Source organism: Prionailurus viverrinus, chromosome E3, assembly GCF_022837055.1.
Source record: "Prionailurus viverrinus isolate Anna chromosome E3, UM_Priviv_1.0, whole genome shotgun sequence".
In the NCBI taxonomy this organism is placed as follows: domain Eukaryota; kingdom Metazoa; phylum Chordata; class Mammalia; order Carnivora; family Felidae; genus Prionailurus; species Prionailurus viverrinus.
This window is the reverse complement of record NC_062576.1, coordinates 17192969-17265057: the sequence shown is the minus strand read 5'-3', so window position 1 is coordinate 17265057 and position 72089 is coordinate 17192969. Positions and strand designations below refer to the sequence as shown.

At 41.5% G+C, this 72089-nt stretch overlaps 1 protein-coding gene and 1 pseudogene across 7 annotated transcripts; one reads left to right on the top strand and one right to left on the bottom strand.

The window, feature by feature from the left end:
- Positions 1–19516: 19516 nt before the first annotated feature.
- On the top strand, positions 19517–21368 carry LOC125154685 (transcription elongation factor A protein-like 8; annotated as a pseudogene).
- Positions 21369–25432: 4064 nt separating this feature from the next.
- On the bottom strand, positions 25433–55699 carry LOC125154520 (integrin alpha-D-like). Of its 7 annotated transcripts, XM_047838920.1 has the most exons (30): positions 55547–55699; positions 53689–53794; positions 50822–50925; positions 50619–50689; positions 50379–50493; positions 46958–47088; positions 46152–46297; positions 44538–44691; positions 44291–44441; positions 44021–44094; positions 42589–42718; positions 42330–42472; positions 42038–42178; positions 41735–41944; positions 40904–41034; positions 40628–40785; positions 39588–39742; positions 39198–39329; positions 38303–38376; positions 37931–38072; positions 36317–36430; positions 36124–36203; positions 35940–36023; positions 33567–33645; positions 33296–33403; positions 33110–33187; positions 32796–32909; positions 32544–32645; positions 32167–32277; positions 25433–26063 (listed from the first exon to the last, which is right to left on the bottom strand). In XM_047838920.1, exons 1-30 carry the CDS (start codon positions 55602–55604, stop codon positions 25965–25967), a joined length of 3495 nt encoding a protein of 1164 aa, XP_047694876.1. In that variant the 5' UTR covers positions 55605–55699; the 3' UTR covers positions 25433–25964. The 7 variants fall into 7 exon arrangements, 6 of the variants coding, with proteins under 6 accessions (XP_047694876.1, XP_047694879.1, XP_047694878.1 ...); XM_047838923.1 differs by lacking the exon at positions 46958–47088 and having other exon boundaries at positions 50379–50507; XM_047838922.1 differs by lacking the exon at positions 32544–32645.
- Between the last annotated feature and the right edge of the window lie 16390 nt (positions 55700–72089).

Sequence of the window (72089 nt, the reverse complement as noted above, 5' to 3'; positions counted from 1 at the left end):
TGCATATATGAGGGAGACGTGCTTGATGGATTTTTGTTTATTGCTGAAAACCCAAGTAACAGAAAATGAGGTTTGGTTGTTTGTTTGCAATTAATGCTTACCCTGTGAGTGGCAGAAAACTGGGTGGGATCGCTGCTGATGGAGCATTTCCCTAAAGAGGTTGGTCTACATATATTTTATTTGTTGCGGATGGTGCAGTTTGTAACAATATACCTTTTAACCTTGATTAAGTGCTGAAGGAGAGAGAGAAAATTTTAAATCTGACAAAATCACGGCCTCTTGGTGTTCATCTTTGCAGTGCTGTATGGAAATATACATTAGTAGGAGACTCCTTTCACACTAAAGTAATGTTAGGGAGAAATACAGTCCTTTGAATTTTTTTTAATGTTTATCTATTTTTGAGACAGAGAGAGACAGAGCATGAATGGGGGAGGGGCAGAGAGACAGGGAGACACAGAATGTGAAGCAGACTCCAGGGTCTGAGCTGTCAGCACAGAGCCCGACCCGGGGCTCGAACTCACAGACCGTGAGATCATGACCTGAGCTGAAGTCGGACGCTCAACCGACGGAGCCACCCAGGCGCCCCCAGTCCCATGAATTTTTATTTTTATTTTAAATTGTGGTAAAGTACACATAAGATGAAATGTGTCATCTTAATCATTTTTACGTGTATAGTTCAGTAGTATCAAGCACATTCCCATTTTTGTGCAACCATTCCTCCCATCCTTCTCCAGAACTCTTTTTGTCTTGCAAAACTGAACCTCTATATCCATCAAACAATGACTCCCTATTCCCATCAACTCCCACCATCTTACTTTGTGTCGCTATAAATTTGACTATTTTAGGTACCTCACCTAAGTGGAATCAAAGAGTGTTTGTCTTTCTGTACCTGGCTTATTTCACTTAGCATAGCGTCCTCAAGTTTCATCCACATTATAGCATATGTCAGAATTTCTTTCTTTTTCAGGCTGAATAAGCACTATTTCATTAGCATTTTATTTATCCATTGATGGACACTTGGATTGCTTCTATCCTTTGGCTATTGTGAATAATATCTCTATGAACATGAGTGTACAAATATCTCTTCAAGATTCTGCTTTCAGTACCTTCTGGGTACATAGCAGAAGTAGAATTCCTATGTCATATGGCAATTCTATTTTTAATTATTTGAGGAACCACCAAACCGCTTTCCATAGAAGCCACACCACTTTACATTTTCATTAATAGTGCCCATGGGCTGTAACTTTTCCATATCCTTCCCCAAACTTGTTATTTTCTATTTTAAAAAAGACAATGTTCATCCTAATGGTTGTGAGGTGGTTTTTCATTGTGGCTTTGATTTGCATTTCCCTAAATGATTAGTGATGTTGAACATCTTTTCATGTGTTTGTTAGCCATCTGTATATCTTTGGAATATATATTATATTATATATAAATTATATAATATAATATAAAATTTAATATATTTAAACATATTTAAATTTATTAAATATATAATATATATTTATATATTATAAATATTAAATATATTTAAATATATTTATATTATATATTAAATATATACATTATAAATATATTACATATGTATATTTATTTAATGTCTTTTGCCCATTAAAAAATTGTGGTTATTGCTGTTGAGCTGTAAGAGTTCTTTAGATATTCTGGATATTAACCTCTTATCAGATATATGATTTGCAAATATTTTCTCTTATTCCATCTTTTCACTCTGTTGATGGTGTCCTTCAATGCACAGAATTAATTTTGATGAAGTTCAATTTATATATTTTTTGTTGTTGTTGTTGTCTGTTCTTTTGGTGTCATATCCATGAAATGATTGCCAAATCCAATGTAATGAATTTTTCAGGAATCCAGCTTCTCCTATTTTCAAAGGGTGTTGTAAGTTAACTAACTCACTTAGGTCTTTGAGCCATTTGAGTTATTTTTTGTACATGTTTGAGCCATTTTGAGCTAATTATAAAGATATACAATAATTGTCTCCTCGGCATTGCATCTGGGCACATGTTTGTTTATTAAATAAAATATATTTTTTCTTCTTAAGGCTAGCTAAAGAAATATTCTTGAGGAGGGTTAGTTTGTAAAGCAATAGACAGACAAAATTTGAGTATATAATATAATCCAAGGATGATAGTATGTCAGAAGGGGAAAAGACCTTGCACCATGGTCTTCATTTATTCCAGCCAATCTTGGGCTCTGAGAGCACACTCCCCATCAAGTTCACCCCTTTTAAGGCCACTCAGGCAATGGTAAGGGGCCAGCTTCAAGCTTTTAGATGTGGGTATCCAGTTTTGCCACCTTGTGCCTCTTTTTAATCCTCTCTTCCATCCTCAGGCAACCACTGATCTTATTTCTGTTACTATATGTTAGTTTGCATTTTAAAAAGATTTTCTATACATCATATCACATAGAATTTGTTATTTTTCATTAGGCTTCTTTCACTCAAGATAATTACCTTTATTTATTTGTTTATTTATTTATATTCAAGTCAGTTAACGTACAGTGTAGTATTGGTTTTAGGAGTAAAACCCAGTGATTCATCGCTCATATAACACCTAGTGCTCATCCCAACAACTTCCCTCCTTAATGCTGTCACCCATTTAGCAGATACCCCTCTCCCCGCCTTCTCTCCAGCAACACTGAGTTTGTTCCCTGTATTTAAGAGTCTCTTATGGTTTGCCTCCCTCTCTGTTTCATCTTATTTTTTCTTCCTTCCCTTATGTTGATCTGTTTTGTTTCTTAAATTCCACATATGAGTGAAATCACATGGTATTTGTCTTTCTCTGACTGACTTACTTTGCTTAGCACAATACACTCTAGTTCCATCCACGTTGTTGCAAAAGGCAAGATTTTATTTTTTTACTTTTATTTTTTTTTAATTTTATTTTTCAATGTTTATTTATTTTTGGGACAGAGAGAGACAGAGCATGAATGAGGGAGGGGCAGAGAGAGAGGGAGACATAGAATCGGAAACAGGCTCCAGGCTCTGAGCCATCAGCCCAGAGCCTGACGCGGGGCTCGAACTCACGGACCGCGAGATTATGACCTGGCTGAAGCCGGACGCTTAACCGACTGCGCCACCCAGGCTCCCCAAGGCAAGATTTTATTTTGAGATTCGTCCATATTGTTGTCGGTATCAATACTTCTTTCCTTTTTATTGCTGAGTAGTATTCCATTATAATCATATGGGATTTAAAAATTAACGAGGTTTAAAGCATCTTATCAGAGTCAGAAGATAACTTGTAGGTCCAGTTTTAAAATTTCAAGTAGTTTTTCAAGCTTCACATCTTAGCAATATATTGTTCCACATATTAAAGAGACTAAACCTGTCCCGCTAGGACCAAAATAGCACAATTTTAAATATTAAGGACAAGCTTTGGGAATTTCTTAAGACCAAATTGTGTTACAAACTTTCCCCCAGACTTTAAGATGTTCTTTACTCATCAAAGAAAGACAAAGAAACAAGTGATGCATTGTTAGACATATTTTAACACACATCCAAATGGTGCAGCACAGCATAGAATCTTTGATCAAATGCAATCAAAGACAGGGCTAGAAGTCCATTTGCTACTATCCTTGAATCTCAGCACCCAAACTTCTCTCTTTGGAATTCTCATTGACTTAAAGCCTAAGAAAATTCTGAAAGTGATCTGAGAGACTTCTCCATAACTTAGGGTTTACATTTTATCTGAAAATATAGAAATATACACAGCTGTCAACACATGCTACTATCCTGTTGACTTATAATTTTCATCAGGATTTTCTTGTTTAATCAAATAAAAAGTAGGGAACAACCCCCCCCCACCCCCCGCCCACACACACACACACACACTCACTAAATGTGGAAATTAAGCTGTGTGGACCTGTGGTCATGATTTCCATTACTGAGGCAGGCAGAAGTCATTCTGGTGAAAGATGGGAAACACATCCTCCTTCACACTGATTTGAAAAAATTATTAAATGTGTTGCTTAATTTTTTTTTTAAGTATAGCTATAATGGTTCTGAGCATCCCAATCCCAATGAAGTTTGTGTGTGATGTTTTCCCACAAATGAGCAATTCTTCAACACCAACTGTGTGCCCTACAACTCAACTCAATTTGACACTATCTACCTGGAGATTCCACAGATTAAGGATTCAGTCCGACAAGACTGCCCTCTACTGCCATTTCAGATGCCGACTGTAGGTCCGGTTTGCCATTTGTGCTTCTGACCAACAGACTATAGACTGGAGGTTTCAGCAACCCGCCCCCATTGGGTTAATTTGCTAGAGCAGATCACAAAACTCATAAAAACATTTTACTTTCCAGGTAACCAATTTATTATAAAAGATATAAAGAAGAATAGTGAGACAGGAGAAATACACGTGGTAAGGTTTGGGAAAAGGTGAGAGCTTCTGTGCCACCTCCAACTTCATCACTCTCCCTAAATTTCTGTGTGTTTACCAACCAGAAGCTCTCCAAACCCATCCCTTTGGGTTTTTCTGGAGGCATTGTTACATAGGCATGATCAAATCATTGGCTGTTGGTGATTGGTTTAACCCTAGCCCCTCTTCCTTCCCGGGATGTTATTTCAGGGTGGACCTGAAGGTTCCGAACACATTGTTGTACCTACTGGCAACTAGCCCCTACCCTTAGGTGATTTTCAAAGTCACCTCAGCAATGTAACAGAAGATACCTTTATCACTGCACAGTGAAAGTGTTGTAAAACTGGCCAAACAGCACAAACTTGTCAAACCCCCTGACCGGTAAAATGGGTTCCCTAATCACCATGAAGTTTTAGAGGGGTTCCCCAGGTAGGGATAATCTTTTCTAACAGAATTTTAGCCACGGAAGAGATGCAAGCCTATCCACGAAGGAAAAGATTTGGTCCAGTGAGAAAACATACAAACTACGAGATGGAGAAGTTGTATGAAATCCATCCGTATGAACAGCTTTTCCTGGATTATACTTTGGACAAGTGGGACAAGTAAGGTAGGCCCTTCTTATGGTCTTATTAACTGTTCTCCACCAATATGGGTCCACGAATGCTGTCATTTTGTCAGTACACCAATGGCTTAATGCATGTTACAATTACAAGTATTGAGAATTTTAGAATTACTGGAATGACCAGATTGTTATTTGGCCGAAACCAGAGTTCTCTCTCTCTCTTTTTATCAAACCAATAATCAATAAATTTCCAATATTGCTTCTCCTTTTCTGTGGTCATGTTTCCCCAATTTTTTTCTGGTCAATTTTCCCAAAACTTATCATTTGGGAGAACATCCCTTTGGAACATGACAGAGATTTGGCTATTGGTCTCATTATAAGCAGCATTTTTGGTACATATATCAGTGAGGTGGCTTCTGTTGGCATCTATGGAGTTGAGTCTGGAATACCCCAGAACCTTAATAACAGCTAGAGCCACAGGCAGAAGTATGACATCTAATAAATGTTGTACATACGAGCCATTTTAAATCTTATCCCCATTGGGGGTAAGGAAACCTCATTGTTTCTATAATATTTGAAAATCATGAGCTACTCCAGAGGCATACTGACTATCAGTATAAATATTTGTGGTTTTATCCTTGGCTAACGTATAAGCTTGAGTAAGGGTGTATAATTCAGCTGTAATAGCCAAAGGTAAAAGTGCTGCAATGACTGCAATGACTTCAAAGAGAGTTGCAATAGCATACCCAGGACAATATTTACCATTTTTATCCTTTAAATAAGAACCATCAGGAAACTATGAACAACGTGTATTGGTTAGAGGAGTTATCTGTAAATTTTCATTGGGATTGAAAAGGTAACCTGCCGGTATTAAGCAGTTGTGAGGAGTTTCTTCTGGATCAAATGCAGTCCTTGTTTTGAGATCCAATTCCCTAAGTATCTAACCTGAGCCTGAGTAAACTGTAATCTTTCTTTGGAGACTTTGTGTCCTTTAAGGCCAAGAACTTTTCTGTGAAGAGGTTTGAGGAAGGGGAAGGGAGAAGCAAATCGTCTGTATACCGTAATAAATTAGAGCCTGTAGAAGATTTTATATCATCTAAATCAGCTTTTAAGATTTGTAAAGGTGGGAAGGACTCTCTGTGAATCCCCGGGGCATTATTGTCCAGGTGTATTTCTGTTCTTTCCTGTAAAAGACAAAAAAATATATTGGTTATCTTTATCAACTGGAATACTAAAAATACACTGCATAAAACAATTATAGTGAAGAGTTTGCTCTCAGTGGGAATGGATGTTAGCACATGGGGCTTATGAACTTTAGGGTACTGAGGGATAACTGTGGTTATTTGTATTTATTGCTCAGAGGTCTTGGAGAAACCTCCATCCGTGGCCATTGGGTTTTCTCACAGGTAAAACAGAGGTGTTGCAGGGACCATTGGAAGGGGTAATTAGACCTTGAGCTTTATAATCTTTTATAATGGGCTTGATGCCTTGAAGGACTTCTTTATAAGGTATTGATTATTATGGGAGGAGGTTTTAAAGGATCTATTTAAATCCTGATGGGAGATGCAGTGTAGATTCTGCCCATATAAGTTGAGGGTTTTCCTGCATAAAGAGGATGGTATCAGATCTAATAAGAATAAATAATCAGTGTCCGCAGACTCAGCAATAGTACTGTCAGAGACAGAACAAACAAAAGATGTCGAATGGTCATTTAATTCCCCTAGTGGCTACTTTGGTTACAACTGTCAAGTTCTGGAATGATTTCCCCCTTTTGGGAGAGATTTTGCTATGATACTTTTCTAAGAAATCTTGGTCCAATAAATGAATAAGGGCATAAGAACAAAGGAGAAAAAGGATGGGTGTCTCTCAAGGGGCCTAGATAAAAGAAAATATGCTCAGAGGCAGGAAACTATTGAAGCTTATTAGACACCCCCAGTATTTGAGCTGTTTTAGTGTTCCAAGACAGGGACTGCTTTATATCAGGGGTGTTAAGCGCTGAGAGTGTAGGTCTGATGTCAATAAGGACAGGGAGAGATTAATTACCAATCTGAAAAGTGTTTTTTCTGAGCTGATTAGGAAGAAGGATTGGGAAGAGCCCTTGTAGTTCCCCGGACCATGTCACTGGCAATTCAGAGGGCTTTGGAAAGACTGACCAGAGGGCTGAGGATGCATGGAACATTTAAATTTGTAACAATCTCTCTCTCTTTTTAAATTCAATAATAGCAGAAAGGCTATTTGGTTTTGTTCAAGGGTCTTCATTTTCTGGAGTTGAACATTGAGAATTTTAGCAATCTTTCTTCTAGTTGACTCCTGTAGGGCGTGAGTTGGTTTGCCATATTAAGTATATTTGGAGTGGGTTACTTACCATTCCATTCTGCTCCTCTTTTTTTTTTTTTTTTTTTTTTTTTTTTTTTTTTTAAATTTTTTTTTTTCAACGTTTATTCATTTCTGGGACAGAGAGAGACAGAGCATGAACGGGGGAGGGTCAGAGAGAGAGGGAGACACAGAATCGGAAACAGGCTCCAGGCTCTGAGCCATCAGCCCAGAGCCTGACGCGGGGCTCGAACTCACGGACCGCGAGATCGTGACCTGGCTGAAGTTGGACACCTAACCGACTGCGCCACCCAGGCGCCCCCTGCTCCTCTTTAACTAAAAGAGAAAAGCTTAACCCTCTGATAAACATAGAGTTAAATGCTACCTAGGTGGATTCAACATCTAAAAGAAGATCAGAATTTTACTTAAAGACAATTTAGAGTTGATTGTAATAATCATTAACACATTCATCAAGCTTTGGTGTGCAAGCCTGAATTTTGTTCTAATCAACAGGCTTAGGAAAAGTTATTGATTTTTTTTAACATGAAATTTATTGTCAAATTGGTTTCCATACAACACCCAGTGCTCATACCAACAGGTGCCCTCCCCAACACCCACTACCCACCCTCCCCAACCTCCCACCCCCCATCAACCCTCTGTTCCCAGTTTTTAAAAGTCTCTTATGTTTGGATCCTTCCCTCTCCAACCTTTCTTTTTTTGTTGTTCCTTCCCCTCCCTCATGGTCATCTGGTAAGTTTCTCAGGATCCACATAAGAGTGAAAACATATGGTATCTGTCTTTCTCTGTAGGACTTATTTCACTTAGCATAACACTCTCCAGTTCCATCCACGTTGCTACAAAGGGCCATATTTCATTCTTTCTCATTGCCACGTAGTATTCCATTGTGTATATAAACCATAATTTCTTTATCCATTCATCGGTTGATGGGCATTTAGGCTCTTTCCATAATTTGGCTATTGTTGAGAGTGCTGCTATAAACATTGAGGTACAAGTGCTCCTATGCATCAGCACTCCTGTATCCCTTGGGTAAATTCCTAGCAGTGCTATTGCTGGGTCATAGGGTAGATCTATTTTTAATTTTTTGAGGAACCTCCACACTGTTTCCCAGAACGGCTGCACCAGTTTGGATTTCCACCAACAGTGCAAGAGGGTTCCCATTTCTCCACATCCTCTCCAGCATCTATAGTCTCCTGATTTGTTCATTTTAGCCACTGTGACTGGCATGAGATGGTATCTGAGTGCGGTTTTGATTTGTATTTCCCTGATGAGGAGCGACATTGAGCAGCTTTTCATGTGCCTGTTGGCCATCTGGATATCTTCTTTAAGATATCTCGTGTCTATTCATGTTTTCTGCCCATTTCTTCACTGGATTATTTGTTTTTCAGATGGGGAGTTTGGTGAGCTCTTTATAGATTTTGGATACTAGCCCTTTGTCCGATATGTCATTTGCAAATATCTTTTCCCATTCCATTGGTTGCCTTTTAGTTTTGTTGATTGTTTCCTTTGCTGTGCGGAAGCTTTTTATCTTCATAAGGTCCCAGTAGTTCATTTTTGCTTTTAATTCCCTTGCCTTTGGGGATGTGTCAAGTAAGAGATTGCTACAGCTGAGGTCAGAGAGGTCTTTTCCTGCTTTCTCCTCTAGGGTTTTGATGGTTTCCTGTGTCACATTCAGGTCCTTTATCCATTTTGAGTTTATTTTTGTGAATGGTGTGAGAAAGTGGTCTAGTTTCAACCTTCTGCATGTTGCTGTCCAGTTCTCCCAGCACCATTTGTTAAAGACACTCTCTTTTTTCCATTGGATGTTCTTTCTTGCTTTGCTAAAGATGAGTTGGCCATACATTTGTGGGTCTAGTTCTGGGGTTTCTATTCTATTCCATTGGTCTATGTGTCTGTTTTTGCGCCAATACCATGCTGTCTTGATGATTACAGCTTTGTAGTAGAGGCTAAAGTGTGGGATTGTGATGCCTCCTGCTTTGGTCGTCTTCCGAATTACCTTGGCTACTCGGGGTGTTTTGTGGTTCCATATAAATTTTAGGATTGCTTGTTCTAGCTTCGAGAAGAATGCTGGTGCAATTTTGATTGGGATTGCATTGAATGTGTAGATAGCTTTGGGTAGTATTGACATTTTAACAATATTTATTCTTCCAATCCATGAGCATGGAATGTTTTTCCATTTCTTTGTGTCTTCTTCAATTTCCTTCATAAGCTTTCTATAGTTTTCAGCATACAGATCTTTTACATCTTTGGTTAGGTTTATTCCTAGGTATTTTATGCTTCTTGGTGCAGTTGTGAATGGGATCATTTTCTTTATTTGTCTTTCTGTTGCTTCATTATTAGTGTATAAGAATGTAACTGATTCTGTGCATTGATTTTGTATCCTGCGACTTTACTCAATTCAGGTATCAGTTCTAGTAGACTTTTGGTGGCATCTGTCGGGTTTTCCATGTATACTATCATGTCATCTGCAAAAAGCGAAAGCTTGACTTCATCTTTGCCAATTTTGATGCCTTTGATTTCCCTTTGTGGTCTGATTGCTGATGCTAGCACTCCCAACACTGTGTTAAACAGCAGCGGTGAGAGTGGACATCCCTGTCATGTTCCTGATCTCATGGGGAAAGCTCTCAGTTTTTCCCCATTGAGGATGATGTTAGCTGTGGGCTTTTCATAAATGGCTTTTATGATGTTTACGTATGTTCCTTCTATCCCTACGTTCTCGAGGGTTTTTATTAAGAAAGGATGCTGAATTTTGTCAAATGCTTTTTCTGCATCGATTGACAGGATCATATTGTTCTTATCTTATCAAAGTAATGCTGGCTTCATAGAATGAGTCTCCTAGTTTTCCTTCCCTTTCTATTTTTTTGGAACAGCTTGAGAAGGATAGGTATTATCTCTGCTTTAAATGTGTGGTAGAACTCCCCAGGGAAGCCATCTGGTCCTGGACTCTTATTTGTTGGGAGATTTTTGATAACTGATTCAATTTCTTTGCTCGTTATGGGTCTGTTCAAGTTGTCTATTTCTTCCTGTTTGAGTTTTGGAAGTGTGTGTGTGCTTAGGAATTTGTCCATTTCTTCCAGGTTTTCCAATTGTTGGCATATAATTTTTCTTTTTTTTTTCATTCCTTAATTTTTTCTTTTTTCTTTTTCTTTTTTTTTTCAACATATGAAGTTTATTGTCAAGTTGGTTTCCATACAAACCCAGTGCTCATCCCAACAGGTGCCCTCCTCAATACCCATTACCCACCCTACCCTCCCTCCCACCCCCCCATCAACCCTCAGTTTGTTCTCAGTTTTTAAGAGTCTCTTATGCTTTGGCTCTCTTCCACTCTAACTTCTTTTTTTTTCCTTCCCTTCCCCCATGGGTTTCTGTTAAGTTTCTCAGGATCCACATAAGAGTGAAACTGGCATATAATTTTTCATAGTATTCCCTGATAATTGCTTGTATCTCTGAGGGATTGGTTGTAATAATTCCATTTCCATTCGTTATTTTATATATTTGGGACATCTCCCTTTTCTTTTTGAGAAGCCTGGCTAGAGATTTATCAATTTTGTTTATTTTTTCAAAAACCAACTCTTGGTTTCATTGATCTGCTTTACAGTTTTTTTAGATTCTGTATTGTTTATTTCTGCTCTGATCTTTATTATTTCTCTTCTTCTGCTGGTTTTGGGGTGTCTTTCCGGTTCTGCTTCTATTTCCTTTAGGTGTGCTGTTAGATTTTGTATTTGGGATTTTTCTTGTTTCTGGAGATAGGCCTTGATTGCAATGCATTTTCCTCTCAGGACTGCCTTCGCTGCATCCCAAAGCGTTTGGAATGTTGTGTTTTCATTTTCATTTGTTTCCATATATTTTTTAGTGTCTTCTCTAATTGTCTGGTTGACCCATTTCTTCTTTAGTAGGGTGTTCTTTAACCTCCATGTTTTGGAGATTTTCCAGACTTTTTCCTGTGGTTGATTTCAAGTTTCATAGCATTGTGGTCTGAAAGTGTGCATGGTATGATCTGAATTCTTGTATACTCATGAGGGGCTGTTTTGTGACCCAGTATGTGATCTCTCTTGGAGAATGTTCCATGTGCACTCGAGAAGAAAGTATATTGTGTTGCTTTGGGATGCAGAGTTCTAAATATATCTGTCAAGTCCATCTGATCCAATGTATCATTCAGGGCCCTTGTTTCCTTATTGAACCTGTGTCTAGATGATCTGTCCATTGTTGTAAGTGGAGTATTAAAGTCCCCTGCAATTACCACATATCAATAAGTTTGCTTATGTTTGTGATTAATTGTTTTATATATTTGGCGGCTCCTGTATTTGGCACACAGACATTTATAATTGTTAGCTCTTCCTGATGGATAAACCCTGTAATTATTATCCAATGCCTTTCTTCATCTCTTGTTAAAGCCTTTAATTTAATTCTAGTTTGTCTGATATGAGTATGGCTACTCTAGCTTTCTTTTGACTTCCGTAGAAAGTTCTCCATCCCCTCACTTTCAATCTGAAGTTGTCCTCAGGTCTAAAATGAGTGTCTTAAATACAGCAAATAGATGGGTCTTGTTTTTTTTTTTTTTATCCATTCTGATACACTATGTCTTTTGTTTGGAGCATTTAGTCCATTTACACTCAGTGTTATTATTGAAAGATACGGGTTTAGAGTCATTGTGATGTCTGTAGATTTCATGCTTGTAATGGTATCTCTGGTACTTTGTGGTCCTTGCAACATTTCACTCAGAATCTCCCTTAGGATTTCTTGTAGGGCTGGTTTAGTGGTGAATTCCTTCAGTTTTTGTTTGGGAAGACCTCTATCTCTCCTTCTATCCTGAATGATAGACTTGCTGGATAAAGGATTCTTGGCTGCATATTTTTTCTGTTCATCACATTGAAGATTTCCTACCATTCCTTTCTGGCCTGCCACGTTTCAGCAGATAGGTCTGCTACTATTCTCATGTGTCTACCTTTGTAAGTTATAGCCTATTTAGCACTAGCTGCTTTCAGAATTTTCCCTTTATCCTTGTATTTTGCCAGTTTCACTCTGATATATCATGCCGAAAAATGGATTCAAGTTATGTCTGAAGGGAGTTCTCTGTGCCTCTTGGATTTCAATGTCTTTTTCCTTCCCCAGATCAGGGAAGTTCCCAGCTATGATTTGTTCAAGTACACCTTCAGCTCCTTTCTCTCTCTCTTCCTCTTTTGGAATTTATTATACAGATATTGTTCCATTTCAATGCATCACTTAGTTCTCTAATTTTGACCTCATAATCCTGAATTTTTTTTATCTCTCTTTTTCTCAGCTTCCTCTTTTTCCATAATTTTATCTTCTAATTCACCTATTCTCTCCTCTGCCTCTTTAATCCGAACTGTGGTCGCCTCCATTTTATTTTGCACCTCATTTATATCATTTTTAAGCTCTCATGACTATTTCTTAGTCCCTTGATCTCTGTAGCAATAGATTCTCTGGAGTCTATATTTTTTTAAAGCCCAGCGATTAATTTTATGACTATTATTCTAAACTCTTGTTTCCTTACATTGCTTAAATCGTTTTTGATCAATTCATTAGCTGTCACTACTTCCTGGAGTTTCTTTTGAGGAGAATTCTTCCGTTTTGTCATTTTGGATAGTCCCTGGGGTGGCATTGAACTGCAGGGCATTTCCCCTGTGCTGTGTGGAGTTAACCTGTGTTGGTAGGCGGGGCCACAGTCAGACTCGACATCTGTCCCCAGCCCACCGCTGGGGCCACAGTCAGACTGGTGTGTACCTTATCTTCTACTCTCCCAGCGGCCAGACTCAATGTGGAGTGGCATGGCTCCTGTCTGGGCTACTTGCACACTGCCAGGCTTGTGGTGCTGCTTTGATGGGATCTGGCATATTAGCTTGGGTGGATCCACAAGGTGCACAGGGGCAGAAGGGACAGGCTTAGCTCACTTTGCCATCTGTGGTCCCCTGCAGGATGGGTCCCACAGCACTGGGAGGGAGGCAGACTTGTCAGAGCGATGGATCCACAGAAGCACATTGTTGGGTGTTTGTGCAGTGCAAGCAAGTTCAGTGATGGGAACTGGTTCCCTTTGGGATTTTGGCTGGGGAATGGGAGAGGGAGATGGTGCCTGTCAGCACCTTTGTTCTCCACAGAGCTGAGCTGTCTTCCAGGGCTCTACAACTCTCCCTCCCGGTGTCCTCTCACCTTCCCGCCCTCTGAACAGAGCTGACTTTTAACATTCTAGATGTTAAGTCCCGCTGGCTGTCAGAACTCACAGAGGCCAGCCCCTCCCCTTTTGCAAGCCAGACTTCAGGAGCTCTGCCTTCCCAGGTGGGCTGCCCCTCCACCACCCTAGCTCCCTCACGCCAGTCCATGTAGCACGCACTGCCTCTCCCCCCTCCCTCATCTCTTCCATGAGCCTCTTGTCTACCCTTGGCTCCAGAGAGTCCGTTATGCTAGTCTTCTGGCAGTTTTTTGAGTTATTTAGGCAGATGTGGGTGGAATCTAAGTTATCAGCAGGATGAGGTGAGCCCAGTGTCCTCCTACGCCACCATCTTCTGAACCTCCCTTATACCAGCCTTATAGTTTTTTGATTCTCTGTTTGGTCTTCTTTTCTCCCTTTTCATTTTTCTCTTTTTATGGGACCACTGACCAGTGGGATAGAGCAGCCAAAATGAAACAACAGAGTGCATGCAAGATACACCAAAAATGCTATCTGAAGTGCCAGACCCTGGACAGTGTATGGCCCCTTTTTAAAATAGCAGTACTCTCAGTTGCAGGAAACATAACAAGCTTTTAAAACATGAAAAAGACAGAAATTTAGTCAAAATGACAAAACAGAAATTCTCCCCAAAAGAAAATTCAGGAAGAAATCACAGCCAGAAAATTTCTCAAAAAGATATAAACAATATATACGAACAAGAATTTAGAATGACAGCCATAAGACTAATAGCTGGACTAGAAAAAAGTATAGAAGAATCTCTTGCTGCAGAGATTAAAAAAAACAAGAATTAGTCACCATTAATTTTAAAATGCTATAATTGAGATGCAAAATAAAATAAATACAGTGATAGCAAGGGTGGAACAAGCAGAGGAGAGAATAGTTGAAATAGAATATAAAGTAATGGAAAATAATGAAACTGAAAAAAAAGGACAGGAAATTACTAGATCATGAGGGGAGAACTAGAGAATTAAGTCATTCCATGAAATGAAACAATATCCATATCATAGGAGTTCCAGAAGAAGAGCAATGGAAAGGGACAGGTTTATTTGAACAAATTATAGCTGAGAACTTCTCTAATCTGGGGAAGAAAACAGGCATCCAAGTCCAAGAGGCACAGAGAACTCCTTGTAAAAGCAACAAAAAACAGGTCAACACGATGACATATCATAGCAAAACTAGAAAAACACAAAGATAAAGAGAGAATTCTGAAAGTAGCTAGGGCCAAATGATTCTTAAACTACAAGGGTAGACATATATGGTTAGTAGCAGACCTATCCACTGAAACTTGGCAAGCCATAAGAGAGTAGCAGGAAATATTCAATGTGAAGAATAGGAAAAATTTGCAGCCAAGAATCCTTTATCCAGCAAGGCTATAGTTCAGAATAGAAGGAGAGATAAAGAGTTTTCCAGACAAAAACTGAAGGAATTCATCGCCAGTAAACCAGCCCTACAAGAGATCCTGAGGCGGACTCTGTGAGTGGAAAGGAGCAAAAACTACAAAGGACCAGAGACATCACAACAAACATGAAATCTACAAATAACACAATGCCACTAAATTCATACCTTTCAGTAATTATTCTGAATGTAAATGGACTAAATGCCCCAATCAAAAGACATAGGGTATCACAATGGATTAAAAAAAAACCATATCTATCTATATGATGCCTACAAAAGACTCACTTTAGACCAGAGGACACCTGCAGATTGACAGTGAGGGGATAGAGAACCATCTATCACACTAACAGACATCAAAAGAAAGCCGGAGTAGCCACGCTTATATCAGACAAACTAGATTTTAAAGCAAAGACTGTACCAAGAGATGAAGAAGGGCATTGTATCATGGCATTATATCATAATTAATAAATATATCCATCAAGAAGAGCTAAAAATTGTAAATATTTATGCCTCCACATGAAACACCCAAATATATAAATCAATTAATCACATACATAAGCAAATTTTTGGATAATAATACCGTAATTGTAGGAGACTTTAATACTCCACTTACAACAACGGATAGATAATCCAGGCAGAAAATCAATAAGGAAATAACAACTCTGAATGACACATTGGACCAGATCACATTTTGGATAGATCACATTTTGGGTCACAAAACAATCCTCAACAGGTACAAAAAGACCAAGATCATACCATGCACATTTTCAGATCACAACGCAATGAAACTTGAAATCAAGCCCACAAAAAATTTGGAAATCCCCCAAATACATGGAGGTTAAAGAACATCCTACTAAAGAATTAATGAGTTAACCAGGAAATTAAAGAAGAAATTTAAAAATACATGGAAGCCAGTGAAAATGAAAACATGACAGTCCAAACCCTTTGGGATACAGCAAAAGCAGTCCTAAGAAGAAAATACATTGCAATTCAGGCCTGTCTCAAGAAGCAAGAAAGGTCCCAAGTACACAACCTAACCTTACACCTAAAAGAGGCAGAAGAGCAGCAGCAAATAAAGCCTAAAGCCAGTAGAAGTAGGGAAATAATAAAGATTAGAGCAGAAATAAATGATATAGAAACAAACAAAAACAGTAGAACAGATCAATGAAACTAAGAGCTGGTTCGCTGGAAGAATTAATAAAATTGATAACCTCCTAAAAAGAGTTATTAAGAAAAAAAGAGAAAGGATTCAAATGGATAAAATCACAAATGAAAAAGAGAGATCACAACCAACACCACAAAAATACAATACAAATTGGGCCATCTGGGAGAAATGAAAAAATTCCTAGGAACTCACAGACTACAAACACTTAAACATAAAGAGATAGAAAATTTAAAGAGATCTATAACCAACAAAGAAATTGAATCAGTTATCAAGAATCTCCCAACAAACAAGAGTTCTAGGCAAATGGCTTCCCAGGGGATTTCTGTCAGACATTTAAAGAAGAGTTAATACGTATCCTTCTCAAACTCTTAAAAAAAAAAAAAAAGAAAGAAATGGAAAGAAAGCTTGCAAACTCATTCTACAAAGCCAGCATTACCTTGATTCCAAAACCAGACAAAGACTGCACTAAAAAGGAGAATTACAGGCCAATATCCCTGAAGAAACTGGATGCAAAAATTCTCAACAAGATACTAGCAAATTGAGGACATTAAAAGAATTATCCACCATGACCAAGTGGGATTTATTCCTGGGCTGCAGGGCTGGTTCAATATTAGCATATCAATCAGTGTGATACACCATATTTATAAAAGAAAGGACAAGAACCATATGACTCTGTCAATAGATGCAGAAAAAGCATTTGACAAATTACAGTATCCTTTCTTGATAAAAATGTTCAAGAAAGTAGGGATGGAAGAAACATACCTTAACATCATAAAAGTAATATATGAAAGGTCCACAGCTAATATCATCCTCAATGGGGTAAAACTGAGATCTTTTTCCCTAAGATCAGAAATGCAACAGGGACGTCCATTCTTTCCACTGTTGTTCAACATAGTATTGGAAGTTCTAGCCTCAGCAGACAACAAAAAGAAATAAAAGGCATCCAAATTAGCAAAGAAGTAAAACTTCCACTCTGTGTAGGTGACATTATACCTGGAAAACTTGAAAGCCTCTACCAAAAAACTGCTAGATTTGATGCATGAATTCAGCAAAGTCCTAGGATATAAAATCAATGTAGAAAAAATCAGTTGCATTTCTTTTTTTTTTTTTTTTAATTTTTTTTTTCAACGTTTATTTATTTTGGGGACAGAGAGAGACAGAGCATGAACAGGGGAAGGGCAGAGAGAGAGGGAGACACAGAATCAGAAACAGGCTCCAGGCTCTGAGCCATCAGCCCAGAGCCTGACGCGGGGCTCGAACTCCCAGACCGCAAGATCGTGACCTGGCTGAAGTCGGACGCTTAACCGACTGCGCCACCCAGGCGCCCCAAAATCAGTTGCATTTCTATAAACCAAAAATTAAGCAACAGAAAATGATATCAAGGAATCGATCCCATTCACAATTGCTCCCAAACCCATAATACCTAGGAATACACCTAACTAAAGAGGTAAAAGATCTGTATGCTGAAAACTTTAGAAAGCTTATGAGAGAAATTGAAGAAGCCACAAAGAAATGGAAAAAAACGTTCCATGCTCATGGATTGGAAAAACAAATATTGTTAAAATGTTGATACTTACCCAAAGCAATATACATATTCAATAAATCCCTATCAAAATAACACCAGCATTCTTCACAGAGTTAGAACAAACAATCTTAAAATTTATATGGAAGCATAAATAGCCAAAGTAATGTTAAAAAAAAAAAAAGCTGGAGGCATCACAATCCCAGACTTTAACCTGTATTACAAAGTTATAATCATCAAGACAATATGGTATTGGCCCCAAAACAGACACATATATCAATGGAGCAGAATCAAGAACCCAAAAGTGGACCCACTAATACATGGCCAACTAATCTTCGATAAAGCATGAAAGAATATCCAATGGAAAAAAGTCTCTTTAGTAAATGGTGCTGGGAGAACTGGAAATCAACATGCAGAAGAATTAAATTGGACCACTTTCTTATACCATACACAAAAATAAATTCAAAATGATGAAAGACCTAAATGTGAGACAGGAAACCATCAAAACCCTACAGGGGATAACAGACAACAACCTCTTTGACCTAGGCTGCAGCAACTTCATATTTGACATGTCTCCAGAGGCAAGGGAAATAAAAGCAAAAATGACCTATTGGGAACTTATAAAGATAAAAATCTTCTGCACAGCAAAGGAAACAGTCAACAAAACTAAAAGGTAACCAACGGAATGGGAGCAGATATTTGCAAATGACATATTGGATAAAGAGTTAATATCAAAAATCTATAAAGAAATTACCAAACCCAACATCGCCCCCCAAAAACAAATAACCAGTGAAGAAATGGGCAGAGCACATGAATAGACACTTTTCCAAAGAAGACTTCCAGATGGGAAACAGACACATGAAAAGATGCTCAACACCACTCATCACCAGGGAAATACAAATCAAAACCACAATGAGATACCACCTCACACTTGTCAGAATGGCTAAAATTAACAACTCAGGAACCAATAGATGTTGGCGAGGATGTGGAGAAAGAGGAACATTTTTTGCACTGTGGTGGGAATGCAAACTTGTGTAACCACTCTGTAAAATTATGTAGGTTACTAGGAAATTAAAGGACTTTAAACAATGCTGATTCAAAGGGGCAGATGTATCCCAATGTTTATAGCAGAACTATCAACAATAGTTAAATTATGGAAAGAGGCCAAATGTCCATCAACTGATGAATGGATGAAGAAGATGTGGTATATATATGATGAAAAATAATTAATTCTTGACATTTGCAACAACATGATGGAACTGGAGGGTCTTATGCTAAGTGAAATAAGTCAGTCAGAGAAAGACAGCTATCATATGATTTCAGTCATACTTGGAATTTGAGAAATTCAATGGATGAGCATAGGGGAAGGGAAGGAAAATTAAGATAAAAAAAAAGGGAGGCAAACCATGAGAGACTGTTAAATACAGAGAACAAACTGAAGGTTGCTGGCTTGGGGGTGGATGGCGGTGGGTTAAATGGGTGATAGGCATTAAAGAGGACACTTTTTAGGATGAGCACTAGGTGTCATATATAAAAGATGAATCACTGGGTTCTACTCCTGAAGCCAAGACTACACTGTATGTTAACTAACTTGAATTAAAAAAAAATATCCCAAGAGTGCCATGTATTAATGAATATTCTACCTGCTAATAAGTCTCACACAAAATGGTGAGATACAGGGAACTCTATACTTTCTGAATGTTTTGTGAGTTTATGAAAGTTATTTTTCAAAATATTTATTTGAGTTCCAAAATAAAGTTCACTCTGAGGAAAGCAGGCTTTTCTATGGACTCATCTGATTAACAAGGCATGAGATCCTAGAGGACATGAGGTCTGTCTGAGGCCTGTTAGAAAACCGAATGGAAGTCATCCAGCAGTCATTAATGAAATGGAGTCAACGTGTGCAGAAGCCCTTATAATCAAAGGCCTGTTTCCCTGCAGCAGCCCCTCATCACCAGAGAAGGAGGAAAGTACCCCAGATCCTTTCAGGACTCTTGGTCTTTGGGGCACAATACAAAATGTGTGAGAGAAGCGAGAGGAAAATCCCCTGGATCCCCGCAGGATTAATTTATTTTAAAAAAATAACAGAAAAATACTCAACATGCCAAAGCCTTGTGAAGAAAATGAAGGAAAACCACAGAACATGCCAAAGCCTGTGACAGATCACTCTTCAGAAGATGTACCACAGGAGGTGGAAGGAAATCCTCACATTTCCAAAGAAGGTTCAAGCCAGGAAGCCTAAGGAAACAGAGGAGGGCTGACCCACCTGACTAGGGTTTTTTGTTTGTTTTGGTTTTTCAATTTTGCATTATTTGTTTAAATTTTTATTTAAATTTTGCTTAGTTCACACATAGTCTTTGCAGGAGTAGAATTTAGTGATTCATTACTTACATATAACACCCAGTACTCAACATGACAAGTGCCCTCCTTAATATGCATCATGCATTTAGCCCTACCCAAGTCACCTCCCTCCACCAGCCCACAGTTTGTTCTCTGCTAGAGTCTCTTATAATTTGTTTCCCGCTCTCTTTTTTCTTTCCCCTTATGTCCATCTGTTTTTTTCTTAAATTCCACATATGAGTGAAATCATTATGGTATTTTCTTTCTCTGATTTATTGTGCTTAGCATAATACACTTCAGCTCCATCCATGTTGTTGCAAATGGCAAGATTTTATTCCTTTTGATGACTAATATTCCATTATACACCTTCTTTACTATTTATCAGTCGATGGAAATTTGGGGTCTTTCTATAGTTTGGCTATTGTTGATAATGATGATAAACATCAGGGTGCATGTAACCCTTCATCTGTATTTTTGCAGCCCTTAGGTAACTTTCTAGTAGTGCAATTGCTGGGTCACAGGGTAGTTCTATTTTTAGCTTGTTGAGGAATCTCCATACTGTTTTCCAGAGTGGCTGCATCAGTTTGCATTCCCACCAACAGCACAAGAGGGTTCCCTTTCTCCAAATCTTCACCAATATCTATTTGTTCCTGAGTTGTTAATTTTAGTCATTCTGACAGGTGTGAGGTGGTGTCTCATCATGGTTTTGATTTGTATTTCCCTGATGTTGAATGATGTTGAGCATATTCTCATGTTTCTGTTAGCCATCTGGATGTCTCCTATTCATGTCTTCTGCCCATTTATTAACTGGGTTATTTGCTTTTAGGTGTTGAGTTTAATAAGTTCTTTATAGATTTTGGATACTAACACTTTTCAGATATGTTGTTTGAAAGTATCTTCTCCCATTCCATAGGCTGCTATAGTTTGTTGATTGTTTCCTTCACTGTGCAAAAGCATTTTATCTTGATGAAATCCCAATAATTTTTGCTTTTGTTTCCCTTGCCTTTGACGACGTGTATAGTAAGAAGTTGCTATGGCTGAGGTCAGAGAAGTTGGCCTGGCCATGGGTTTAAACAATTTTTTTTAATGTTTATTCATTTTTGAGAGACAGAGAGAGACAGAACACGAGCAGAGAAGGGGCAGAGAGAGGGAGACACAGAATCTGAAACAGACTCCAGGCTCTGAGCCATCAGCACAGAGCCCAACGCGGGGCTCGAACTCACGGACTATGAGATCATGACCTGGGCTGAAGCCGGACGCTCAACCGACTGAGCCACCCAGGCGCCCCTGGCCATGGGTTTAAAGAGGACATGCCTGTGAAGCATTTGGAGCCTGAAGAAATGATAAGAGGAGTAGATGAGGTGGAAATTCTTAGGGAAGAGATAGGAAGAGAAGAACAAAACAAGTTTGTGGTGATGCATTGGAAGCAAAGGCATTCATAGAGCCATCCTTATTCTGTATGCTTTAGGCTTGAATTCTGTTCTTGACTGATATTAAATTCTGGCCTCTGCTTTCTTACTGCCAGCATTCTCTGATGTATCTTTGACTCCCTTGTACTTTTAATCATCTGATGGAATTTTGTAAAAGAACAAAGTTTCCTTGTTACCAACATCTCACTGGACTTTGTATTTTGACCCATTCTCCAGGTCTGTTTTTCAATTGGAAAGCTTCACATATATGCATGAAAATATATTCATTCTCTTTTGTGAAGTAAAACATAACAGGTTATAAAGCAGTATGTTTAGTATCAGCTCACATTTGCAGGATTAAATGCTAAATTGTGTGTGAATGCATATGTATATACATACATACATATATCCAAAAAAATTTTAAGTTATATACAATATTAACCATGCTGTCATCTATACCATCCAGATAGTCTCAACAACACATTGATCTTTTGAGGCTTCTACTGTGGAAATGGTGGGTAGTGTACAGGCCAAGTACAGGGGAGAGAGTAAGGAGCGTCCCATTGCCCAGGTCCAGCTCAAGAGTCAATTGGTGGCCACATCCTGTCAGTGACCTCCTCCAACATTCTACCCCTTGTGACTGGCTATGAGAATGTTACACACACCTCTCTGCTGCAATGTGCCCTGACTGGTCAGCAATGAGTTTCACTAGGATAGCGGCAACTCCTTTAGCAGCTATTTGCATGCACTGCAGGCAGATACCACAGTAGCAGTAGAGGCACATGCAAGAGAAAACACAGATGAAGATAATGATTCCTAAAATAAGTAACCTTTTTTTCCACCAAGAGCCCCATAATCCATACCATTTATTTATTAAGTCCCCTAGTTTTGGGGTCAGATCATTCAAGGCATTCACTTGTGTCCTCATGGGATTTAATAAAGATGATACATTAACAGACTCATCAGATATGAACACACAACACTCTTTTTGGGTTATAGCACAGGTTGTCTCCTTGTGAGATAGCAATAATATACAAAGTGATCCTACTTTGGAGGACATCTTTTCTCATTAGAGATATTTCAGTATTCAGTAAATACAGGCTTTGTCAGCTATAACTTAAGTCTTGGTGGATGAATTTAGTAAGGGCTTCTGTGTGTGCTATTATGTCCTCCAGACCAATTAAGAGAACAAAGACAGCAGCCAAATGATCTTATCACTGCAAAACACCTTTCCCATCCGGCCTTGAGGAGAGGGGGGATAGCAATTTTTGTTACTGTGGGGTAAACTCTCCAATTCTCCCATGCCCAAGGAAAACCCAGGATGCAGTGTCCCAATCACCCAGGTGGAAGCCATGGCCAAAGATTTGTCCACACAACCACTGGGTCCCATTCAGGGTTACCCAACAACTATCTGGGCAACTCAACCAATCAGTCCCAAACCAGTCATTATCCTTTAAAGTGATGGAATGACTACATAGTTCCAGTGATATCTATCCCATGGCCAACTCCCAAGACCCATTTTTCAGTCTCCTGGCTAGCTAGAAAGTTGTTGGTTTGTACTTCAGGAATTCCCAGGATGAAATTTGAAACCAGTCCCAATATTGAAGGCAGACAGAGCCTGAATAAAGAGTCAGGCCACTCCAGATTGGTAGGTAGCAGAGTTAATAAGCAAGGGAAATATGAGGCTTGTCTTGGGCAGCTGCAAGAATAGTAGATCTTTGCACATGCCCACCAGAATCTTAAGTTTATACAGAGGACTTAACTAGATTGAGGCACATGTACCACCCAGATAGACTCAGTACATATTGCTTTCTAAGGCTGTGTCCTTGAAAGTGGCTCCCACAGTGGGAATGGTGGGCAGAGTATATATTCCAAGGACAGGGCAGGGGATTAGAAGACTCGAATTACCTGGGTCAACCAATGGTCACCTCCTTTAAATGACCTTCTCCACCAAAGTGCTCTTCTTGCCTTTGGGCACTATTATCCAAGGACAAAATGCCTGTAGCTATGGCAGCCATCTTGCAATGATGAGGGGGATGGTCTAAGACAAAAGCATCACAAGATAGCCGCATCTTAATGTCATTATTGAGTGACTGAATTAATGACTATATCTGGACCCCTTGTGAGAAGGCTTTTTATATACCCTTATGTATTTTGATGTTCCCTGTTACTTACAGCCAAAACCAACTTTCCAGTATAGATATTAACCTCGTTGCTGCTTTTATAGGCTTCTTGGAAATTGTGTGACTATTACATACTTTTGATATAAGAGCAACTTTAATCTATGCTACTGTAGTTTTGTTGTCTTCTCTGTATTTAATGATAAAATTGTTGCTTTGGGATGTTTTGAGAAACATGCTTCAGTTGTTCTGAGAAACCTTTGTTGCCTTATCTGAGAGGTCATTATATCATGTGAGAAAATGACACAAAAGCTTTGATAACTTCATGCCATCATTTGACAAAGTTTCATAATGGATAATGGCCTAGGAGAAAATATATATGTAACCCAATAAAATCCAATTTCAATGGTATAATATTTTCTAGATATATTTTAATTTTGGGCTCAGAATAACTCATCCCACCATTCATATCCCTATACTAAATGTGCACTGGAATCTCATTCAATATTGATTTTCATGATATTATCCTAAGCAATTTACTTTTTTTAAATCACAACTTTTATGTTTTAGTGAAAAAAGTTTGAGCTATTGACCCATTTTTGTGATTTGGAGATATAGCATAACACAAGAGCACCTGTGAAAAATGCAAATAAAATTAATATAAGTAATAATATGCAAATATGCAAACAGGTGAAAATAACACCTGTTGCCTTCATTTTAGGCAAGAGCCCACTGCAGTCCTTAGAGCCCATGGACAACCTTTAGGAACACAATTATTAAGGATATAGCAGTATTTCTATGAAAGTCACCAGTTTCAAATGTGTGAAATGTATGGGTTCAAAACTGTTCCTTGCTGTTTTTTTTTTCTAAAACTTAGCACTTAGGAGACCACCAGACACCACTGTGATTCATGGAACAAATTTTGAGAAACAACATTCTCAAGCTTGATTTTCATATACTCTAATCTTAAGGCCCACTCATAGTTATTGCATAGTATTTGGTCCTTCTGGAAACTCCAAAGGGATTTTGGGCCCTATAATGGTGAATGCAGGAGATATTTTTGGTTGGCAGTAAAGGGTCATTTTCCAGCTTCCCCTAAAATCACTCATCAACTGTCTCACCCTTCTGTAGTTTTAATTCAAACATCCAAATGGCCCAAACTCCTGGGAGGTGGCAGCAGCAGTGGGATCCCTCTAGGGCATGGAATAGCCTGCTATGTGTTGACTCACAACTCAATACTGGGCACTGGTTTGGCCTTTATGCTAAGATGGGTGGCATAAGAGTAAGAATGCTTATTTGGGGCGGCAGGTCTCTGATATAGGGCTTCAAAGTGCCTTCTAATCACTAGCCATATGCAAATAATGACCCCTTCATTACATCCTAGGATTTGTAAGAAATATCTGTGTATTAGTCCACTTTAATGACCTTTCCAACTGAGCCCCTTCTCCTTGCCCCCACCACAGCCCATCAGCTTCCTATCGGTGACAGACTGGAGAATAGAGTGAGTAGATTAAGAAGTCAGGTTACCCTAACATAGGGACATTAATAACCTCCATTGTATTTAAATTTCTTGTCCTGGCCCCAGGCTTCACAGCAGGCCAGCATCCACCATGGTTAGTGGACACTATAGGCATCACTATATAGGACTCCCATCCCTACAGTTTTAGACCTTTGACATAGTAACCAAAAAATGTACATGCATTGTTTTGTGCAATGTGTTAAATTGTTAATGCAAACATTTAAAATACACAATTTTTAGGATAATGCTTTAGCATTTCTTCATTCACTATATTTGGAACCTCAAAAAATGGAAGTATCCTGGGCATCTTGATCTCTTGAGAGATGCTGGAGCTAGCTGAGCCAAAGTGACATTGGGGCAATACCCCTGCTGGGGTACTACTTCTCCCTCCCAGCTAGCAATGCTGACAAAGGCTGGAAGCCATGTTTACAAATTCCAATATGTAGACATTTTATTCCCAATTCAGTTTCAAAATCTGGACTGAGATTCCTGAGACAAAGAGCTGATATTGATAGTATTTTACTAGGAATTAGGACAATAGTGAGGCACAGAGCAACTCATGACGTGTGTATCAAAGCCCACCTTCTGGAAATGGAGCTGGATTCCTAATATCAATTGGAGAGTTCAATTGCCATTCTATTAAAATTAGGGATCCACCAAAGATAGATGAGGATTGTGGATTGTTTAGTACTGTTCTTTAGAAAGATCATTGGTGGCTAGTGAAGAAAGAGAGACTGGAGCCTGAGGCTATTGTTCATGTATTTCTAGGTAAAAATCAAAATCAAGCCCACCCAGGGGCAATGGTGAAGATCCTGTTCTGGGGTTTCCAGTTGCAGCCTTGACAAAACAAATAGTCCTTCCCAGGCAAGCACTTTGGGTGAACACAATGCATCTCCCAAAGGGAGAAAGAAACCTGATCCTGGCCTCCCTCACACAGAGCATTTCTCTCCCTGCTGGCCTAACTTAGGTTAGAGTAAGAGGGCCAAGAAACCTCTCACAGGAGAACAGGTCCAAGGGAGAATAGGAGGTAGTTTATTATTGGGCAACTTGATGGTCTGAGGTCCCATTTTCTGAGATAGTCTGTCCATTTGCTTCCTCTATCATTTCCTTATACTGACGTTTGAAGAAGCCAACCTGTGGAGAGGAAGGAAAAGGGAATTAGGAAATCCGGTGGAAGAGAGGAAATGAGACAACTGGGGAGGGAGAGGGATCACCATTGGAAGAGCCCCTACTATGTTCCAGCACTGCACTAGAAACGTTAGACATGCTATGTCATTTAGCCTTTACCAAAATTCTGTGAGTGGGGTGCAATCACCTTCAGAATGAGAAATCAAGACCCAGCATGGGCCAGGCACTGCCTATAGTCATGGAAGGAATCAGCGCTGGTATCCACACCAAATCCAGGTCTTTGCTTTTATGTTACAATTTGCTATGAAGGGAAACATGTAGTGAAGAAGAGGAGAATGGAAAAGACAGGGAGAGCAATTAACAGCGTCCTGAGAATCAGATAGGAAGGCACATTCATAGGGACTAATGAGGACTGGTGATGTCATACGTGGGAAGGGATCTCTCACATGCAGCGACCTAGCAAGAATGTGCACGTAGGCCAGGGGAGGTCTGCAAACCCTGGTACTGGTTGTGTGTTGCGATTTACCATAAACTCTGATCTGCTGTGTGGTCAGGCAGCTGTCTTCTGCAACAAGCCAGCACCAGCCACAAAACATGAAGACCCTCCATCCCTCCATGGGCATCCAAGAGGAGACCCTCCATGGGATCAGGTCATCCAAGGAACTGCGGGGCTGGGGTGGGGGGGCGGGCGTCTGTGAAGTGGAAGGTTTTGAAACACAGTTGTGCCTGAGTTAAATCACAGAGTGCTGCACCGTTTGGCAGGCAGACAGCTCAGGCACAGACAGGGTGAAGGCTCAGGCACAGACAGGGTGATAGAAACCAGGGACACAGGCAGTGTCACTGCACATCTGTGAGGGCTTGCTGAGGAGGGGTGGCATGCATTTCCCACTCCAAAGAAGAGAGAACAGGGCCAAACCATTTTCTTGTGACACCCATCAGATTGAAACACTTCAGTAACTGAACCCATCAAATTGAACCACTCAGTGAGCCACCAAGTGGAGAATGGAGCCACTACACCAAGCCCGGTGACACTGTGCCCTGCAGGCATATCTCCATTACAGCAATTGTACCAGAGAATCAGAGAGGCAGGCCCCACTCCCAGAGGATCAGCACAAATCCCTTCACACACTAAGTCTATGGATCATTGAGGGCTGCAAAGTTTCAGCTCTAAGGGAAAAAGTGCCTAGTGCCCCATGGGGGCCTTTCTTTCTTTCTTTCTTTCTTTCATCCTTTCTTTTTGTTCTTTTATTTTTGTCTTTATTTTTGTTAGATACAGAAAGAGCAATTTTTATTATTTCATTTTAAAAATTTCTATCATTTTTAAATTATATGTATATATTTTTCTTTTCTTTTTCTTTTCTTTCCTTCTACATTTTTCTACCAAGCTTCTTGTAAAAAGCAGACCAAAACACACCTAGGATCTAGCTTCCTTTATGTATTTTATTTTATTTATTTAATTTCTTTTTCTTTCTCCAATTTTTAAAAAATTTATTTGGTTGTATTTTGATTTTTCTTTCTTTCTTTCTCTCCAAAATCACAAGATGGAGGAATTCACCCCAAAAGAAAGAACAGGAAGAAATGACAGCCAGAGATATTTAGTCAATACAGATATAAGTAAGATGTCTGAACTATAATTTAAAACAATTAAGGGTGTTGGCTGTGCCTGAAAAAAGCATAGGAGACACTAAAAAATCCCTTACTGCAGAGATAAAAGAACTAAAATCTACTTGGGCCAAAGTTTAAAATGGTATAAACTGAGATGCAATCCCAAATCGAAGCTATAAAAACAAAGATGGGTGAAGTAGAGGAGGAAATCAGTGATATAGAAGATAAAATTATGGAAAATAATGAAAATGAAAAGATGAAGGAAAGAAAGGTCATGGATGACAATGACAGACTTAGGGAACTAGGTCGCTTATTAAAATGTAATAACATCTATGTCTTGGGAGTCCCAGAAGATGAAGAGAAAGAAAACAGGGCAGAAGGTTTATCAGAACAAATTATAGCTGAAAAACTTCTTAATCTAGGGAAAGACACAGATATCAAAATCCAAGAAGCACAGAGAACTCCCATTAAATTCAACAAAAGCGGGTCATCACCAAGGCAAGTCATAGTCAAATTTACAAAATACACAGATAAGGAAAGAATCCTGAAAGCAGAAAGGAGGGAAAAGTCCTTAATCTACAAGGAAGGCAGGAATCTATTAGGTTCGCATCACATCTGTCCACAGAAACATGGCAGGCCAGAAAAGAGTGGCAGGAAATGTGCCAGGAAATATTCAACATGCTGAATGCAAAAAATATGCAGCCAAGAGGATCCTCATCCAACAAGGCTGTCATTCAGTATAGGAGGAGAAATAAGGACTTTCCAAACAAACAAAAACTAAAGGAACTCATGACCATTAAACCAGCCTGGCAGAAAATTTTAAGGGAGACTCTGAGTGAAGAGGAAAAACAGAAAGACCAAACAACAGACTACAATGGACCAGAGAACATCACCAGAAACACCACTGTACAGTCAACAAAATGGCACAAATTCATATCTTTCAATAATTACTCTGAATGTAAATAGACTAAGTGCTCCAATCAAAACACATAAAGTGTCAGAATAGAATTTTTTTAAAAAAAGGTATATCTATATTCTGCCTACAAAAGACTCATTTTAGACCTAAAGGCACTGGCAGATCGAAGATAAAAGGATGGAAAACTATCTATCATGCTAATGGATGTAAAAAAAAAAAACACGCTGGGGTACCTATATTTCTATCAGACACATCAGACTTTAAAACAAAGAGTGTAACAAGAGATAAAGAAGGGCATTAGATCATAATTAAGGCATCTATCCATCAGGAAGATCTAACAATAGTAAATACTTAGGCCCCAAATTGGAAGCACCCAAATACATAATTCAATTAATAACAAACATAAAGAAATTCATTGATAATAATACAATAAGAGTAGAGGACTTTAACACCCCCAAGGAAACAATGACTTTGAATGACACACTGGACCGGATGAACTTAATAGATATATTCAGGATATTTCATCCTAAAGCAGCAGAATACACATTCTTCTCAAGTGCACATGGAACATTCTCCAGAATAGATCACATACTGGGTCACAAATCAGCCCTCAACAAGTACAAAAAAATTGAGATAATATTATGTATATTTTCAGATCACAATGCTATGAAACTTGAAATCAAGCACACAAAAAATTTTGAAAACCCTCAAATACATGAAGGTTAAAGAACATCCTAACTAAAGAATTAATGAGTTAACCAGGAAATTAAAGAAGAAATTTAAAAATACATGGAAGCCAGTGAAAATGAAAACACAATGCAGAAAAGGCAGTCTTAAGAGGAAAATATATTGCAGTTCAGGCCTGTCTCAAGAAGCAAGAAAGGTCCCAAATACACAACCTAACCTTACACCTAAAAGAGGCAGAAAAGCAACAGTAGAAGCCAGTAGAAGTACTGAAATAATAAAGATTAGAGCAGAAGTAAATGATATAGAAACAAACAAACAAAAACAGTAGAACAGATGAATGAAACTAAGAGCTGGTTCTCTGGAAGAATTAATAAAATTGATAACCCCCTAAAAAGAGTTATTAAGAAAAAAAGAGAAAGGATTCAAATGGATAAAATCACAAAAGAAAAAGAGAGATCACAACCAACACCATAGAAATACAACAATTATAAAAGAATACTGTTAAAAAGTATATGCCAGCAAACTGGACCATCTGGAAGAAATGGGAAAATTCCTAGGAACTCACAAACTACAAAAACTTAAAGAGAAAGATACATAAAATTTAAAGAGATCCATAACCAGCAAAGAAATTGAATCAGTTATCAAAAATCTCCTCAAAAAACAAGAGTCCTGGGCCAATGGTTTCCCAGGGGATTTCTACCAGACATTTAAAGAAGAGTCAAACAGAAGAGATGAACATAAGGGAAAAGAAGCAAAAATAATATAAAAACAGGGAGGGGGACAAAACATAAGAGACTCTTAAATATGGAGAACAAACAGAGGGTTATTGGAGGGGTTGTGGGAGGGGGGATGGGCTAAATGGGCAAGGGGCATTAAGGAATCTACTCCTGAAATCATCGACTATATGAACTATACTGAAACTATATGAAAGATATTGAAGAGGACACAAACAAAAGGAAAAGCCTGTATGCTCATGAATTAGAAGAAAAAAACATTGTGAAAATGTCTGTACTACCCTAAGCAATCTACACACTTAATGCAATCCTTATCAAAATACCACCAAGACACCTGTTGTGATGAGCACTGGGTGTTGTATATAAGTAATGAATCATTGGATTCCACTCCGGAAACTAATATTGACTGTATGTTAACTAACTAAAATTTAAATTAAAAATGAATTAAAAAAGTAAGTAAGTAAATAAATAAATACCACCAGCATTTTTTGCAGAGCTAGAACAATCTTAAAATTTGTATGCAACCACCAAAGACCCTGAATAGCCAAAGCAATCCTGATAAAGCAAAACAAAACTGGAGGCATCATGATTCCAGATTTCATGCTGTACTGCAAGTCTGTAGTCATCAAGACAGTGTGGGTACAAAAATAGACACATAGGTCAATGGAACAAAATATAAAACCAAGAAATGGACCTACAACTATATGGTTTACTCATCTTCAACAAAGCAAGAAAGAATATTCAATGGAAAAAAGATGGTGTCTTCAACAACGGGTGTTTGGAAAACTGGGGAGTGACATGCAAAACAATGAAATTGCACCTCTATCCTATGCCATACACAATAACAAATTCAAAATGGATGAAAGACCTAAATGTGAAACAGGAGACCATCAAAATCCTAGAAGAGAACAAAGGCAGCAACCTCTTTCACTTTGGCTGTAGCAACTTATTACTACACACGTTGCTAAAGGCAAGGGAAACAAAGCAAACCTGAATTACTGGGACTTAATCAAGATAAAAAGTTTCTGCACAGTGAAGGAAATAAGAACGAAACTAAAAGGCACCCTGTGGATTGGGAGAAGATATCTGTAAACAACATATCTGATAAAGAATTTATAAAACTCAGTAGCCAAAAAACACACAACCCTGTTAAGAAATGTGCAGAAGACATGAATAAATACCTCCAAAGAACACATCCAGATTGCTAACATGAATATGTTCAATATCACTCATCATCAAAGAAATACAAATCAAAACCACAATGAGATACCACCTCACATCTGTCAGAATGGCTAATATTAGCGACACAAGAAACAACCGGTGTTGGCAAGGATTGGGAGAAAGGGGACCTCTTGCACTGTTGGAGGGAATACAAGGTGGACAACAATATGGAGGTTCCTCAAAAAACTAAAAATAGAACTACCCTAGATCCACAAATGCCCTATTAAATATTCACCCAAAGATAAAAAAAGACAGATTCGAAAGGGTACATGCACTGCATGTTTATAGCAGTATTATCAACAAAAGACAAACTATGGAGAGAGAACAAATTTCCATTGAACTGATGAATGGATAATGATGTAGTGTGTGTGTGTGTGTGTGTGTGTGTGTGTGTGTATATATATATATATATATATATATATATGATGGAATATTACTCAGCCATCAAAAAGAATGAAATCTTGCTATTTGCAATGATGTGGATGAGCTAGAATGTATTATGCTAAGTGAAATAAGTCAATCAGAGAGGACAAATACCATATGAAATCACTCATATGGGGATTTTAAGAAAGAAAACTGATTAACATATGGCAAGAGGGGAAAGAAGAGAGAGGGAAACAAACCACAAGAGACTCTAAGTGATATAGAACAAACTGCAGGTTGATGGAGGGAGGTGGGTGGGAGTGGGCTAGATGGGTGATGGGTATTAAGGAGGGCACATGTTGTTATGAACCATGGGTGTTGTATGTAAGTTATGAAATACCGAATTCTACTCCTAAAACCAATATTGCACTAGATGTGAATTAGATTTAAAAAATTAATAAAAATTTTGATAATAACAAAAAATAAAGAATGTGTACCTATATCCAAGGTGAGCTCTTCCCCACAATGCAGAAAGAATGGGATCAAAAACTGGTGGTATCAAAAGCAGGATGAAAACACTCACCTTGTAGAGGATGGCTGTGATGAGAGCCAGCAGCAGCAGTCCTCCCAAAGAGCTGCCCATAATAATGGGGATGGAGTTGTAGACCTCATACTTCTCTAGTACCATCTCCATCTGGAGTGGAGGTGACCTCATCAGAAAGTATCAGAACTCTTGCTGTCCCAGACTCTTTCCAGGTTCCCCAACCTTTAGCTCTCTCCCCTCCTTCCTTTACTCCAAGGGGTGACATACAGAAAAACTCATGGGTATAGGGACAACCCTCCTGCTGAGAGACCTTCATCCTTCCTCCCTCAGGCTTGTGAGTCTCCCACAAGGCACCACAGATTTTGCATTAGGAGCCCTCTTACCAGCCTGGCCACTGCCTACCACACAGTCACTACCTGAGCACTCAAGAATGCCTCTTGTCCTGGAAGCTGGGAATACATGGACCTGTTGAACGTGATTTCAGCCACACTTACAATCAATACCTTCTTCTGCAATGTCTATAAAACAGAGGGGGCACAGATGGGGAACTAGCACTGGAAAAGGCACAGAGTTCAAGAAATGTCCTGGCTGGAGGATGGACACAGACGTCATCTGGTGGCACCTGAATCCTGGGGGGAAGGGGGGGCTCTCCTGTTGGGCCTACACACCTGGCTGACCCAGTCAAAGCTGAGGTTGCCCTTCAGGATGAATTCAACTTCCTCCTGGATGCCAAAGGAGGGCAGGTCACAGCGGAACCTCAGGCAATCAGCAATGGAGCAGTTCTAGGGACAGGAGAGGAATGAAGTTGAGGAGGGTCTTAATTTAGGCAAGAACGACAGAAAATAAACTCTGTCAGGCTTGGGGTCGAGAACAGATGAACAATTATAGGACATATGTATACATCTGCAACCCAGCAAGTGCATTTCCCTATATACCCCAATATGCAGCTGGTCCTGCAATGGGAATCCAGGGTCTTTCTCACCAGTACAAGACTCCCTGGAATCTGGGTCAGGAATTCAGGATGCTGGGGAGGTTCCCTCTCTGACACACAGGGGAGACTCTAGTGAGAGAGAGAAAATAGCCACAAAATGACCAACATTTCACTGGTAAGACGGTGTGGGGCACTGTGGGGTCAGACTCCGGAGCATTAGGAAAGGCAAGCAGGCACCTGTGAAGGGGCCACAACAGCCACATCCCACACAGCCACACCATTCAGCAGGATAGGAACCCAGAAATGAATGCTGATGGCCAGATCTCGCTGACTCAGGTTATTCACCTGCAGAAAATTGAGACACAACGTTATTGTGGTCCTAGAGCATCCCCAATCCTACTCCTTTCCTGGATCTAGCCCTCAGGTACACTGCCTGTCTCTTTTCCACAAGCTCCAAACATTAGCAGCACCATGGGAGGGAAGATATGGACGCTCCCTGGCTTCTCACACGATAACGATGCTCAGCTTCTTTCTTGCTCTTCTCACCAGAAGTTGAAAAGTTGAAGTACTTGGTAGATTCTTCCTGCCTGGAGAGAGAGGGCTTGTTGGTGAGAAACAGCTACGGAGCCATCCTCACTTTTGCCCCAGTCATCTTCCAAAGGCTCTGTGGGCCCAGAAGAATGCCCAGAGATATAATTACAGTCCCCACATGCCTCTGCAGACTCAGCTTCAGCCCTTCTCCCATGACTTTTGCCCCAGTCACCCAGAACTGCTAGGTTGCCCTCTGATACCCTGGCTCTTTCAAGTTCCCATAACTTTGTTCAAGTTCTTTCTTTTGCTTGGAATGTAATTACCACTCCCCTTCTGGAAAATGTCACTTAAAGGCCCAACTTAAACATTACTTATTATAACATTTAAACACTTTCCCATGAGAAGAAGGCATTCACATGGCTTTCTCCTCTAGTAGGTACGTGGTTGGCCTTAGGTAATGCTTGCAGAGGCCACTGCCAGAACAAAAAAGCCTAAGGGGACTCAAGGGAATCTTGGTTGGATCACTCAGGAAAAAATGCAGTGCAAGCCCCTCCAGATGGAAAGAATAAAATAAATGTGGCTATCCTGGGGCAGCTAAGTAAATGTGAAAAAGGATGGTGCATGAACACAAGACCCTGGAGCGGACATAAATGTCCCAGGCTGCAGGTGGGTTTCCGTCCATCTATCCATGCATCCATGGCCTTCTTCAGTAAACATTTACCCTGTGACTGGCTGTGTGCTTGACTCTGGAGATACAACAGTTAACAAGCCATAATCCCTGTCTTTCCAGAGTTATCATCTAAGGTCTCAGTGGAATCAAGCAAACAAGCAACGGGACCCGCACATTTCACCAGCAGCTAGTGTACAGAAGCCAGGCCAGCCATACAGAAATTCCATGCCCCCCCTCCCCCCCCCCAGTTTTCCCACAGATGTGACTGTCAGTTTGATGATTAAGAACACAGGTTTTGGAGCCAAGCCATCTGGGTTCACATTTCAGTCTACCACTTCCTACCCAACTAATTTAAGGCAAGCTACTAAACCTCTCTGGAGCCCTGTAGTTTCTTCCTCTTTAGAATGAGGATGCTAATAACAGTGCCTGTAATAGAGTTGTGAGGCAGTTTGCAGCAATGACATAAATGTTAGAATTTATTTTTTCCCTCAGTGTGTTTGCCCTCCTCTATGCTCCTGATCCCAAATGTTTCTCTCTGTGCTTCAGTTTTTTCACCTTAAAACTTCAATTCTAACTCTCTTTTCAAATTTGAGTAAATCACTCGGTTTCCCCAATCCTTGGAGAGGCACAGTAGTATATGGGCATGAGCACAAGCTCTGGAGCCAGACCATCTGAGTGATTCGTGGTGCTATCACTTCCCAGCTGACTGACAGGGGCAAGTTATTTAACCTCTTGATTTCTTTGTTGCTAAAAAAGGGTGGTTAACAATAACTATGTCATAGAGTTATTCGAAGGATTAAAGGAATGCAGATACGTGTCAAGTACATTTAAAATGCCTGTCATATCATTAAGTATATATAACTGGAAGCTCTTAAATTATAAGTTTCGCTGTTCTCCCATGGTTAGAAGGGGAAATTAGGACACGGAGTTTGGAAGGGCAATGACACACTGTTTGATCAGCACCCCAACCCAGTTCCCCTAAAATTTCATGTGTCAGCAGCAGCAGCAGCAGCAGCAGCAACAGTAGCAAACTCTGTCCCATGGCAATATTATAAGCTTCTGACCAACTCACTAAACCTCTGGAGTTTGGTGAGGTATTCAGGGCTCTTTGCTCTGCTTCCAGCCTGACCTGCCCCTGCTCCTCCACCCACCTTGAAAACTGAGAGCAACAGCCCTGCACTTGCCTCTCCTGTGGCCTGCTGCAGCCTTGGCCTCTTAGAGACTTTCCCAGCAGTTTCTCACACCTCTGCTCTCCTTCTGGTTTGGTGAAAACCTGACCTTTTATTTCCTCTGTGTGGTGACAAACCATATTCCCCACTTCAGAGTGCTAAAAAAGCCTCAATCTTAACCTAGTTAGTTTCACCTCTGCACATTCATATCTAGCACCAAAACCAGAATTGGCTTCATGTTAAAGGAAGCTTCCATCTTAGAGAAAAAGAGAGGAGTGCACAATGGTGGCAAATGTGCATCCAAATAGTAGGCCAATTCATCAGAGAAGAAGCAAGAACTGTATGGTAGATGGTATTATAGATAAATGTACGGCTGGTCACAAGTATTTCCATGTGAGGAATCAGAGGGGATAGTTTAGATACCCATCCTTTCAAGAGCAGGCTGGGCAACCATGGGAGGTACTAGGCTTAGAGGAAAGTCAGAGGTCAAGGGAGGGCAGGTATTAAATACCTGCTGATCACCATGTAGACAGCATATTTCACAGGGAGCTCCAGCTGGAAGGTGGTCTTGCTGGATGTAGGCTTATTATTCTCACTGGAGAGAGAGGGGGGGGAGCCCAGTTGGGAAGGAATCCAAGAGAGAAATCTCTGACTGGGGCATGAGATGGAAGAGTGAGGGATACACCTGGACTCACCTGCTTACATTGGCCCTCAGAAACAACTTGTCTCCTAGGGTGGCCTTGTAGGAGACATCAAATGTGATTAGGAAGGTGCCCTGAGAGGAAAAGAATGAAAGAATGGGGATAAGGAAAGTCATGGGGGAGTGAGGGAAGAAAATGGGTAAGGACAAAGGAGCAGAGTGATGAGGATTTGGGGGGAAGCATTCACCTTAGTGCCCTCGTGGAAGATGGGATGGTTGATGCTACAGTTGCTGCTCCTCAGGCTCTCATTCCCTGTGGGCGCTGCCTCACATTCCAGTCGCAGTGGGCGCTGGTGTGGTTGCTTCCAGAGGAGGAAAAGAAATTCAAATATGTTACCCATGCGCATATGTGGGCTAGATATATAACAGTGGGGCATTGCAGAACAGTAGGGAAAAGGACAGACTTTTCAAAAAATGGTCTTAGGAAAATCGGCCTATTCAAAACAAAATAAAACAAACAAAAGAGCAAAACACATTGGATCCCTACCTCACTCCATACATTAAAATATTCCAGCTAGATAAAAATTCTTAATGTGAAAAGGCACAATTATAAAGCTTTTAAAAGATAATACAGGGGATTATCTTCATAACCTTGGAGTAGGGAAGCATTTCAGACAAGATCCACACATTAAAAAAAAAAAAAGACAAAGGAAAATATTTGATAAAATTCAACCACAATCAAATTAAGACATTTGGCTCATCAAGAGACAATATACAGAGACTGAAAAGACTGGGAACAGGACTGTAAAATATACTTAATACATATAACTGGAAAAGTATTAGTAACAAGAATATTAAAGAGCTCTTAACAACTAGAAAACTATGGACAACTCAGTAGAAAAATAAGGAAAAGACTTGGACAAGCACTTCCTAAAAGAAGAAATCAAAATGACCAGGAAATGATTAAAATTTGCTCAACTTCATTAAATAAATGTAAATTAAAACTTCAAGGAGGTATCAACAGGTAGACAAAAATTTTAAAGTCTGACAATGCCAAGTGTTGGAGTGGATGGAAAGCCACAGGTGATGGAAGTGCAAATAGGTGGAAATGGTTTGACTTTACTTATTATAATTGAAAATATGCATACTCAATGATTCAGAAATTCCATAACTGACATACATCTTCCAAATATTATGCATATGTGTACCAAGATACATGCTCAAGAATAGTCATGGCCAATATCAGAGAACAACTCAAATGACCATCAATTGTGAAATGGGTAAATAAGTTGTGGTACAGTCATACAAAGGGATTCCAAATAGCAATAAAAGTGTTTTACAGCCACAAGGAACAACATGGATGAATTTCACAAACATATGTTGAAGAAATGAATAAATACACAAGAGAACATATAACATGTTTCCATTCATATAAATTTCAAATATTGGCAAAAACTCACTGGTTTTATCTAAGAAACGGCAATCACTATTCTTACTGTGATCATCAGTTCCTAATATACTTTAGTGATTACCTTCAGGGAGAGAGTGAGGTTATAAGGAAAGGCACAGGGAGGACATCTGGGGGTGCCAGCAGTGTATTATTTCTTGACCTGATGCTAATTACATAGACATTTCATTAATATTATTCATTATACATAAGCTTTATGCACTTCTCACTCTATTTCCCTTCCTCCCTCCCTCCATCCCTCTCTGACTCTGGAACTCTGTGTGTGTGTGTGTGTGTGTGTGTGTGTGTGTGTGTGTGTGTGTTTATATTTCACCAGAGAAGAATTAAAAGAAAACTACTATAACCCAGAGCAGGGAAGAGATCCCAGCAACTGGAGCCCAAGGGAGCTATTTACCTGGGTTCCTAACACTCGTCGATAGGACAGCCCTGCTGGATAGTAGAAGTTGATCACAGTTCCATAGGAATCCTCACCTTCATTCCAGAGAGTCACTGTCACATTAAGCTCCAAGGAGCTCCCTACCACCAGGGTCTGCAGGCTGGAGGAGGAAGGACAAAACTGAAAAAGAGGCTCCATTGGAAATGAGTTGGAATTGGATAGGGGGTAGGCGTGGGACTGTGGGAACTCATGAACTATTGGCTGAGAACACTCCGATCAAAATTTCTTTGTTAGAAGGAGAGCCAAAGGGAAACAAAAGTACATCTCATCCTATGAGGATGGGAGACCCAAAAGCTCAAGTGTCTAGAAATGAAAGCAGATAGAGCTCACCCTGAGGAGATGAGACTGACACTCAGGTCTCCTTCACAGAGGTGATCTTGTCCACAGTTCTTCTCAAAGGGGAGCTGCAGCAAAACAGAATATCTCTTCCCATCCATGTCTCAACCTTTCTTCATTCCCCTCATTAGGAGCACTCCTCCTAATAATGAGTAATGCTCATTATTGAGTATTACTGAACACCCACTCTGCACCCAACAGTGTGCTAGACACTGACAAGAAGTGGGGCAGTAGGGAAGGGGCAGTTAGAATATAAAAGAATGATAAGAACTTTGGTTTCAAGGGGCACAGAATTTAGTTGAGGAGTTAAATCCAACTCACATTGGAACAATTATTCAACATTGTTAAGTAACAATAAGGGGGTGGGTAGGGAGTTAGAAAAACTGGAAACTACAGGTGAATTAGACATGGTTCTTGTACTTATGGAACCCACAATTCTAAAGGACCCACAAAAATAGATGCAGATTGCTATGATTCCAGTCATGTAACATTGGTATCACCATGAAGTAATAGGAAGCCAGAGAAGTGATAGATGCTGAATGTGGTTTCCAAAAGAGTGGAAGATAAGACTGGAGCTTTGGGGACTAGAGAAGATCTTTGGGGTGGAGAGAAGGAAATGTTTTCCAAGTAGGAGATACCACATGGAAAAAGGAACAGAAGTAGGAATGAGAAAAGTTGGGAAGGATTTGAAAAATGAGAACCAGAGAGTTTATATTGAGATAAAGTGGGCACCAGCTGGGACACGTGTAAGGGTCTTAGCTAGGCTGGGCCTTGGTAACTGGGTGGAGGCAATTTGGACTTGATGTGGTTGGGAACCAAAATAGGTTTTGAAGCACACAGAGATACAGTGAAAATCAGTACATCCCTGGGATTTTGTCAGAAGACTCACAGAAGCAGTGAAGAGGTCACGTGAGCCCACAGCCAGCACAGGGCGAAGGTTCTGAGATGAGGGGATGGGCTCCCCAGCCAGGGAGAAGTTGAAGTGTAGGATGATGGGACTCAACACGTCCTCCACACAGTCCTGAGGGAGAATAGGCTTTCAAAGCCCCACTATCCTTCTCCTTACTTTCCACCACTGGCCCTTCTCAACTGCATCCATTTCCTGCTGTCCAGTCAGAATTCTGTGCAAGCTGTTCAGCCAGGTACTCTGGCCTCAACTTTCCTCTCTCAGGCCCCACTCTCCCCACCCTTTCCACCTCACCCGACAGGCAGCAGAGATGCCAGAGATTATCCTTGGGCTCCTTCTCCCCCCACCTTTCCCAGAACCCAAAGTCCTTACTGGTAAAAGCAGCTTAATGGTTTCACAGTAATCCCCCAGCCCCAGGGTTTTTCTTCGAGACAAAGTCCTGTTCTTGGTCTCATCAAAAATGGCACGAGAAATCAGGCGGCTTGGGTCCAATGCCAGATCATACCTGACAGAGCTTTGGACATCACCTGGAGCAGAATGGGAAACAGAAGACGAAAAGTCAAAGAGAACCTCTGAAGTTCTATGTTTTTTTTTTTTTATTCGTGCAATAAATATTTGCTGCGCACTTTCTATGGGTCATGAGATGTAACAGGTGCTGGGGATAGAGGTAGAGAAGGAGATAGAGAAATATAGCCCCAAGCTCACAGTCTAGGAAAAGAGATGAGCATGTAGGACTTAATGTCACACCATGATCAACTCAACAGTGGGATCCTCAGTTGTACCAAGGAGGGCTTGCTGGACGTCAGAGGTGCCTCCCTGGGTGGGCCTTGTCTGATCTCTGACCTGGAGGATGAGCAGGGGTTGGTGAAGAATGGGGAAGAGAAAATCCCAGACCATGAGAATGGTGGCTAAGACCAGAAGGGAGAGAGAGGATGGCACATTTACAAAAAGGGAGAGTGGGATGAGGTGAGTTTGGAAGGGCAGAGAGGAGCAAAGTCAGCAAGGACATTGTAGGGAAGGATTTTGGTCTCTCTAAATGCAAGAAGAAAGTGGTTGAAGGGTGTTAAGCAGGAAAGTAAGGAAACTAGATTTGCATTTTAGGAACAATCCCTATAGTTTCTCTATGGAGATAGGGTGGGAGCTGCAAAAAACAGACATGGGAACAGCTCAAAGTATAGGTAGGAAAGGTAGGAGGTGGCTGGGGCCAGTGGGGAGAAATGGGCAGATGTATCCTGGAGATAGAACCTATGGCCTGGGTGTGGGGAGAGGGGGAGAAAAGGGACCCAGGTTTCCAACACTGGCAGCTGGGTGGATGTGGAGGTGGTATTTGGATTCCTGGGCCCATTCTCTCCTGACGATAGGGTGGGAACCTTTATGGGGTAAGGGGCTAGATTCACTAGGAAGAAACTCACCTAACTGGTCCAGTGAAATTTTGTGGATAGTGAGACAGACTGTGGCATTTCCAGCTTCCAGAGTGGTGGGCACCTCTTCCCAGCACTGGTACACAGCCTTTGCCACCTCCGAGGGCATGAATCTCATAGTCACCCCCACATTCAGCACTGGCTGACTCCTGAGGGTGCAAAGAGGGGCTGAGGACCTGACTCTGACCTTGGGGAGGAGAACAAGGGAGGGGGCAGCTTTTGAACTGGACACACAGAGGGAAAGGGTGGGATGTGGGGAGTTATCACCTGAGCAGCAGCACCTGTCCCCGGGCCCCCACAGCCAGGTCCACTAGTCCATCCTGGGTGAGGTCCTGACCCCCACTCAGCGACTGTCCGAAATACTGGAGTGTGGGAGAGAGCTGGGAGCTTGCAATCCGCTGGCCAAAGAGGGAAAGGAGAAGTGGAAGTCAAGGGAAGGTCATTTGAAAGGTTTGAGAATAAAGATTTGGAAAGGAGAATACAGTGAATGAAAGTAGAACTGAATGGAAAAATTGAAAGGGAGAAATGAAGGGGGAGGAGTGGAAAGCAAGTGTAGTGAGACCCCAGGGATCTCAGACAGAGAGAGGCAAGCTCCTTTGGTCCAATTCATGTGAGGGTACAGGCTAATGACAAAATTAAAGCATAGCAATAGAAATACAATAGGTTAATTTACTCATCACGTGTATCTTCCTTCATAAATATTTGATGAACAGAGTACTTAGTACTCTATTGAGTCATCTTTACAAGAAGCCTATGGAGTTTATCATTTAATGTTTCATAGAGGGGAACTGAGGCTCACAGAGGTTAAATCGTCACTGCCTAAGGCAACACAGCTGACATGACTGGCCAGGCATTTGACCAGGGCCTGCAATCTCTTACCCACTAAACTGCCCACAACAGATTGGAGTCTGTTTGGAGCCAAAGGACAAAAGAGAGATAATTTGCACTTAGCTGGGCCTGGTGAAATTCATGGCAATAAACCCCTAAAAGGAGAATAGCTACTACTAAGGTCCATGACAAGAGGCACAGGGCCATCAGGCACATCTAAGACATGGGAAAGGAGGTGGAACTGGAAGAGGCTTCAGAGAGGGGCCTCACCTGGCTGTGGGAGGGCCTGATGCCCAGTTCTGAGGTTCCATGAAATAGGTAGACAGCACCCCGGTTTTCTTGCTCTCCTGGGGCACCGATGGCGACGTCTGTCAGTTTGTCCCCATTCGCATCCCCCAGCACTGTCAAGGCTGCCCCAAAGCGGCCCCAGGGGTGGCCCTGCTCCCCACAGAGAATGACCTCACACTGCCACCTAGCCCTCTGCAGAACAAAACCAGTGTCATGCCCCAACCCAGACAACCCCTCCACCCCACTCCCAGGCCCCACCCATCCCAGGTCTCATCAGACACTCACCCCCTGGGGCAAGTGGCACACGGACACCTGGCCCCCCCACGCCGGCTTGTAGTAGTGTGGAGCCCCAATGAGGACAAGGTCAGAGCTACCATCTCTATCCACATCCACAGTACAGAGGGAGGCCCCAAAGTAGGAGCCAATCTGGAGGGCAGAGCGTGAAGTCACCCTGCCTGCCTGCCCCCTGCCACCAGAACCTTATCCCGTGGTCCCCCAAACCCCTTCATCTCCTCCCTCTCCATCCTTGGACACCCTGCCACCCTCATGGTCCACTCTGGATTCCTCTACACCCAACCTGGGTCCCTGCAACTTCAGCCTTTGGCTTCCATTGTCCGGACTCCCGGGTGAAGAGGACAACCTTCCCAGTATGCTGATGGCGGGGAGCCCCCAGGATCAGGCTCTTCACCCCCTTCCAAAAGGCCAGCTCAGTGGAGTAACCTGGGGTGGGGGGGCAGGCCTCAGCACAAAATCTTCCTCCCCATCCCTTAAGCTCCTGCCCTTTCCAGGCAGCTCATCTCCTCCCGCCTGTGCCCCCAACCACAGCTTTTTCTCACCCAGGTAAGAGTCCCTCATGTCCACGTTCTCTTGAGACACACTGATGAAAGTGGGGCTCATATTTTGGGGGTATAGGAAGGCACCTCCAGACCAGCTGAAGCTCCCCACAGCCCCCAGAACTGGTCCATCCTGGGAGGAAAGGATTCCAGGGCTAAGCAGTTTTGAGTCAAAACAAGGCAGCCTATTCCAAAGCAATGCCTGCTACCAACTCCACTCATTATTTGGAATTCTCTTTTCCTTCCCCAGTCCTGTCCAGCAGCTTCAATCCCTGACTCCTAATGTCTCTCTCAGTCCATCCCCAGTGCCGCTGCTCCAGTAAGTCCCAGCTCTTCTCACCCACTGCCCTTTCTGCCTCCTATTGTGTTCTTCTCTGCTCCACCCTCCTCAGTGTTAGGTTTCCTCAGACCAAATATATAGTCATTACCCAGCTGGCAACCCAAGATGGCTCCCTGTCACCAAGACCCTGAGGATGGTATCTCAGGTCCTCCCCAGACAAACCTGTGCAGTTGCTCTATGCTTTGAACACACCAAGTGTTTGACCTGGACACCTCTCCTCTCTTTCTGAGACGCAACTCCTCTCTTGGGAAGAGTCATCCTCAAAGCCACCTTCTCTGTGAGGTCTTCCTTGGCTCCCTCGGGGAGTAATAGGTGTTTCCTACTCTGCATACCTTGTTTATTGCCTTTCTAAACTTTTGATTATAGATAATTTAGAACATATACAAAAGTAGAAAGAAATGCACAATGAACTCATAAGTACCCAGGTTCAACGATCAATTCATTACCAACCTCGATTCATTTCTATGTCCCTCCAACTCACCCCCAAAACTCTTTTGAAGAAAATCCCTCTGGATATTTTTAACACACATCTGCTTTCACATAAGTCATGCTATTTTGTCATTTCTTTGGTCTGCATGATCTGGCCTTTCCCATCTCTCCACCCACTCCTTCCATGCTGCCCCTCACTCACCCTGCTCCAGCTATGCTGTCCCTTTCATCTCTCTAGGGCAGTAACCTTGTTCATGCTTCAGGACCTTTGCACTTGCCTTTTCCTCTCCCTGGAGCAATCTCTCCCCAGATTTTCCCACACCTATCCCTTTCTCATCATTCACCCTCAGTTGTTATTCCTCAGGCCTCCTCTGATCATCTCTCTTGCTCTCTTCTAACACTGAGCATAATCTGAGGATCTTTTGTTTGTGTTTATTGTCTCCTCCCACTGTATATGTGCTCTGTGTGAGAGCAGGAACCTTGGCTATCCTGTTCTCTGCCGTGCTCCTAGCACCTACATACACTGCCTATATGTCTCTCTCTAAACGGACAGTGACCTTGAGGACAGGATCTCCTTCTTATTTACTTCTGGGTCCCAGGACCCAGCACAGGGCTGGCCCAGGATTGGTGCCTGAGACCTGTTTATCAAGCATATGCTCCACCTACCATGGTGAGCACTGAACTGAAGCCTTCTTGTGACATCTCATGCTGGAAGGAGCTACTTGTCCTCGACTGGGTTCCTGTGGGAAAACAGGTCACTTAGGCTCTGGGGACCATGAGACCACAAGGACTTAGAAGGAGAAGAATGAGTCTGGGTCTCAGGTTCTGGGGCACAATTTTGGGTGACATGTGAATAGGGATGGACCCTCAGAACTGTAGGGAACAATCGGGGTGGGAACCTTTGGATTCCAAGACCCAAGCTTGCCCTGTATTTACCCTCCACTGCAAAGATCTTCTCCTGCAGCTGCTTCTGGATGCTGCTGAGTGCTGCAAAGTTGTCCACCTTGAACACGTGATCCTGAGAGGGCACTGAGCCAATGGTGTTCAGCTCCTCCCTGGCAGTGGGTTCCTGGAAAGCATCTCCCACCTGTGGCAGAGAGGCAGCTGAGGAAGAGCCCACCAGCCTTTCTGCATGCGTGAGATGCAGTCTCAGTCTGAGAGAGCCACGAGGAAGAGGACGTACCCCAATGGCATAGCGAATGATGCCAGCTTTCTCTGCCAGGGGCATGACATCACTGTATTCCAGGGGGTCTTTGTATTTCTGCCCATCTGTGATGACAATGAGAATCTTCTTGGCACTTTCACGGGCACCATTCCTACTATGAAACAGTTCTTTCCTGTCAAGGAAGAAAGGGAGTTGGCTCTCCTGAGATGAAACTGATTTTGAAAAGAAATCATTTGCAGCTCTAGAAGGTCATCTGGGGAGACTTTGGTGTTCTGGTACCCTTTGACTTTACCAGGAAAAATGTTAAGAAAATGCTTCAGCTACGGGTGCCTCAGTGGCTCAGTTTGTTTGGTGTCAGACTTTGGCTGAGGTCATGATCTCACATCTCATGAGTTGGAGCCCCACATGGAACTCTGCACTAACAGCCTAACCAATCTCTCTCAATCTCTCTCTTTCTCTCTCTCAAAAATAAATGAAAACTTAAAGAAAATAAATAGTCTCAGCCCTTTATGAAAGCCATACAATGATTATTAAGAACAATAATAAATGTACTCCTATGTCTTGTTCTAAAAATCCTGCCATTATGGAACCTCATTTCCAGGAGACAGTGTGGTTCGGAGTAGGAGCTTTGGATTCAGACACTTGGTCAATTGCTTTACCTCCCTGAACCTCTGCTTGTCTTCGTGGAATATGAGAATAAGAATTGTGCCATAGCTCATCTTCAATGTTGGCCCCAGTGTGCCACATCTGATTCCCTTCCCATATTGAATCTGACCTGTGACTTGTTTTAATCAGTAGCATGAAATGGAAATGACACTATTCTAGTTATGGGCTTAAAAAGCCTTGGTAGCTCTTGCACTTTGGGGAGCAAAGTTGGTAGGGGAATGCCTTGTTCAGCATTTCTCCAGCACCACCCCTAGAGTGGTACCCTGGGGTGCACAAGTCAAAGATCCCAGACATTCACCCAGTTCTTTCCCAGAAGAGCCACATCTTCTGTTCTGGCCCCACCACCTAAGCCATTTCTTCATGGTCTGCCTAGCACCCAATGCTGGACAGGCACATGGTAAGCACCCAGTTAATGCAGAGAACTCACATAAATGAGGATGTTGGGGTAGAGGGATGTGAGTGAGGAGACAGGCAGAACACACTTGGCAACAATTCCTGACTCTCTGCCAGGGATGTCAAAAAGGGGCGCACCATTTTCTGGATAAAACTCTAACCACTTGTCCAGCACTTCATGTTCAGAAGCACCTCATGCATCAGATCTCATGTAATCCTTACAACCAAGATGTACGTTTATCCTTATTTGACAGTTTACTGAGACTTATATTCAGTAACTTCCAGTGTTGCCCAGGTTATCAGCAGGGAGCCAGAATGAGAACTCTGATTGTCTGAACCAAAGCTTATGTCTCTGCTGCCCCAGGTGGAGTCAGAATCTAGCCAATCCAAGGCCGGCAGAGAGGAAACACACTGCAGAAGAATCCCACACTATATCGGGGGGAACACTCCAGGGAGGACAGCCCCTCCACTCCCCTTTAGAGCCCCTTTCTCCAGAACTTCCTAGAGCTGTGCAGACCAGCATGAGGAAGTGGTGTGGCAGTGTGTCCAAATGAGGCAGAAGGGAGAACTTACACTACTTTCAGGATGCCTGTGGCTGTAAAAGTCAGGCCTTTCAGTTGTCTGATGGGATCCACGAGGCTCTGAGGGCTTGAGCTTCTCTGGAATTTAGTGAAGGTGAAGTGGATCTCCAGATGGTTGGAGTACTGCATGAGTGAGAACTGCAAAGACCAAGAGGAAGGCCCTGGGTCTCAGGAGTTATTTTTAAATTAACTTTTATTTTGGAATAATTTTGGATTTACAATTGCCATGTATTTTTTGAGGCTAAAACCCAGGAGGAAATTGGCCCCAAAAAAACTAGGAAATCAAAACCAAATAATGCTTCTTTCATACTTTGGAAATACTGCAATATTTGTTAAAATAAGATTTTTTAAAAACTTTCATAACATATGAAATAAACTTGTAGGCTATATTTCCTCACTTCTCAAGAATTCATACACACATGTACACTAATTAGTGAGAAATAAAATAAGAGAAATCATGAGTTGCATGGAAAACACAACAAAGAAATCATTAAGTATTTGGCCAAGGTATCTTCAGTCTAATTTCATAGCAAAACTATTTTTGCAATCCTTTCAATGCTTTTTAACAGTAAAAAAAAAAACATATTTCCTGGGCCATATAAAGAGATATTAAATGTCACAGGGGAATTTCCTCAGGTAAGGGCACAAATCAGCCCTGCACTGAGACCTTAGCCTTATCATGGCATAGGTCCACTGAGCCCACCCCCAGCAATGCCAGGCCTCCTCCTAGGTTGGCCTTTCCCAAAGGCAGCCACCACCACCCCAGCACTCCCCAGGTCTCAGGGACCCAATCTTCACCAGTGTGTTGGTGCCCTCAAACTGTCCCATCACAGCTATGACAAAGTCCTTCATCTGCTTAAAGTCCCTTTGGTCAATACTTCCAGAGCCATCAATCAGGAAGACAATGTCCATCTCTTGACTTGGACACTCTGTAGAGAAGGAGGAAGGAATCAGAGATGCTAGTGTGGGGCTCAGCCATCTCCCAGGACCCAGAAACCCTTTCTGCTCCACAGACTTACAGTGTCATTCCTGGATTAGGAATCAATTCCCACCAAGTTTCCAGCACCCTCCACTGCCCAAAATTTAAGAAACCAACCAACCAAACAAAGAGAGAGAGAAAGAGAGAGAGAGAGAGAGAGAGAGAAACACAAAGAGAGAGGCAAACAAGAAACAGACTTTTAACTATAGAGGACAAACTCTTGGTTACCAGGAGGGAGGTGAGTGGTGGATGGGTGAAATAAGTGATGGGGATTAAGGAGCACACTTGTCATGATGAGCACCAGGTGATACATGGAATTGTTGAATCACTATTTTGTACATCTGAAACTAATATAACACTGTGTGCTAACTATACTGTAATTAAAATTAAAACTTTATTTTAAAAAGCATTCTAACCACAAAAGAAAAATCTGTTGCCCAAGCCCCTTCCCCCTCATCAGGGTCCCTATTGCTTCCCACCTTCCACAAGGCCTAGAACATGGAGGAGGAAGGAAAGGACAGAGACAAGGTGGGCTCCTCATTCACTTAGTCAACAAATATTTATTGAATACACACTCTAGGAATGTTGTAGAGCACAGGGGAAAGCAATTTATGAAAGTGATTCAGAGTGTGTATTCTGAGCATGCCTGGGCTCAAATCCCAGCTCTTGCATCTACTAGTGGTCAATTCAAGCAAGTTATGTAACTTCACTGGGCTTCAGTTTTCCCCATCTGTAAAATGGAGATAATAATAGTGCCTAACACATGGACTAGGATAAAAAGTAATATGTGTATAAAATGCTTAAGATTGGTCCTGGCCCCCCATAAAGGTTAGCTCCTATCACCATCATCACCATGTGCCAGGCATTGTTTCAGGCCCAAAAACACACCTGCATGGATGCTAAGTTGTGCCACCAAGACACACCCCCTATCAGGACGGAGGTGCTTATTATCAGCTGCAGGTAGTTGGCTGTTGATGGCTCCCAGCTGATAACTAAGCATCAGGAGTTGCCCACAGTTACACCTCCTGCTCCTGGGGGCAACCTGCATGCAGTCATGTTCCAAGCTTCTCTGAGTTGGCTGAAGCCTCTGTTCTGATCCATCACAGTCCACCCTCTTTCTCTAATGAGTCCTGCTTCCTTCATGCTCTCAGAAGTATTGCTGCTGAGAATATTCCCAAATGAGACACAGAGTTCATTTCTCAGGAAATCTGGTCTAAGTCCATAGTTTTAGAAAAGATACCATCCCTGCCTTCATGGAGTCCACACAGGGTAAAGGCACACCTTATACCCATGAACAAATAAGACATTTCAGACCAACCCCAAACTCACATAAAGTGTGTGGCTTGTGTAAAGGACACAGTTGGTGCCTCCACCAGTACCCCACATCCTGTGTTGCTCTCAGTGTGGTAAGAGATCAGGCCACCACAGACAGCAATGAGGCATGATGCTGAACTGTGGCAGCTGGCCTCCTGCCACTGAAACAAAAATACTTTCTCCTCACTCCCCACACCTCCCCCATCTCGCCTATTCAACCAGCTGGTGCTTCACCCATGCTGAAAAGAAATGGAAGATCACTTTCCTCTCTGCTTCCTTGACCAGAAAATTCAGCCCTCCACATGGCTGGCCAAGAAGCCCTAAGGTGCTCCCCTTCTCACCTGTTATCTTCCAACAGCTGGGTAGATGAAGTTCCCTGTCCCCACATCTTTCACTTGTGTGCACTTGTTAGCTGGACCACAAAACCACCCACCATATCCTCTCTCAGGCCAGCCCAGTGGCAAGTTCCCTCACAATATCACTTATGTTCTTTGTTCCTTTTATTATATCCACTGGGCTCCCAACAGCAGGCACCAGGCTATAGCTGAGCACTGCCTGAGAAAAGACAGGTTAACATCAGGAAAGGTTGGTTTCATCTCTGAGCTTTGTTACTTCCAAACAGTGGGAACTCAGCTCTCTAAGACTCAGTTTTCTTGCTTGTGAGACAGGGATCATCCTGTCTACCAACCAGAAACTATGAGGATGCAATAAAAATGCACATCACACATCCAGCACTGTCTGGCATGCAGTCCCTTCATCCTCTACTCAAACTTGCCTTGCTTACACCAGGCTTATGTGCCTAAGTTGCATTTTCAACAAGCATCCCATCTCATGAGCCATGGAGACATCTAGAATAAAGGAGTTATGTCCTAGTGCTGAAATGCCACATCCTCTATTTTGACTGCACAGACATCCAAGGCAGTTCTTGGCACCCCCAAGATCCTGGACACCCCTTCTCCACTCTCTCTGTCCCCTCTGTAGACTCTGCTCTCACAGTTTGATTGAGAGGTGTTTCTGCTGCTATTTCACCTTTCCCTAAAATCCCACCATGCCTGGTATCATGGCTTCTCTAGTCCAAACCATTGCTCTCAGTCAGCACCTCGAGTGCCCCTGGCTCTCACTTGGAGCCCAGTATCTCTTCTGATGCCACAGAGAAAAGAGTTTACCTGTATCTTCCTCCTGGTCTAAGCACATGGTTCTAGCTAGCTAGAATATCAGTCATAACAGTAGTCACATATTATGTGCCAGGCAGAGGTCTAAGTGTGTGTACATATATATATATATATATATATATATATATATATAATCTTTTAATCCTCATAACCACCTCGATTATTAAGACACAGTTGACCAAAGAGGAAATGAAAACCAGGGAATTAGGTCACTTGCCCAAGGACACAGAAGACAGACTTATTCAGAATGACTCTCAGAGAGATGATGTTCAGTGTCCCTGGCACCACTCTCTGTGGAAGACATCAGCAACAAAATGTGCATCACATTTTCCATGGCCCTAACGTTTGCTCCCTTTAGAAACTCATCAGTGAGTGATAAGGAATGGCCTCATACTTGGATCCCTGGATCTATCATCCTCACCACATTTTCGACCATCCAAGGCCTTTCCTTTGAAAGCCCAAGAAGCATCTCTGCACCTGTTGGCAACTGTGAGGTCCTCATGTCTCCTGTTGCCAGCACGCTGAAGCTCCCTTCCGCCTCATCCAAACCTTTTCCCCTCGACCAGCTTAGAGAACCTGTTGTAAGCTGCCCTTCTTACAAGGCCAGACCATGTTCCCAGACCTTCTTGGGCTCACTGAGGCCTCTGGGAAGATGCCATGAGCACAGGAAGCCAAGACCATAGTCTCAGGCTCTGCCCACTCCTCTGTGCCAGTATGTGTATAAAACAGAAATGCTGTCTCTAAAGGGACCTACTTGGCAGGGCAGCAGGCACTGTCCGAATGGTCTGCAGGTGGGAGCCCAACAGGAAGCAAAAGCCTTCTGCATACATATTCTCCCCACAGGCTCTGTGCATGGTTGGGCCGCAGGCCTAGAGGCAGAGACCTGTGTGAGCAAAGGGGCCCCAGAATTCTCCATATTCTTCTCCCCCAGCCCAAGCCTCCTCTGGCCCCTGATCCTGCCCTTGTGACCCTTCTATGACCCAGAGAAACTCACCAGCAGCCAGGAGCGATTGGTGGAGGCTGCCAGGGACAGGCCCAGGGACATGTTCACGGCCTCTGGTGGTGCTGAGGGCAGATACACATGATCATACTCATGGGCACACCTTCATTTGGGGGGAGAATCAGGACTAGAGGCCAAGGAGAGACATTCTTGTACAGGAGGATTGAGGGCCCCAATTCCCAGGTGGAGTCACTCACTGTGCAGTGATATAGGTTGACATAGGCCAGTGGCAGCTGCACAGTCATACAACCGTCCTGTCCGGTTGACCGCCACCACCTCCAGGGGGGCTCCCACCACGAGTCTGGAGACACAAGCATGACATATAGTTGTATGAGGGGTAAGGACACAGGGCGCTTCAGGTGAGGAAGTATCACCATGTAACAAGGAAGTGAGAGTTTGAGAGGGAAGCTCTTGGCATTTGCCACTCATGAGGCTATTCAAAAAGGAGAGCTTCATTTTATTTATACAAATGGTTTGAGTGCTGTTTTTTAACATTAACCAAAAATAAATATATTCAAAAGAAAAACATTTTCCAGCCATGAGTAAGTGCATTTTGTTTCTGGGGTACCATCATTCTGAGCCACCCAAGAAATAGATCACCTCAAGTTACATGGAAAAAAAAGAATTAAAAAAAATTTTTTTAACGTTTATTTATTTTTGAGACAGAGAGAGGCAGAGCATGAACGGGGGAGGGTCAGAGAGAGAGAGAGACACAGAATCGGAAGCAGGCTCCAGGCTCTGGGCCATCATCAGCCCAGAGCCCAACGCGGGGCTCGAACTCACGGACCGTGAGATCGTGACCTAAGCTGAAGTCGGACACTTAACCGACTGAGCCACCCAGGCGCCCCAAAAGAATTTTTTTATATTAAATATAACTTATTGTCAAATTGGTTTCCATACAACACCCAGTGCTCAATCCAACAGGTACCCTGGAAAAAAATTAAAGGTTATTTATTTTTGAAAGAGAGAGAGCATGAATGAGCTGGGGAGGGGCAGAGGGGAGGGGAGACAGAATCCCAAGCATGTTCCGTGCTGTCAGCACAAAGCTGAATGTGTGGCTCTAAGCCACAAACTGTGAGATCATCTCCTTAGCCAAACTCGGATGCTTAGCTGACTGAGTCAGCCAGGCACCCCTACATGGAAAAATTTTAAGCCATAAAGTATCAAAACAAAAAGATTATTCTGTAATTAATTGGATAATTTAAATATAACATAAGCAATTTGAGTTGGACAACTTAAAGCAAAAGCATCAGACTCCATATCAATATCTACAGTCATATAAGTGCAAAAATTTATTTATAAAACCTTTTGAGAGGAGAGAATTTTTTAATTTTAAAAAAATGTTATCTCTGCCAATAATCTCTCCACTCAGATGAGAAAACTAGACAAATATTTGTGTGTTTTTAACTAATTAGCCAGGCAAACCACATTAGGTTAACATTTAAATCTTCCTTCTAGAAAGCTATTCCTTTATGGAAAGCTGAGATCCTTGTGGGTCTAACACTTGCTGATGAAAACCTAAATAGATGGTTAGAGATGTAGCAGTTTGGGACCTGCTGGCATAAATGGATGAGCAAACTTTTCATCTACATGTTTTTCTTTACCCTATCTATTCCTGATTCATAGGCTTGGTCTTTTCAGTGTTTGGGTTGTGTTTCAACAGACAACAGGAAAAACAATAGCTTTGTAGCAATCAGCATGTCATCCAGTCTATATATTTACTTTTTTGTAAATACTGGTGAACAGCAGTCAATCAATAGTTTATAGATGTGTGTGTGTGTGTGTGTGTGTGTGTGTGTGTGTAACCGATGGTGATGGAAGTGGGACAGTGGCTATCTTTGAATTTGTTGGATTTTGAGTGATCAGAAAAGGCCTAAGGGAATCCAGGGGAGTGGACCTGAGGATGTTCTGTACCTGGATCCAGGCGGCAGCTACCTGGGTATACACATATGAAAAATTTATTGAGTTGGACCTTCCAAGATTGGGCACTTCAGTTTTTGCCCTGTATATTTCAAAATAAACAAACAAACCAAAAAAAAAAAAAAAAACCATAACTCTGACATCTGGCATTTTCTTCCATGCCCCAGCCTGCCAGCTGGGTGAGGAAGGGGGATGGATGTGCTTTTAGAACTCAGTGACCTCAATATGCTACTTCTTGGCCAATTAAATCTTCTTGTATTCTCAGGCTCATTGCCAACTTGACCTCCTCTGTGAAGCCTTCCTAGAATTCCCTCCTGGGTTTGATCTCTTCCTTCTTATGCCTCCAGATTTCCGTTATACTTGCATCACATTGGGATTTTAACAACTTGGGTCCCTGCTGCTGGGACCTGAGAATGTGAGTTTCTGGAAGCAGGGTGAGGTACATAATTGACAGTCCCAGTGTGAAATAAAAATGTGGGCCTTTTGTTCTGGGAGAAAAAAAGTTTTTTTCCCTTTTTTTTCCTCCCCATGATCCTCCTCTTTACCTGTCCTGTCTTTACCTGTTTGCTACTTAGTGTTGAATTCCCCAAGGCACAGGGATTTTCCCAGGGCCAGTGCAAACCCCACAGACTGGGCAAACTGTGCACAGCCAACCTTGACCTTGACTAACTCATACCAGGGGCTGAGGGCAGCAGGGGTCACTGGATAGGTGTGGGGAAGCAGGAAGCTAAGAACCACTCCACAGAAGGCTAGACTGCATGTGAGCCAAAGCTCCAAGCCTCCAGCACATCTCCACTTCCCCATCAATCTTAATGACCACACACAAATGCTAAGATCAATTCTTAATAATTTCAAGAAGACTGCAAAACATTATTACAAGTGCAAGGGTAACTGTACTGGTCACTTACACTGGTCACATGCCACAAAGCGAGACCTGTCTGGAGGAGATTCAAGATCTCCCTCCTGAAGGAGTGTCTTGTCCAGAGTTTGTGGCCCTTCCTGGAACCGTGAATAGTTGGTAGTAGTGGTGTCAGTGGTGTCAGACTTTGCCCATGCTGCCCTTCCTCCAGTACCTCCTAACCCATGTTCATCCATTTGCCTGAAGGCTGAAGGGGTGAGGGTGGGGAGAGTGGGCAGGGCTTACCTCGATCTGCCAAACTGGGCCACACTCTGTCCAAAGCTAACTCCATCCTCTTGAAAGACCATGGGCTCCTCCACATCCAAGTTGAACCCATAATAAGAAGCAATGACTGAGGAATATGGAGAGGGAAGTGAGGGTGGGAGGAACAGTCAGAGAAGCCTCATCTCCTCTGGATACCTGACTTTTGGGATCTTGATGCCCACCCCAGTCCAGCTCATCTTCCCAGGAGAAGGGTGTTCTTTTTGTTTCCTGATTTGCCATCTGTGTGGCTCCTGTCTCTCCCTTCCTCAACAATAATCAAACCACAATACAAAGGGCAACAATCCAGAGAAATGCCCCCTCAAGGATATTTCAAAGGACATGTACAACCTGAAATTGAGCCTGTCACCTCATGGTATGTTAGCTCAAGAATGTCCCTTATGATAATACAATTCATTTCCTAAACTGAGACCTTCTGAGAATGAAAGGGACACCATTAATAATTACATCATGGTCCACCCTAAGGTCCAGATGGGGAAACAGACTTAGAATTTTTTGATTAATTATTTATTCTTATGTGTTTCCCATGCCCCCCTTCCTTGGTGCTAGGCTCTAAGACAACAAGGACTGCAACCATCTTGTGTTGGTGCCTGAGGCAGTGCCTGGCCCTTAACAGGTGACTAATTATTATTTGTTGGCTGACCCAGAACTGCACAGGAAGTCCCTGGTATAGCCAGGATTCCAACCCACTCTCCTGATCCTTCACATTCTCCTCTCTGGTGACTAAGCTCAAAAACCTCAGTGGAAGGCCCCCTACATTTCAAGGGCTTTTCCCACAACTCTCACTCCCAGACAGCAGGTTTCTTCTCCATTTCTACTAGAATTCCCAGCTGTCTCTGGATTGAGGAGTCAACTCCAACCCCAAAGTAGGGAAGCTCTAAGAATATAAAGCATTAGGCCAGGATGTGACAGGCAAGGTCCAAACAACTGAATCTTGGGGTTCTGGGAAAAGGCCAGATGTTGAAGGTGCCATAATCCTACCATGGCCACATGCAAGGGAGCTTCACATCCCAAATCTCCTCAAAGGATGATTCTATTTCTGAGTCTGAAAAAAGAACCTATGACCAGACAAGTAGGGTGATGCCAAAAGTCTCAGACTGAAATGTCTCAGAGGCCAAGAGGGTGACATCAGTGAGTGAAGTGGGTGGTGTGAGTACCAGGGAATTATGGGCACTTAGAGCATGTGGCCCTTTTAAAGGAGGTAAGCATTACCAGGGTCTAGAATTCAGAGCTCCAGACCTTCCCATTTCTCAAGAGAAGCTGAAAGCCTGGATTTTTGTGTGGAATCTGATTTTTGACTGACACACAAATGATTTCAAATGACACAGAAATGTGATCCTGTTACAGGTTCAGTTTCTGGACTATTCTCTTGGCAGTCGTGGAACAACCTACCTGAAATCAAAACCAAGGACCAAGGATGAGATATCCAAAGTTTCCCCTCCCTAGTGACTTCTATGGCCTTCCCCCCTGGGGCTCTGAGGCTGACTCCTGTCAACCATACCACCACACACACACACACACACACACACACACACACCAGGGGCCTGACAGAAGGTGGGGGGAAGCCTTGGGGAATGTGGAGAAGTAGCTTATTCTCCACCCAAACTTAGCCTATGAGTCCATCTTATCTCATCTTTGCTCAGGTTATGACCCTCCCCTGATTCCAGGCCATTCCTCTTTCCACACCAGAATCTAGACACTAAGACACTCCCTTGCCTCACCTCCTCCACAGAGCTATATGAGCTGACCACCAGCCCCAGAATGCCCTATCAGACAGAGACGCCCCCGCCCAGACCTCTTCCAGCTCTGAGGCCCCACTTACCACCTAAGAGGAGCATAATTCCAAAAGCCATCATTGAGCAGGGTATTGAAGGAGGCATGAAGAGCTGAGCAGTAGAGCACTGAAGGATGCTCAGTGTCCTCGGGGAGAATTAAAATAATGACTCAGGCCTTCAAGTGACAGAAGGAGGGGCATAGTGAGGAAGTCTTTGGTTAATCATAGAACAGAGGCAGGGACAGGAGGCCAAAGACACTCTTGGAGAAAATCGCCCATACTCTCCCACTGCCACCACCTTTAGAGATCTGGCTTCCTTGTCCAGGGTTTGGCTTTCCCAAAAGTCCACCCTCCCCCATCCCTTGAGACCCAGTTGATACCCAGGGAACTCTGGGACCCCCCTGGAGCCCAGAAACCAAAGTGCATATGACTGAAAGGGGGTGAAACAGATGGCTACAGAGCCCCCACTTCACGGATGTGAGCCTGGAGAACGGCAGACCTCCACCTCAGATAGCAGTGTTGGGGGTGTAGCAGGAGTTACAGTGTTGTTTATAAAACCAGACTCCATCGAGAGGAAAATGGATAATCAAACTGGTAAATGGGCTTAGTAGCCATAAAAGGGCTTACCAGTCAACAATAAAAGAGAAGAGACTACAGATAGGTGTAAGAACATGGATGAATCTCAACTTTGTCATAAGTAATAGAAATCAGACACCAGACTGCAAAATGTTTGATTCGTTTCACATGAACAGGCAAAACTAATCTGTTAAGGATAGATATAGAACAGTGATTGCCTCAGTTTTGAGGTGGAGAGGAAACTTCTGACATTTGTTAAAATTAACATTCAACTCTTGATATTTTAATATTTAATACTTTAATATTTTAACATTTTTAAATGTGGAAAAGATAGATAAATGTGTGGTTGTTATTTATTCTCTGTAATATTCTTTGTGTTTTGAATATTCTATAATTAAGCATGTTTCTCAAAAACATGAAAAAAAGGTACTGAGTATAGTACCAGGAATAGAATTAGAAGGCTAAAATATATGACAAAATCCCTAACTATGGCATGTTATTTTAGGTATATATGTGACAGTTAAAATACTAAAAATGTAGTTTACATGTCAACTATAGACAATATAAAATCATCTCAAAACAAAAATTTTAGGTCAATTTATTGCGTTGATATTTAATATACAGAAAAAAATTAAGTAGATGGTGGGAAGGGCACTGATGCAGGGAATGGGGCCAAAGATTATGTATGATTGCTGGCTTTGAGGCTGATTTACCTACTTCCTGCAAAGAATGTCAAGGACAGTTGAGCAACAAGCTTCTCCCTCTTGTGCTAAGGTGTCTGTAGCAAACGGCACCCTCTCATCAGTTCTGTGAACCTGTGAACTTCTCTCTGTGTTTGGAACCACAAAATAATTTTTGGTGGTCTTCCTTAACACAAAATGTAAAGATATCTTCGTGTCCTCCATCTATAGCACACCTCATCTTTTAGACACAATCTCAAATGAATTAACATTTCATACATAATCTTTAATTTGGGACTTCCTTTCCCAAGCAAAGCTTGAGGGTAACTAATATTTCGCTGATTTCAGCAACTGTAAAGATTTCCAATTTTGCTCAATTTTATTATCACTTGTCTCAGCAAAAGTTTTTCTGTTTAGTTTCCACTCATTAAAAAACAACAACAATAATAAGGGCATATTGCAAAAAGATATTCAAATACTTATGAAAACCACACAGTGCCACAAAAGTATCTTTCTCCTAGGCCTGTTAATGAGTTTTCCTTCAACAGTTGCTGTAGGTTGATGTTCCTCAACTCTAGTATCTTCAGGGCACTTAATAGGGGTTCCACACTTAGCAGAACCACCAACTCTTTGTAAAACTTTTAAAGCTTTTGATATGATAATTTATAATAAACATATATTTGGTCTTTGTCTTCTCTGGCACAGAGCTCCTAAAATTCTTAGAATTCCTAAGTTATAAGAACAATATAAGTGTCTCATGTTACAAGGGGACCTTGGGGAAGCAACTAAAAATGGGAATTGGTCACAGTGACTGAGTGGCTCAGTTAGTTGAATGTCTAACATCAGCTCCATCATGATCTCATGGTTTATGAGTTCAAACCCCATATTGGGCTCACTGCTGTCAACGCAGAGCCCGCTTCAGATCCTCTGTACCCCTCTATCTCTGCCCCTGCCCCACTCAGTCTCTCTCTCTCAAAAATGAATAGATATTTATTTTAAAAATGTGACTGGCTGCCAGTAGAGCCAGTCATGGGATTAGAGGTTTGGAAGTTTCAGTCCCACCTCCCCAATTTCCTGGGAGGAGAGAGGGGCTGGAGATTGGGTTCAATCATCAATGGGCAATGAATGATTTAATTAATCACACCTATGTAATGAAGCCTTCATAAAAATCCAAAAGCACGGAATTCTGGTAGGCAAAAACATGGAGATTTGGGGAGAATGCCATGATTGGAGAGGACATGAAGGCTTCATGCCCTTTCCCTATACCTTGCCCTAGGCATCTCTTCCATCTCACTGTATGTGAGTTATATCCTTTTATAATAAATCTGTAATTTGGTAAGTAAAATGTTTTGCCGAGTTCTGTGAGCTACTCTAGGAAATTAAACCCAAGAAAGGGGTCGTTGGGACCTCCAATGTATCAGAAATGGGTGAGAAGCACATGTGTTGTATACTGGTTTAATATGATTTCAAATCCCCTTGTTTATAACCAAGACAAAATAAAATTGCTTTTAGAAGTGAAGTTGTTTTCATCATCAAAGGCAAGGGAAACAAAAGCAAACATGAACTATTGATACTTAAAGATAAAAAGCTTCTGCACAGCATGGTAACATTCAACCAAACTAAAAGGCAGCCTAGAGAATGGGAGAAGATATTGGCAAATGACATATCTAACTAAGGGTTAGCACCCAAAGTCTATAAAGAACTTATCAAACTCAAAACCCAAAAAACAACCCAGTTAAGAAATGGGCAGAAGACATGAATGGACACTTTTCCAAAGAAGACATCTAGATGGTAAATGGACACATGAAAAGATGCTCAACATCATGTATCATCAGGGAAATATAAATCAAAACCATGATGAGATAACACCTCAAACCTGTCTGAATGGCTGAAATTAAACACTAGAAACAACAAGTGTTGGGAGAAAGGGGAAACTTCTTTGCACTGTTGGTGGGAATGCAAACTGGTGCAGCCACTCTGGAAAACAGTGTGGAAATTACTCAAAAAATTAAAAATAGAATTGTCCTATGACCCAGCAATAGCACTGCTAGGAATTTACCCAAGGGATACAGGAGTGCTGATGCATAGGGGCACATGTGCCCCAATGTTTATAGCAGTGCTTTCAACAAGCACCTAAATGTCCATCAACTGATGAATGGGTAAAGAAGATGTGCTTTATATATACAATGGAATACTACTTGTCAATGAGAAAGAATGAAATCATGCCATTCGCAACAATGTGGATGGAACTGGAGGGTGTTATGCTAAGTGAAATAAATCAGTCAGAGAAAGACAGATACCATGTGTTTTCACTCACATGTGGATCTTGAGAAACTTAACAGTAGACCATGGGGGGAAGGGAAGGGGAAAAAAGAGTAACAGAGAGAGGGAGGCAAACCAAAGAGACTCTTAAATACAGAGAACAAACTAAGGGTTGATGGGGTGGGGAAGAAGGGAAAGTGGGTGATGGTCATTGAGGAGGGCATTTGTTGGAATGAGCACTGGGTGTTGTGTGGAAGCCAATTTGACAACAAATTATATTTAAAAATATATATGAAGAAGCAACTCTCAGAAGGGGACATTTAAACTACAAATACCAAGAGTTTGTGAGGGATATCCATGAGTATTTAGTCTGAGCAAGGCTACAATTTACTGATCTGAATAGCCTTCTGAAGACCTTGGGGAAATTAACTCCTGCCATGGTAAAACTAGCAATGGTGAAAGCCATGCAGCAACTCTGTGAAGGAGATCATCTTGCCCACCTACACCTTGGCATCTTTTCCTATCAACATGCTGTAGTAACCAGGGAATTTTACTTTCGCACTGGCAGCTGGACATCAGTTCTTGGTTGGCTAAACTGTCTCTGCTGATTATCAACTCTATAAAGACACACCACAACTAAACTTGGATTCTACTCCTTTCATCTCCCCTCACCTGGAACAATAGTGTGACAAATCCATCATTGGTTTGGAGTATGTTATTTCTTTTTTTTTTTAATGTTTATCTATTTTGAGAGAGAGAGAGAGAGAATGAGCAGGGAAGGGAATGAAAGAAAGAGAGAGAGAGAATCCCAAGCAGGCTCTGTGCTGTCAGCACAGAGCCCAGTGTGGGGCTCAATCCCCCAAACTAAGATTATGACCTGAGCTAAAATCAGGAGTTGGGTGTTTAACAGACTGGGCCACCAAGGCACCCCTGCAGTGTGTTATTTCTTTAATGACTTATTAAGAGACATTATCCTGCATGTTATTGGCTTGTGAAATTCCCACAGTTAAATAAATTGCCGGCAAAGATGAACTTAGTTTCTGAGGGTTAATTCTCCCCCAAACAAAATAATTGGCATAATTAGTACACAACATTAAGTAATAATATTTGAAGCAGTCAGTGCTGTGGGTTATATCATACCCATTGCAAATTTGAAATACAGATTGACAACTTATGTTCAATTCATAATTGACCAAAACCTGATAAAGCCCATTATTGAACTGGCAAAGTTTAAATTAAATATGCTATTTACCATCTGTGGCATTCTATGGAAATTATAAACAGCCTGTGAATAGACAAAATTTATAGAGCTATTATAGTTTGGGTGCTAACATTGACCACAATAATTATCGTAATACTGCTTTACCATTATGAACATTTTGGCATGCTTTATTAAACACCTTTAAAATGAAACTTAGAGGGTACCTGCAGGGCTCAGTCGGTTAAGCATCAAACTTCAGCTCAGGTCATGATCTCATGGTTCATGAGTTCAAGCCCCACATCAGGCTCTCTGCTGTCAGCACAGAGCCTGCTTTGGATCTTCTGTCCACTTCTCTCTGCCCCTCTCTCTCTCTCTCAAAAATAAATAAACATTTTTAAAAGGTAAAATAAAACTTTGAACACTGTTGTGAAAGACAAAAGGGCAATACCAAACATCTCTCACCTATTAACCATACACAAATTACTCAAGGGGGTGGTTTAGGGGTAGATTGGATTATATATTAACTTCTGAGGACTCCTAGAGTCTTATTTAAGATTTAATCTGGAAAGAAACTCCAGATGTTGGCCTCATTTCCCAACCCAGTGAGTTATATCTTATATTTAAAAGACCAAAGAAGGAAGACATCCCAATGCTCTTCTTAGGAACATTAAATAACATAGATACCAATAGATGGGGGGGGGGAGGGAAGTGATATAAAAGTAGTACAAAAAGTGACCCCAGAGTAAAAAGAAGTCCAGATCCTTTTGTTCCTAAAAGTACCAATCCACAGCCTGAGAACAATAATTATTTTAACCTTTTCAGCCCTGGTAACTTTAACTTACTAAAAGTTAAACCCATGAAAATAGACAAAACCAAAATGAATGATAATATGGAACCAGTTAGAGTCACGGAGGAGAAATCTTATACTAGATAAGAAATGACAAAAAAATAGGAATTCCAATAAACTGATTTAGACACAGAGACCCAGCACCTATTAGATTTATGGGTCAAATGAGAGCATATTCTGACCCTCACAGGAACAGAGGGTGTGCAACCCAGACCGATTACCACTGATGCTAAATTTAATTAATATTTAGGGCCTTTTGAGAAAATAATACTAATTTACAATGACCTTCGTTTGACTGGGTAGCAACAACTGAGACAGTAAGATACCGTCTATCTGATGCCATCCCTCAAAACATCTCAATGGAAAGTAGCATGGGAAGCTACTCATAAAATAATGAAATTAAGGTATTGGCTATGATTTGAGAAGGGACAGAAACTCTTACTGCTACATGTGGAAGTAACAGAAGAAATTTAAAAGGTCATCCTAAAAACTAAAATAGCTAAATACCTAAATAGCTAAATACCTAAAAAACCTAATAGCTAAAAACTTCCCTAACATGGGGTAGTAAACAGACATCCATGTCCAGGAAGCACAGACAGCTCCAAACAAAATGAATACCAGGAGGGCCACTTCAAGACAGAGCCCAAGTGTCCATTGATGGATGCATACACACATGCACACACACGATGGAATATTATTCAGCCATTTGGGTGCTAACACACAAATGATATGGATGGGGCTAGAGAGTATAACGCTAAGTGAAATAGCCAGAGAAAGACAAATATCATATGATTTCACTCATATATGGAATTTAAAAAACAACACAAACAAGAGAAAAAAATAAAAGAGAGAGAGAGAAAGAGAGAAATCAAGAAACATACTCTTAATTATAGAGAACAAACTTATGGTTACTGGAGGAGAGATGGTAGGGAGTGGATGAAATAGATGATGCAGATTAAGGAGTCCACTTGTCATGATGGGCACAGGATAATGTATGCAAGTGTTGAAACACTATGTTGTACATATGAAACTAACACAGCACTGTATGTTGACTATACTGGAATTAAAATAAATATTTTATTTTATTTTATTTTATTTTAATATATGAAATTTATTGTCGAATTGGTTTCCATACAACACCCAGTGTTCATCCCAAAAGGTGCCCTCCTCAATACCCATCACCCACGCCCCCTCCCTCGCACCCCCCATTAACCCCCAGTTTGTTCCCAGTTTTTAACAGTCTCTTATGCTTTGGCTCTCTCCCACTCTAACCTCTTTTTTTTTTTCCTTCCCCACCCCCATGGGTTCTTGTTAAGTTTCTCAGGATCCACATAAGAGTGAAACCATATGGTATCTGTCTTTCTCTGTATGGCTTATTTCACTTAGCATCACAATCTCCAGTTCCATCCACGTTGCTACAAAAGGCCATATTTCATTTTTTCTCATTGCCACGTAGTATTCCATTGTGTATATAAACCACAATTTCTTTATCCATTCATCAGTTGATGGACATTTAGGTTCTTTCCATAATTTGGCTATTGTTGAGAGTGCTGCTATGAACATTGGGGTACAAGTGGCCCTATGCATCAGTACTCCTGTATCCCTTGGATAAATTCCTAGCAATGCTATTGCTGGGTCATAGGGTAGGTCTATTTTTAATTTTCTGAGGAACCTCCACACTGCTTTCCAGAGCGGCTGCACCAGTTTGCATTCCCACCAACAGTGCAAGAGGGTTCCCGTTTGTCCACATCCTCTCCAGCATCTATAGTCTCCTGATTTGTTCATTTTGGCCACTCTGACAGGCGTGAGGTGATATTTGAGTGTGGTTTTGATTTGTATTTCCCTGATAAGGAGCAACGTTGAACATCTTTTCATGTGCCTGTTGGCCATCTGGATGTCTTCTTTAGAGAAGTGTCTATTCATGTTTTCTGCCCATTTCTTCACTGGGTTATTTGTTTTTCGGGTGTGGAGTTTGGTGAGCTCTTTATAGATTTTGGATACTAGCCCTTTGTCCGATATGTCATTTGCAAATATCTTTTCCCATTCCGTTGGTTGCCTTTTAGTTTTGTTGGTTGTTTCCTTTGCTGTGCAGAAGCTTTTTATCTTCATAAGGTCCCAGTAATTCACTTTTGCTCTTAATTCCCTTGCCTTTGGGGATGTGTCGAGTAAGAGATTGCTACGGCTGAGGTCAGAGAGGTCTTTTCCTGCTTTCTCCTCTAAGGTTTTGATGGTTTCCTGTCTCACATTCAGGTCCTTTACCCATTTTGAGTTTATTTTTGTGAATGGTGTGAGAAAGTGGTCTAGTTTCAACCTTCTGCATGTTGCTGTCCAGTTCTCCCAGCACCATTTGTTAAAGACACTGTCTTTTTTCCATTGGATGTTCTTTCCTGCTTTGCTAAAGATGAGTTGGCCATACGTTTGTGGGTCTAGCTCTGGGGTTTCTATTCTATTCCATTGGTCTATGTGTCTGTTTTTGTGCCAATACCATGCTGTCTTGATGATTACAGCTTTGTAGTAGAGGCTAAAGTCTGGGATTGTGATGCCTCCTGCTTTGGTCTTCTTCTTCAAAATTACTTTGGTTATTCGGGACCTTTTGTGGTTCCATATGAATTTTAGGATTGCTTGTTCTAGTTTCGAGAAGAATGCTGGTGCAATTTTGATTGGGATTGCATTGAATGTGTAGATAGCTTTGGGTAGTATTGACATTTTGACAATATTTATTCTTCCAATCCATGAGCAGGGAATGTCTTTCCATTTCTTTAAATCTTCTTCAATTACCTTCATAAGTTTTCTATAGTTTTCAGCATACAGATCTTTTACATCTTTGGTTAGATTTATTCCTAGGTATTTTATGCTTCTTGGTGCAGTTGTGAATGGGATCAGTTTCTTTATTTGTCTTTCTGTTGCTTCATTATTAGTGTATAAGAATGCAACTGATTCTGTACATTGATTTTGTATCCTGCAACTTTGCTGAATTCATGTATCAGTTCTAGCAGACTTTTGGTGGAGTCTATCGGATTTTCCATGTATAGTATCATGTCATCTGCAAAAAGCGAAAGCTTGACTTCATCTTTGCCAATTTTGATGCCTTTGATTTCCCTTTGTGGTCTGATTGCTGATGCTAGAACTTCCAGCACTATGTTAAACAACAGCGGTGAGAGTGGGCATCCCTGTCGTGTTCCTGATCTCAGGGAAAAAGCTCTCAGTTTTTCCCCATTGAGGATGATGTTAGCTGTGGGCTTTTCATAAATGGCTTTTATGATCTTAAAAAAATTTTTTTTTCAACGTTTTTTATTTATTTTTGGGACAGAGAGAGACAGGGCATGAACGGGGGAGGAGCAGAGAGAGAGGGAGACACAGAATCAGAAACAGGCTCCAGGCTCCGAGCCATCAGCCCAGAGCCCGATGTGGGGCTCGAACGCACAGACCGCGAGATCGTGACCTGGCTGAAGTTGGACGCTTAACCGACTGCGCCACCCAGGCGCCCCTATGATCTTTAAGTATGTTCCTTCTATCCCGACTTTCTCAAGGGTTTTTATTAAGAAAGGGTGCTGGATTTTGTCAAAGGCCTTTTCTGCATCGATTGACAGGATCATATGGTTCTTCTCTCTTTTTTTGTTAATGTGATGTATCACGTTGATTGATTTGCGAATGTTGAACCAGCCCTGCATCCCAGGAATGAATCCCACTTGGTCATGGTGAATAATTCTTTTTATATGCCGTTGAATTCAATTTGCTAGTATCTTATTGAGAATTTTTGCATCCATATTCATCAGGGATATTGGCCTGTAGTTTTTTTTTTTTTTACTGGGTCTCTGTCTGGTTTAGGAATCAAAGTAATACTGGCTTCATAGAATGAGTCTGGAAGTTTTCCTTCCCCTTCTATTTCTTGGAATAGCTTGAGAAGGATAGGTATTATCTCTGCTTTAAACGTCTGGTAGAACTCCCCTGGGAAGCCATCTGGTCCTGGACTCTTATTTGTTGGGAGAGTTTTGATGACTGATTCAATTTCTTCACTGTTATGGGTCTGTTCAAGCTTTCTATTTCCTCCTGATTGAGTTTTGGAAGAGTGTGGGTGTTTAGGAATTTGTCCATTTCTTCCAGGTTGTCCAATTTGTTGGCATATAATTTTTCCTAGTATTCCCCGATAATTGTTTGTATCTCTGAGGGATTGGTTGTAATAATTCCATTTTCATTCATGATTTTATCTATTTGGGTCATCTCCCTTTTCTTTTTGAGAAGCCTGGCTAGAGGTTGTCAATTTTGTTTATTTTTTCAAAAAACCAACTCTTGGTTTCGTTGATCTGCTCTACAGTTTTTTTAGATTCTATATTGTTTATTTCTGCTCTGATCTTTATTATTTCTCTTCTTCTGCTGAGTTTAGGCTGCCTTTGCTCTTCTGCTTCTATTTCCTTTAGGTGTCCTGTTAGATTTTGTATTTGGGATTTTTCTTGTTTCTTGAGATAGGCCTGGATTGCAATGTATTTTCCCTCTCAGGACTGCCTTCGCTGCGTCCCAAAGCGTTTGGATTGTTGTATTTTCATTTTCGTTTGTTTCCATATATTTTTTAATTTCTTCTCTAATTTCCTGGTTGACCCACTCATTCGTTAGTAGGGTGTTCTTTAACCTCCATGCTTTTGGAGGTTTTCCAGACTTTTTCCTGTGGTTGATTTAAAGCTTCATAGCATTGTGATCTGAAAGTATGCAAGGTATAATTTCAATTCTTGTAAACTTATGAAGGACTGTTTTGTGATCCAGTATATGATCTATCTTGGAGAATGTTCCATGTGCACTCGAGAAGAAAGTATATTCTGTTGCTTTGGGATGCAGAGTTCTAAATATATCTGTTAAGCCTATCTGATCCAATGTATCATTCAGGGCCCTTGTTTCTTTATTGACCGTGTGTTTAGATGATCTCTCCATTTCTGTAAGTGGGGTGTTAAAGTCCCCTGCAATTACCACATTCTTATCAATAAGGTTGCTTATGTTTATGAGTAATTGTTTTATATATTTGGGGGCTCCGGTATTCGGCGCATAGACATTTATAATTGTTAGCTCTTCCTGATGGATACACCCTGTGATTATTATATAATGCCCTTCTTCATCTCTTGTTACAGCCTTTAATTTAAAGTCTAGTTTGTCTGATATAAGTATGGCTACTCCAGCTTTCTTTTGGCTTCCAGTAGCATGATAAATAGTCCTCCATCCCCTCACTCTCAATCTAAAGGTGTCCTCAGGTCTAAAATGAGTCTCTTGTAGACAGCAAATGGATGGGTCTTGTTTTTTTATCCATTCTGATACCCTATGTCTTTTGGTTGGCGCATTTAGTCCATTTACATTCAGTGTTATTATAGAAAGATACGGGTTTAGAGTCATTGTGATGTCTGTATGTTTTATGCTTGTAGGGATGTCTCTGGTACTTTGTCTCACAGGGTCCCCCTTAGGATCTCTTGTAGGGCTGGTTTAGTGGTGACGAATTCCTTCAGTTTTTGTTTGTTTGGGAAGACTTTTATCTCTCCTTCTATTCTAAATGACAGACTTGCTGGATAAAGGATTCTCAGCTGCATATTTTTTCTGTTTAGCACACTGAAGATCTCGTGCCAATTCTTTCTGGCCTGCCAAGTTTCAAAAGAGAGATCAGTCATGAGTCTTATAGGTCTCCCTTTATATGTGAGGGCACGTTTATCCCTTGCTGCTTTCAGAATTTTCTCTTTATCCTTGTATTTTGCCAGTTTCATTATGATATGTCGTGCAGAAGATCGATTCAAGTTACGTCTGAAGGGAGTTCTCTGTGCCTCTTGGATTTAATGCCTTTTTCCTTCCCCAGATCAGGGAAGTTCTCAGCTGTAATTTCTTCAAGTACCCCTTCAGCACCTTTCCCCTCTCTCTTCCTCCTCTGGGATACCAATTATGCGTATATTATTTCTTTTTAGTGTATCACTTAGTTCTCTAATTTTCTGCTCATGCTCCTGGATTTTTTTTTGTCTCTCTTTTTCTCAGCTTCTTCTTTTTCCATAACTTTATCTTCTAGTTCACCTGTTCTCTCCTCTGCCTTTTCAATCCGAGCTGTCGTCGTTTCCATTTTGTTTTGCATTTCGTTTAAAGCGCTTTTCAGCTCCTCATGACTGTTCCTTAGTCCCTTGATCTCTGTAGCAAGAGATTCTCTGCTTTCCTCTATACTGTTTTCAAGCCCAGCGATTAATTTTATTACTATTCTAAATTCACTTTCTGTTATATTATTTAAATCCTTTTTGATCAGTTAATTAGCTGTTGTTATTTCCTGGAGATTCTTCTGAGGGGAATTCTTCCGCTTGGTCATTTTGGATAGTCCCTGGAGTGGTGAGGACCTGCCGAGCACTTCCCCTGTGCTGTGGTGTGTAACTGGAGTTGGTGGGCGGGGCCGCAGTTTGACCTGATGTCTGCCCCCAGCCCACTGCTGGGGCCACAGTCAGACTGGTGTGTGCCTTCTCTTCCCCTCTCCTAGGGGCGGGGTTCACTGTGGGGTGGCGTGGCCCATCTGGGCTACTTGCACACTGCCAGGCTTGTGATGCTGGGGATCTGGCGTATTAGCTGGGGTGGGTAGGCAAGGTGCACGGGGGCAGGAGGGGCAGGCTTAGCTCGCTTCTCCTTAGGTGATCCACTTCAGGAGGGGCCCTGTGGCAGCGGGAGGGAGTCAGATCTGCTGCCGGAGGTTTGGCTCCGCAGAAGCACAGAGTTTGGTGTTTGCGCAGAGAGAGCAAGTTCTCTGGCAGGAACTGGTTCCCTTTGGGATTTTGGCTGGGGGATGGGCGGGGGAGATGGCGCTGGCCAGCACCTTTGTTCCCCACCAAACTGAGCTCTGTCATCCGGGGGCTCAGCAGCTCTCCCTCCCTTTGTCCTCCAGCCTTCCCACTTTCTGAGCAGAGCTGTTAACTTATGACCTCCCAGACGCTAAGTCGCGCTTGCTGTCGGAACACAGTCTGTCCGTCAGGCCCCTCCGCTTTTGCCAGCCAGACTCGGGGGCTCTGCTTGGCTGGTGAACCGCCCCTCCGCCCCGGCTCCCTCCTGCCAGTCTGTGGAGCGCGCACCGCCTCACCATCCTTCCTACCCTCTTCCGTGGGCCTCTCATCTGTGCTTGGCTCTGGATACTCCGTTCTGCTAATCCTCTGGCGGTTTTCTGGGTTATTTAGGCAGGTGTAGGTGGAATCTAAGTGATCAGCAGGGCGCGTGGTGAGCCTAGCGTCCTCCTACGCCGCCATCTTCCCTCTCTCCTCACCAAAATAATTTCTAAAAGAAAATACTCCAGAGTAATTAACAGGCATTAACTACCCAAGGAATGGAACAAATAGGAAGTTCAGGTTCTAAGGAGCTGCCTTGTTTATGCCAGTGGCCCCACGCTAGCTCTTTATTAATTGCACCACCTGGGATGCTGATAGCTTTGGAATTCTGAGCCATGCAAATATATATTACCGAACTGAGCTTTGGAACATTTCAGGTCTGGCATGGAATGCAGTTTTTACACAAGTGTCTTGTGGTTCAGAAATCCGATTTCACAGCTTATCTTCCTTTAGATGAAAGTGTTTATGGTGTGTCTGGAGCTGGAGTAAGTTCCTGCAGGTGCCCAAGAGCAAGGGCCTCCTCTCTCCTCTCATTAATTTGCTGATGCCTACACTGATGCAGCGGTGAGATACTGGGGAGAGAGCTAAATTGTAGTGATTTTAGAATGTGTATGACTTAAGCCATCATAAACTAAAACTAAGCTGCCATATCCATAAGATGTTATATATGAACCTCATGGTAACCACTAACCAAAAACCTATAATTGATACAAAACCATAAATAAAGAGAAAGGATCCAAGTGTTACACTTAAAAAAGTCATCAAATCACAAGGGAAGAGGAGAGAGGCTGGGAAGATGGTGGAGTAGGAGGACCCTAAGCTTTCCTCCTCTCCTGAATACAATTAGATAACACTTAAATATAAATAACCCAGAAAAATGACCTAAAAATTGACAGACTCCACAACTAAAGGTGGAGAAGAGGCCACATAGAAGAAGTTAGGAAGAATGGAGACACAGTTTGGGAGCAAAATGGACCATGGCCACCCACAGTTAGAGGGAGCTGAGGTCACAGAGAAGGGTGAGAAATAGGCTATCAAATTGGAGAGTCCATATGGAGAAGATTAATCCCCTTAACATTTGGCTTTAAAAGTGAGAGGGGCTGTTGTAAGTTCTTACAACCATCAGAACTTAAAGCATGGGATTTTAAAAACCCATGAGCTTGGCTCTGAGAGAGCCCTGAGTGAATTAGGAAGCTGAGTGAGTCCCTGCCCTTAAAGAGACAGTATGACAAACAGCTCCTGCAGATACAGCATAGAACCAGCAGTTTGAAAGCTGCCTGGGACTAACTTGAGACTTATTTACTCATTTCAGAGCATGGCCTAGAGAGGCAGGGATTGTGGAGAGACCCTACCAGGACCAAAGGAGCTGGTAGGTGCCATTTCCCTCTCCACATCCCAGCATAAACACACAGCCACCTTCAGAAACCAGCTTAGTGCTGACAATCACTTCCTAACTTACTTGCTCCAAGCCCACCACCTCCCATCCTTCAACAGATCCACCCTTTCCAATCATGCTTGCCTTAGTCCTGGAAATGCAGGACCCCTCCCCCAGAAGACCAGCACAAAACCCACCAACACCTCATTAACAAATGTGAACATTTTGTGGGACCTTGGTTCCAGCAGTGGCAGTGGTGGCAGTTCTCAATTTACAAGCAGGCCATTGTACACCTTGTTAAAATGTACCCTACTAGGTCCAGGGCCAAACACTTCCCACAACAGGCAAAGGGAGCTTCTGCAGACAATTGGACTAAGGAAAAGGAAGGCTAGGACTCAATAGCAGAGCACACACAACACATAGGAGACACTCACTGAAGCACAAAGCCCTGGGGAACAGGGGGCACTGCACTAAAGGGCACTACAGGATTTATTCTTCATAAAGCCATTACCTTCAAGAGCAGAAGACATAGCTGACTTTCCTAACACAGAGAAACAGACACAAAGAGTTAGGTAAAATGAGGAGACAAAAGAATATATCACAAATGAAAGAACAGGACAAAACAACAGCAAGAGACCTAGGTAATACAGATATAAGTAATATTCCAGATAAAGAATTTAAAGTAATGATTATAAAGGTACTCACTGGCCTTGAGAAAAGAGTGGAGGACATCAGTGAGACCTTTAACAAAGAGTTTTTTAAACGACCAACTTGAGATAGAGAACACAATAAATGAAATAAAAATATGCTCAATTAAATAAATAGCAGGCTAGAGGAAGCAGAGGAGTGAATTAATGACCTGCAAGGCAGAGTAATGGAAGTTAATCAAGCTGAGCAAATGAGGGGAAAAAGTATGTAAACCAGAATAAACTGGGGGAACTCAGTGACTCAATCAAGTGTAATAACATTCACGTTATGGGCATTCTAGAAGAAGAAGAAGAGGGAGAGAGAAAAGAGGGCAGAACATTTATTTGAAGAAGTAATAGCTGAAAACTTCCCTAATCTGGGAAAGGAAACAGATATCCAGATCCAGGAGTCACAGAGATCTCTCCCCAAAAAAAATCCACCCAAGGAGGTGCACACAATGACATATAGTAACTAAAATGGCAAAAGGTAGTGATTAAAAAAATTTTTTTTGAGCAGCAACAGAAGAAAAGATAGTTATATACAAGGGAAATTCCATAAGGCTCTCAGGAGATTTTTCATCAGAAACTTCCCAAGCCAGAAGGGAGTGATATACTCAAAGTACTGAATAGAAAAAATCTGCAGCCAAAAATATTCTATCCAGCAAGCTTATCATTCAGAATAGAAGGAGATATAAAGAGTCTCTCAGACAAAAACTAAAGGAGTTTGTGATCATTAAACCAATCCTACAAAAAATATTAAAGGGGATTCTTTGAGTGGAAGGGAAAATGAGAGTATGAAAAATAAATATAGCCATAAAAATCAGTCAAGGGATTAACAAAATAAGAGGATGTGATATATGATACCATATACCTAAAACCAAGGGACTGGGGGAAGAGGAGTAAAGAATGGGCTCAAATTTAAGTGATCATCAACTTAATATAGACTCATATATGCAGAAGATGTTATACAAATCTATGGTAACCACAAATCAAAAACCAGTCATAGATATGCAAAGAATAAAGAGACAGGAATGTAAGTATAATCACTGAAGAAAACCAGAAAACCATAAAAAAGAGAGAGAGAAGAAAAGTTCAGAGAAAAACTATAAAAACAACCACAAAAAGTAACAAAATGGCAATAAACATATATCTATCAATAATTACTTTGAGTTAAAAGGACTAAAAGCTCTAATCAGAAGACATAGAGTGACAGTGTGGATTAAAAAACAAGACTTATCTATATGCTGCCTACAAGAGATTCATTTCAAACCCAAAGACACCTGTAGATTGAAAGTGAGGAGATGGAGAAACATTTATCACACAAATGGAAGTGAAAAGAAAGCCAAGGTAGCAATACTTACATCAGGCATAGTAGACTTTAAAACAAAGACTGTAACAAGAGACAAAGAAGAACACTATATAATAATAAAAGGGGACAATCCCACAATAAGATATAACAATTATAAATATTTATGAACCCAACATGGAAGCACCCACATACACAAAAAAGTTCATAGCAAACATAAAGGAACTAGTTGATAGTAATACAATAATACTAGGGGACTTTAAAACCCCACTTACATCACTGGAAAGATCATCCAAAGAGAAAATCAACAAGGAAATAGTGGCTTTGAATGAAACACTGGACAAGATGGATTTTTTTACATGTTTATTCATTTACTTCTGACAGTGAGAGATTGTGAGCAGGAGAGGGGCAGAGAGAGGAAGACAGAGAATCCCAAGTAGGCCCTGTGCTGTCAGCACATAGTCCCATGCGGGGCTCGAACTCATGAACCATGAGATCATGACCTGAGCCAAAATCAAGAGTTGGACAGATGCTCAACCAACTGAGTCACCCAGGCACTCC

Excerpts from the sequence above, each read along its gene's own strand:
- LOC125154520 (XM_047838920.1), bottom strand. The coding sequence starts at position 55,604 with ATGCCTCCTTCAATACCCTGCTCAATGATGGCTTTTGGAATTATGCTC. Across the intron at positions 39,743-40,627 it reads AATTTCACTGGACCAGTTAG|GTGATGTCCAAAGCTCTGTC; the intron begins GTGAGTTTCTTC and ends ATTCTGCTCCAG. Across the intron at positions 33,188-33,295 it reads CTGTTGTGGCCCCTTCACAG|AGTCTCCCCTGTGTGTCAGA; the intron begins GTGCCTGCTTGC and ends CTCTCTCACTAG.